The sequence below is a fragment of the Pinus tabuliformis genome, chromosome 9 (assembly GCF_031772625.1).
Source record: "Pinus tabuliformis cultivar Carrire ecotype Pingquan chromosome 9, CPIR1, whole genome shotgun sequence".
Taxonomy (NCBI): Eukaryota; Viridiplantae; Streptophyta; class Pinopsida; order Pinales; family Pinaceae; genus Pinus; species Pinus tabuliformis.
Genome location: NC_142307.1, coordinates 289,152,944 through 289,225,032, shown reverse-complemented (window position 1 = coordinate 289,225,032; position 72,089 = coordinate 289,152,944). Strand labels below are relative to the sequence as shown.

The 72,089-nt window shown below is 41.3% G+C and overlaps 1 pseudogene across 1 annotated transcript; it reads right to left on the bottom strand.

Moving 5' to 3' along the window:
* Positions 1-42,996: 42,996 nt before the first annotated feature.
* Positions 42,997-60,099, bottom strand: LOC149148312 (uncharacterized; annotated as a pseudogene). Its single transcript, XR_016263640.1, has 10 exons — positions 59,836-60,099; positions 59,403-59,607; positions 59,184-59,274; positions 58,577-58,722; positions 58,316-58,461; positions 47,946-48,042; positions 46,416-46,520; positions 46,076-46,258; positions 45,719-45,920; positions 42,997-43,760 (listed from the first exon to the last, which is right to left on the bottom strand). The product of XR_016263640.1 is annotated as an uncharacterized LOC149148312 (transcript).
* Positions 60,100-72,089: the final 11,990 nt, after the last annotated feature.

The window sequence follows — 72,089 nt, the reverse complement described above, 5'->3', positions numbered from 1 at the left end:
ATCCAGCCTATCAACGTACGTGCCCCAGGCGACGAAGATTACATAGAGGATTGGAATCCCATCTGGGAGCCCGATTATACCCCCCGTACCCCTCGTACCCCTCTCGGTATGTCGACTCCGATGTCTTCTTCCCACATGGAAGAAACAGCTTCCAGCACCGGTGAGACGCCCGTGGTTACAGACATCGAGACCCCGATCCCGACTTCCTCTCCCCTCCCTCCACGATATCAATCAGTGAGGGACAGGTATGCCGCTAGAACGACTTCTACAACTATATGGGATCCTAGTCTTGTTGCCTCCACTGGGCCTTTTGTTTCGCAACCCCTTAGTACACCCCTTACGACAGGGCTTAACACGCCCGTCACCTCAGTTCCCACTCAACCTACTGTTTGTGTAGCACATTCGACTCCGGTCGTCAGTGCTGCGCCGGTTTCCTCATCTGAAAACCCTCAAGCTAGTTCCTTTGTTGGTGGAATTCCAGGATCGCGACCGTATGATGCTTATGGGGAACCCATAACGGACCCGGATTACGAAGGTCCCTTCTTTTATTATGATGAAAACGGTGAGTTCCTTGAGAGCATCTCAGGTCTTCCTCATCGCCCTTTCGAAGAAAACGAGGAACCCTTGAATGTCACGTACGATCACGCTACTCATATGTTCAAAGGGAACCGGGATCCTCCCGGGCAGCCCTTAGGACCACCCAACCAAGGCCAGCCATTTTACGTGCAAACCCCCCAGGGGCAACCACTTTATGGCCCGCCTGACCCAGGACAATCTGGGGGCCCACAAGGTCAACCTTACCAGGAACAACCCATGGGCATTGGAGGTCCGCCATATCCATATCAAAACCAACCTACTGGACAACCAGAGCAACCTTCTTTCCAATAAGGCCAACTCAGTTTCCAGCAGGGGTACCCCTCTGGACAAACTGGCTCAGTTTACAATCCTCCAAATCAACCAATGGTCTAGCAAGGGTATCCTCTTGGGTAGGGTGGACAACCCTATGAACAACGGGGCCAACCTTCTGCCCAGTCTAGTCAATTCCCTGGGCCGGGTGGACAACCCTATGTTCAACAGGGCCAACCTACCCCTCAAATCACGAATCCCTCTGGGCAAGGGGGGCAACCTGCCATGCAGCAAGGTCAACCTTCTGCCCAGCCCATATACCAAGGAGGGCAGCCTGCTATACAGCAAGCCCAGCCCTCTTCTCAATCTATTCACGCTGGGGGACAAACGGGCCAACCGTCTATACAGCCAAATCAACCCGGTGTCCACCCTTATCGTCAACCTGGACAAGCTGGCCAACCTCGGCGTCAACCAGCTATCCAGCCAATTCGACCATCCGTTCCGCAAAGACGACCCTTGGTGGCACATGGACAACCTGGTGCCCAGCAAGGTTACCCTGCTGGCCAACCAGGTCCATCTCGAATCCGACCAAGTCAACCTTCCGGCCAAATCGCCTCAGCTCAACCGATTCAAGGACAATATGCTGGGCCCCAAACTCAAACGGGTTATCAAACGCAAGGCGGGCCTCAGCCCCAACCTTCCTACCCAGCGCAGCCTTCTTATCAGGCTCAGTATGGCGCCCAGCAGGCATATGGCTACCAGCAACCCCAGGGGCAAAATCAATTTTCCCCTTACCAAAATTATCAACAACCACAGGCCACCCCTTATCAAAATTATCAATACGGTGCGCCTGCAGGCCAAGTTGCTAATACATGGGGTGCTGGGGGGCAGTATCAGGGTCAATCGTCTGCATATGGACAAAATCCGTATGGACAGAACCCTTCTGGACAAGGTCCTTATGCACCCGGCCCTTTTGGGCCAGGTCCGTCAGGACAAAGTTCTTATGCTCCAGGCCCTTTTGGGCCAGGTCCATCGGGACAAGGTCCTTGGGGACAATCATCATCCGGTTGGAACCCTAATACTGCCTCGAACCCTCAGCCGCGGATGTCCTTTAACCCTCAGCTGCCGTTTTTAGCGACATTGGAACTTCCGGACGTGTCCAAGTTAACAAATGATCCTATTTTGCATAATTCGTATTGGCCGCCAGTTCCAACTAAAATACCTGGTGATTGTCCAAAGTTTGACGGCAAGGCAGGAGAAGATCCTCAAGCACATGTTATGACTTATCATCTTTGGTGTTCATCGAATTCATGGCTTGATGACTCTATCCGGCTTCGCCTCTTTCAGAGGACTCTCACCGGTGCAGCTGCCAAATGGTATATTGAGCTGAGTCGCGGCATGTTTCAAGACTTCAACTCGTTAGCTATGGCATTCTTAACCCATTTTCAGTTACCCATTCGGTACGAGACTGGGACTAACCTCCTCACGTCTCTAAAACAGGACACGGCTACTCACATCTCTGATCATATACATGAATGGAGAAGGCGTCGTCGGTTGATCAAATTCTGGATTCCTGATCAACTCCTGACCGACTGGTTTACAACCTCCTTTGTGCCCAAAATTGCGAAAGATATTGCCATGGGAGCTTGTGTAACTGAAGAGCAAGCGATCACGCGAGCTCAGTACCTAGACTTAGTCTATTCTCAGTCAGGTACTCTATATGAGTATTTGCCAGATGCTCCGAGGCCCGGGCAGACCAAGGCTCCACCGAAACCATCAGTAGATGGAGTCATTGGCTCTGTCAACTCGTCGTCGAAGAAATCTTCCGCAAACCCTGGAAAGCAAAAGCAAAATGCTGCCCATGAAAATGCTTCTCAGGGCCCAACAAATTCTGTTAGTACCTCAGAGGTTAACGTCGTTCAGTCCACCGCGGCGGATAAATCCTCGAAGGGGAAAGGGAAGGGAAAAGGAAAACCGAAAAATGGAAATAAACAACCCAAGCAGGAGTCCTCTAAGAATTCATCAGAAGATGGAGCCAAACGAAAACCTAAGTATCCGTGCCTCATCTGTGAGGAGGATCACTACACCAAAGACTGCCCTAGGCGGTCCGAGGTTAGTCGGTTATTGAAAGGTGCTCCTGGACCTCCTGCCGTGTTGAAAGAACCTTTTCCTTCCCAACAGACGCATCAGGTGGCCGACCCCTCTCAGTCCTCTTCCTCGTTCGGCTCTCAGGTGTTCATGGCTGGCACCATCCCCATCCATGTTTCGACTCGAGCAAAAGATTATCCTTCTTCAGCCGGGAAGGAGCCAGAGATCCCATCCAGCGCTCCTCCGTCCAGTTCTGGTCCCCTTCACATCGAACGGCCCAGCACTGAGACGATCCCCCGACCCCCTCCTAAAGGTGTACTCAGGAAGTCATCCTATAACCCCAATGCTCGTGCCGCCCAGCACTATAGCATTGTCGAGGACTTAGCTCAGGCTCCCTCTGCTATGTCTGCATTAGAAGTCCTCCAGAGCTGCCCTCACAAAGGAAGTCCCTGCTATCAGCCATTGGTGGCATCGACCCAGCAGATTCAGATTTAATTACTTTTGATCTCGAGGGTTTTTCCCAGAGACTGCCTCACCAAGTAGCATTCCTTATCCAGGTCATCATTAATAGCAAGACGATTCATCGTACTGTTATTGATGAAGGTGCCTCAACTTGTATCATGTCAGTTGCTTGCTGGAAGGCTATTGGGTCTCCTGCTCTGAGTCAGTCTCCTACGACCCTAGAAGCGTTCGACGGAAGAGAATCTCGCCCTTACGGTATTCTCCAACGTTTACCCATTTCCCTAGAAGGTAAGACAGTCGAAGTAGAGGTGGAGGTCGTTGACGCAAATCTCACATACAACCTCCTCCTCGGCCGCAGCTGGACATATGCCATGCAGGCCGTAGCGTCCTCTTTATTCCGTGTCATTCGTTTCCCTCACCAAGGAAAGATAGTCACGGTGGACCAACTCTCTTTCTTCGCCTCTTCCTCCGAAGGCAATGTGCCATTCGTGGAGCATACCTCCAAGTCCTTAGAAAGTATGGGAGCCGGACTTTTTAAAGATCCTGCTTTGATGGGAGTTTTTCCCCTCCCACCTCCCAATGTCGCCTCTGTTAATATGATTTCTGTACGGTCAGATCCATGGGTTCTTCCTCCCTCGAATCAGGAAGACTCTTGGGGCGATATGATGCCATTGAGTCCTGCCGAGCTCAATTACATCGAGATTGTCGCTGCATCGGCTCCACCCCCTGAACCTGCTCCGCCGAGTAGTGTTCCCGATTCATACGATCATTTCCCATGGTTAGGAGATGAGCCTACTTTGGATCCTTTGAAAGAAATTTTCCCGTCCGATGAGGCCATTATAGAGACTATGTCTCTAGAAGAGCTCCCTTGGTCAGATCACCACCATCGCTCTTCGTTCCTCCCTCCCCATCCGGAAATGGCCGCATGCCTCGAGCGGTTTGCTTCATGTGTCCCATCTCCGCCTCTCCAAACACCTATCCAGCTATATCAAGTGTCGTCCGAGGGCAATTTGGGAAATATTACGCAAACTCAACCAATCGACATCTCTGTCAAACCAGGGATTGTCGAGCATATTCATATTGGAGTCACTTGTACTCCAGAGGAAGTTCAACTTTATACTGCTTTATTTCGTGAATTCCGGGATGTGTTCGCATGGTCTTACGAAGAAATGCCCGGCATCGACCCTAGCATAGTGGTGCATGAGATACCCACGTATCCAGGAGCCAAGCCTGTTCGTCAGCGCTTACGTCCTGTGCACCCCCGAAAGGCAGCAGCCATCAAGGCCGAGGTTGAAAAGCTCCTTCGAGCTGGTTTCATCTATGCCATTCCTCTCACGGAATGGGTATCTAACATAGTCCCTGTGAATAAAAAACAGGGCACTATTCGGGTCTGTGTAGACTACCGCGACATAAATCGTGCCTGTCCAAAAGATAACTTTCCTACGCCTTTTATTGATCAGCTTATCGATGACTGCGCAGGAAGTGAGATTTACTCCTTCATGGACGGCTTCTCTGGTTATAACCAGATCAACATAGCCCCCGCAGACCAGCACAAGACAGCTTTCATTTGTCCTTGGGGTACCTTCGCTTATAAGAAGCTCCCTTTCGGTCTCAAAAATGTCGGTGCTACTTTCCAGTGTGCGATGTCATATGCTTTTCATGATATCCGACACATCGTGCAACCTTACCTGGATGACCTTCCAGCTCATTCAGCTAAGCGTCAAGACCATCCATCCCATTTACGCGAAATCTTCCTCCGCTGTCGACACTACCGCATCCGACTCAATCCTCACAAGTGTGTCTTCTGCGTGGAAGCTGGCCGACTACTCGGGTTCATCGTCTCCCGAGAAGGCATCCGTCTGGATCCCCTCAAAGTCGAGGCCATTTTGAACCTTCCTCCCCCTGCCTCTTTGCAGCAATTGCAGAGCTTGCAGGGGAAAGCCAATTTTCTCAGACGTTTTATCCCGAATTATGCCGAGGTGGCTAAAGGCTTCACGCGGTTATTAAAGCGAGACACACCCTTTCGTTGGGATGTCATCGCCCAGGAGTCTTTCGAGCGTCTTAAAGACCTTCTCGTCTCAGCCCCACTCTTAAGACCTCCGAACTACCACCGCGACTACATTCTTTATTTAGCTGCCGCCGACACCACCATCGGTATGGTTCTGGTGCAAGACGATGATGCAGGCACCGAGCATGTTGTTTATTATCTTAGCCGCAACCTTCTGGATACGGAATCTCGTTACGCTTATGTCGAGAAGTTGGCATTGGCAGCTGTATGTGCCGTCCAACGTTTCCGACATTATATCCTGTTGCGCACAACGACCGTGATCTCTGATTGCAACCCCATGACCTACATCTTGTCACGTCAGCTGCTGGGGGGAAAATACTCGAAGTGGATTGTAATCCTCCAAGAGTTCGACTTGGAATTCACTGCCGCCAAGTCTAAGAAATCTCTGGTCTTCGCTGAACTGCTCTGTTCCTTACCATCTCACTCTGCACCATCCCGCTCCGAGGAGCATATTCCAGATGAGACGTTGTTTCTCATCAGCACCCTCGACCCATGGTACGGGGACATTATCGTATACTTGCAAACGTCTTCGTTCCGTCCCAACGTATCGAAAGATGCTCGACGACGAATTCGTCACCAAGCTCAACCATATCGTATCTTGGGCGATACCCTGTACCGCCTCGGCATCGATTCAGTCCTTCGCCGATGCCTAACTCTCGAGGAAGCTGAGCGAGTCTTGAATGACTGCCACTCCGGCGCTTGTGGCGGCCATATGTCTGGATATGCTACCACCCAAAAGGTCCTCCGCACTGGCTATTTCTGGCCTTTTATCTTCAAGGATTGCATCCTTGCTGTGCGTGCATGTCACGAGTGCCAGGTCTACCACCGGAAGATGCGTGCACCTGTTGCACCACTGCACCCTATAGTAACCGTAGGACCATTTGCTAAATGGGCAATCGATTATACGTCCTGTAACCCTCGTTCGGCCGGGGGGCATGGGTACATTATCGTTGCTGTGGATTATTTCACCAAGTGGGCCGAAGCGATGCCTACATTAAACGAAGACGGTTACACTGCGGCGCAGTTTTTATTCAATCATGTTATCACTCGCTTCGGAGTCCCTCAGGCTATTGTTACAGATCACGGAAAGCATTTCCGAAATCATATGATGACGGAGCTAACGACCCAACTAGGCTTGCGCCAGGATAGTTCGACACCATACTATCCACAATCTAACGGTCAAGTCGAAGCCGTGAACAAAGTTTTGATCACCATGCTTCAACGCACCGTTAATACGCACAAGTCTAACTGGCACCTTATGCTTTTCCCGGCCTTGTGGGCCTACCGAACTTCGGTGAAGGATGCTACCGGTTTCACCCCGTTTCAGCTGGTTTATGGACTGGAGGCTACCCTTCCCGTCGAATGCGAGATTCCTTCATTAAAATTAGTTGTCGAGTTGCTTCCCAACACCACCCCGGTGGAGGAATGGCTTCTTTACTTAGAACGCTTAGACGAGACTCGTCGTTTGGCCTCTCTGGCTATCGAAGCACAGAAGAAGAGAGTCAAGGCTCACTTCGACCAGAATATTCATCCTCGTTCCTTTGTTGAGGGAGATTTAGTACTGCTCTACGATCAAGCCAAAGATAAGCTGGGGGCAGGGAAACTCGAATCTATGTGGCTAGGGCCCTACATTGTGAAAAGAGTTTTACAAAAGGGCGCATATGAGTTGATTGATTATGAAGGAAATCCTCTGAACAAGCCCCGCAACGGGCTGTATCTGAAGAAATATTATGCATAGCTTCGCACACTCACTTTGTATATACGTGTGTTTTGTGTGTTTGAGTATGATTTCGTTTTTGCTTTGGTGTGAAGGCGTGTTTGCCTCTTATTATGTTTTCTTTTTCCTGTGCAGATGTCTAGTACACCTTATGTTGGTTTCGCTGATGGTGCCTGCCGCAGCACTTGCAATTTGTCTTCTGCGGCGTGGGTGATCTACGATCCTCACGGAGAATTGTTAGACCTACAGGGTGTCTGCCTAGGTCGTACCACTAACAACGTTGCCGAGTACAGCGCTGTAATTGAATTACTTGCCGAAGCAGTCGACCTCGGCATCCGAGAACTAGTAGTGAACCTGGACTCCCAGCTGGTCGTCCATCAACTCAACGGGCGATATTCCGTCAGAGATCAGCGCATACTAAGGTTGTACCTGCGTGTAAAGTTGTTGGAACGGAATTTTGATTACATTACTTATCAACACATTCCAAGACGATTAAATACGTTAACTGATGCATTGGCAAATCATGTGTTAGATAGACATTTGCGTAACAGATAAATGTCATACAGGAAAACATAGATAGCATAATAAGACCATAGGCATATGTAAATAAACCATTTCAAGCATAGCTTGCATTAAAAAACATATAAAATATATGGGTCACGTGTCATGCAAATTCATACATAAGATCACAATTGTACTGAATAAATGCATAACATAACGAAACATCATCACATGTAACAATGATCCATCCAAAAACGATATGTATATATATATATGTCGTGTGGCGCACTAAGGCGCTCAAAAATATAAGTATATGTCCAAAAATCAGTACATCTGAGTCATGTGTCTAAACAACAGTGGAAATAAAAACCCTAGGTAAACTAAGGAGCCGGATGATGCTCTCTGTAGTACACAGCTGCTCGTGCTACCCGCCTCAGAAGGCGGTGCACCCTGGGTTGCACCCCCACTGTATGGATCTGATGCTCTATGGGCACCTCCTCGACCCCCTGGTAATCAGGCACTCCCTCCAGCAACCCCTCAAGGTTGCGAGCTACGGTCTCGGACGTGTCAACTCCTGGAGCAACCAAGGCAAGGATATCAGCTCCTTGCCCCTCCCTCCGTGCCTCTGGAGCCAAACCAATAGGCCTGGCAGGTCCCACATCTGCATACCATGACATTTATTAAGACATGTACGTAAAAAACTCAAAAAACATTGCAAAGTTTAAATGAGATCAAGTGTTATACCTGCATCGTCCCACTGTTCCCCTGGGGGCAGCACTAGATCTGGGTCGTGGCGGAAGTCTGTACCCGCGTATGGCCAGTCCTCCACGTAGATGATCTGCTGGTCCAGCCAGTCTCGGAAAAATGCTCCCCAGGCATGTGGCCGGCCACCACCCCCGCGTGGCATGATGCGGGCCCATCGTGTGGCCCTCGTCTCCCGAGGATCCCTGGGAGCATCCACGACCAATGACTGTAGCCGCATGGCTGGCACCCGCTCCAGAATAAGCGGAACCAGGATAGACCCATAACCAAACTGTTTCGTCTCCCCGCGACGACAGTTGCTCAGCTGCCTTTTCATGTTGTTGGTCACTGCTGTGGCCCAATCAAACACTCTAGGCTCAAGGCAGTCAAGAGCTAGCATAAGGTGAGTCTTCGAGGCCTCGTGGTTGGCCATGCTGCCTGCTGCCCGGGTCACCATAAACAGGATGGTGCGAAGGACTATGTTTCCCACCGTGGGAATGGACACTTTCCCACTCCGCGACTTCTCGGCCTCTGGACAGACTCGAGCCATGAGGTCGTCTAGGGTACCACCGCCAGGTCGCTGTCCCTCTATAATGGGCCTCTCACCTCGGCGTGACAACCCAGTCAGGAAAAATATGTCCATGGGGTCAAATGTGATATCTTGGCCTCGGATGGTGAATTTCCCATCCACCGGGTTCCATGCCCTGATCACAAGCTCGAGGAGATCATGCTGAGCCCTTAGCCACGGTGTGAGAAAGAATTTCATGAAACCGCAAGCCCGCATGGCATTACAGTAGTCCGCGTTTGCCCAAGCAACCACATCTTCAACATCGTGAGCTCTTTCTTGCCATTGGAAGGCCATGATGTCCTGCACAAGCCCATAGAAATCAATTAGAAGCGCTGGCACTGGAGAATTTACGTTCATTTTAAAACAAAATAATTTTTCCGCGCTGGCCATGGCAGCCCTTCGTTAATTTTCGAGGTCAGCGCGGAAGAACACGGCTTTTCCGCGCTGGCCCGAAGTTGGCCACGTTTTGTTCTAATTCGGTCAGCGTGGACCCACGTGGGATATCCACGCTGACCGAGGGCGCATCCATGCACCAAAAATTCACCCAATTGGGCAAATTTAACCGTTAAAATCCTACTAAAAACAACCAAAATGCAGGGCAAGGGAACGAGAACCTACCTGGAGGAAGCGGTTCGAGAAACGGTGTCCGTATGGGCTGGAAATCACTCCGTCAACTTTCTGGCTTCTTCACGTCCTTCACGTCCCAAAATGGTAAAATGGTAAAAATGACTTATTACTTCTTTCTATTTATAGTAAAAACTCATATATTGCCATATTTTTGGGTTTTTGCCATTTTTAACCATGACTTTAGCCCTGAATTTGTTAAATGCTTGTTTCAAATATGTTTTTTACACATATCGAATGGATTTATGCGGGTAGTGCTCTTGTGCAGGTTCAGATAAAGCGACTTGGTCATGATGGTCCTCCGTTCATATGATCCCCAAATATGTCGTCTCTAAGCTCTTTTCCGACATTAAACAAGAGAAGATGGCCGAGCTTCCTTTCAGCTCGTTAAAAGGAATGAAAGGCGGTCATTTTAAGCTCTTTTTCGACCGTTGATCTAAAAAGATTGCCGGGCGTTTGTCGTTTCGCGCTCGATATCGGCTCTAAAACGACGTGTTTTCGACCGCTTTTTTACTTTTTCGGGTTGAAGGCACTATCCACGAAAAGTACTCCTCGGTCGTAATGATCGGGCGGTTCTTTCGAGCATGGTTTTATACTTTTTCGGGCTCGAGAGACACAACTGTACGAAAAAGGACCCCCCTGGAGCCTCCTTTTCCGCAATCTTTTCAGACTCTCTAAACAAGAAAAGATGCCGAGTTTTTCCTTTGTCAGGCTCGTTAAATACTTAATGACATCGGGCATTGTCGAAATGACGCTGTTCAAGCATATGCTATCCCCGTCAAGCTTGTCATCCAAAAATAATCGGGGTACCTGCCTGTAAAGGTGGGGAAAATGGAACTGTGATTACAGTCGTGTCGGCAGTATGTCGCTCTTGAACATGGCACTCCGCTGCTTCGTGTCTGGGTGGGGTCATCTCATCTTGTTTTCACTAGCCTCCATGGGTTTGGGTTATCCTATTTGGCCTCTCATTTGCTCATTGCCATCATCACCATACCCTCTGCTCATTTGATGTCAAATACTGCCAACCCCGCTACAGTGCCGCCGATATGTTCAAGAGAAGTTGGCCTCTGCAAGAATACAACCTCATCTGCTATCTCACACAAACTATTTTACCTCTGTCTCGTGGCGATGATGTGGGAAACATTATGGCCCACCTTCGATCAAGGTCCTTTCCCGTCGACTCCAACTCATTATCCGGGAAGGTGACTTAGAGACTCCCTTCAGGTGCCTTGGAGCCTGCATGCCTCAATGGCAGGTTCTTCGTGTTCGACGTGAGGTTTACATCATTGGCCTCCGATCGAATGATTCCGTGGGTGTTCGACACCAGCTCATTGATTCACACGCCACGGATTGTACCTATAGTACCTTGAGGGCCATTGTCATTATTGGTGGTACCTCTCGCGTCTGTTAACAGTTTTCATCATTGACTGGTAATCAGACGATGTTCACACATGTTCGACTTCAACTCATGTATTCACATGTCTGGACTTGTACTTTGTTCGGGTCGAGATGGAGCGCAAGACCCTGGATCCCTGTCTGTTATGGTCCAGGTTGCGATTTGTGGATGATCATTACATGACTCATTGATGGATGGCTGCGCCCATACCTGAGTCTTCATGGATGGCTGCGACCATACCTTGTCATTACTTTGGTCTCTTCAGCTGGGTGGCTGCGTCCATTCCACAGACCTTTTCGCATGTCTTTTGGATGGCTGCGCCCATGCCTAGACTGCATGTACTTGATTATCAGAGGTTGTTCGGTCCTTCCTAGTGGTGTTCCAGTTCGGCGAGTGTTGTAAAGCATTTCACCCCTCCCACTCTCTCGGTCTTCATGCTTTAGGGGGCATCTATTACACAGTAATTTGTCACTGCCTTCCTGTCAGTCACCCTGCTGTGCCCAGAGTTCACAATCACTAAGTTCATGCTTCTTGAATTGGCCCAAAAACCCATTTTTCTAAAGTTTTGTTCATCAGCGCGTCTATTCGTAAAATATCCGCGATGACTGGCGCCCTGTAGTGTATTCCGTGCGCTGCCAGCGCGGAAGGAAATCACTTTCCCGCGCTGGTAGACATCGTGTCTTTCCCGTGTGCTTCCGCGCTGACATGACTGTCCCAGTTATTGAGACGCGACGACAGCGCGACAGTTTCCTAATAATCCGCGCTGATCCAGTTTGGGCGAATTTGTTCAAACAGCCAGCCTTCCAGATGACTCCAGGCTTGGTTGTTAGTCTTGTGAATGTCGCCTCCCTTCTATGGCATGTCTGTTCGACCCTTTGCAACCACTCCCCTTGAAGATAAGCTCATCCTTCCACCTTTCTAGGAGACCCCTTCTCCTATATAAACTCCCACCATTACCATGAGCAGCTAGTTAGCAGTTGGAATAATTAGACATAGCTTGGATTGTACAGAGCTTGCTGCTGTAGGTTTGGTGTGCTAGGTGTGGAAGTGATTGATTGCTTAGGGAAGGTTGTTTTGTGACTTATGTGTGAGAGAGTTGCTTGGCTTGGGAGAATCATCCTCAAAGGTGAATGCTTGAGACATATGCTGACTGGCCCCTCCTGAGAAGGCTACCGACGTCAGAACATTTGGTTGTACTCTTCTCTATTCTGATTAATAATAGATGACTGCCATTATTGTTCCATTCTCGTTTGTCTATGTGATGGTTAAATGTGAATTACATCTTTTCTGACCGATGTATAGTTGCTTTTATTAGATTTCACGCTTGTGTTTGTTTCCCTCTCGTGTGTGCAGGTGTCTGTCCGCGGAGATTGCGAAGGATCGTGACCAGCTGAAGCGAGGGAGCGAAGACAGCATCTCTTCGTCAAACAATAGCGTGGGAATCCAAGTAGGTGCTCTTGACCTCTTGTTTAATTGTAATTAGGAACATGCACGGCAGCATTGATTGATTGTTGCTAGACCCCTGCTGGGCTAGTAGGGATCGCCTCTATCCGTAGAGGGGATTTACCTCTCCAACACTTGATCTATAAAGGCAAAGGAAAGTGATATTTAAGGGTTTCTTTATTCAATTCTCAGTAATCAATGCACACCCTCCATTTACCATTATTTTTAGGCACAATTACCAAATTAGAAACCCATTGGCTATCTAAAATTGGGTAATTAAAGTTTGCATTTAGTAATTTTTGGAGCTCTTCTTTTACAATCTCCCTAAGATTTGGATTCATCCTTCTCTGAGGTTCTCTAATCGGTCTATTATTTTCCTCAATATAGATATGATGGATACAAGTCTTAGGATCAATGCCTTTCATGTCGGTGTATTCCCATGCAAATGCAGCAAAATGTTTTTGTAATGTTTTGGTTAGCTCTTCTTTGTGTAGTTTCTCCAAATTTTTGTTTATGTTCAAATGTCTATCTGGAAATATTTCAATTGTAGAGCTACCAAACTCTTCCATAGAATAGAGAGACATTTGCCTAGATGACAAGTATTCAACATTAGGTTTTTATTGAAATTGTGCATGATCATCTTCTGAAGATGTTTCAAAATTTTCCAATGTATTCAAAATTTGACTATCTTCACTAATTTCTGACATAGTAAAGAGAGGATGAATATCATCCTCATCATCAATCCATTCCTTGTCATCTATTTCTGTGATTTCTTTTGCTGGAGGATACAGAGTAAATTTCATTGTTGAATTACCATTAGAAAATACATGTCACAAGATCTACAACTAATAAAAGCATCAGTTATGGCCAGCAAAGGTCTTCCTAATATGAGTGGGTGTCCTCCTAGATTATTCTTGAGAGTTAAGATCATGAAATCAATAGGATATTCCCAAGAATCTAAGGATACTAAAATATCTTCTAGCATGCCAACTGATTTGATTACTAATCTATCTGCAATTTGTAGTAAGGTAGGTGTGTAAAGAAGATTGGGAAGTTTAAGCTGCTCCATAGTTTGTCTACTCATGATGTTTATTGTTGCCCCTAAGTCAATCAATGTATTTGGAATTTTAATTCCATTTATATGTGTCTTGACAATTGGACTCCTTGGATCCACATATTTCTGTATGGAAACTTTTCCCATCATTATGTCTGTTATCTTTTCTACCATGTGAATTCTTTTTGTTTCTTTTGCTTTTCTTCCTGGTCTTTTGATGCTCAACTCCTTTATTGTCTTGGCTAGAATTGGAATTTCTCTAATGGCTTGTAACAATGGAATTTTGATACATACATTCTTCAATTCATCTAGAAAATCATAATTGGGCAATAAGATCTATTTTTCTACCCCTCTATCAATTTGTAGTCTCTCAAAAAAAGGAGGTGTAGAAGTAGACGTTGGTTGCTCAATGATAGGAGTTGCGTTCACTGGTTCTTTTTGTTTTTTCTCAATGTTTTGGTTTTGGAGAGATGTTTCCTCAAAACTTTTATTGACTTTTAGAGAATATTCCCCAAAAGTGTCTTGTTCTTGGATAACTACAAAAGGTCTTTCTTTCTCTAATATCCTACCAGATCTTAGTTGAACATCATTAAGATCTAGAGGAGTAATCATGTAAGTTGGAAATTGTTGTCCTTCTACCATGTAAGCATTCTGAGGGTTTTTATTGTTGGGGTTTGGTAATGTTTGGGCAAGTAGCTGATTTGGTTTCTGCTAAAATGGTAGCAAGAGTTGAGGATTTTGACTTTGTTGTGGGGGTTGTTGTGAAAATGGCAATGAAAGTTAAGGGTTTTGATTTTGAAGTTGTGGCTTCTGATTTTGTTGTTGATTACGTGGGGGAGGATAATTCTGATAGGATGGAGGATATTGATAATATTGAGAAAATCACCCATAAAGATTTTGTACCCCTTGTGCCCACAGTTGAGATTGATACTGAGATTGAGGTTGAGGTTGAGGCCAAGGTTACTGCCAAGAATTCTAGTTTGGTGGGGGTTGAAGATACATTTGATTGTTAAATCCCCGATTTTGTGGCCCCGGCCAAAGTATTCTTGTAACAAAACAAAGAGATTTTTCAAAATTTGGGATTGTTTCCTCTTGAAAGACAACCTTAGGACCTGGGATTGAAGGACAACCCTTGGTTTCATGGCTTTCCAAACTGATCATACAAGTTTCTACAATTTTTGCATCTAAAGGGCATTCCCTTAGAGCATGTTTCTTTCTGCATTTTTGACAAAATATAGCTAAAGCATCAGCCTCTATTTTCAGCTTGTTTTGAATTTTAAGGGTGTCTAGTTGCTCACTAAGGCTCCCTAGAATGTTAGTTTTAAACTCATCAAGCATATTGCCAATTTTTGCCCTGCTTACAAATCCAGTTGCATATTTTTTTGCTCTAAAAATAGAAGGATCTCTCGACCCTTTCCTTGTTTTAGATTTCCCTCTTGAGAGATGAATACACAGTTCTCCTATATCACTCAATGGAAGTTGAGAGATATCTCCCTTACCCATCATGTTAAGGATATCTATCCACTCATCCCTAATGGCCTTTAACAAAAGAGATTTCAAAGTTTCTTCATCTAAATTGTTCATCTTTTCTCTTTTCAAATTATAGTTGAATCTCTCAATCAAATCTTCTAAGTTTTCATCTTCTCTTTGCATCATTTTGACAACCTCATCTTTATGATTGGTAGGCATACAATAATCCAAGTATCTATCAAAAAATGTCCTTTTCATGCCATTCCATGTTATAATAGATTGATTGACCTTTCAATGTTGAAGGAAACAATTTAAGTTTTTTAGAGTCTTCTAGATAGTCATAAGTTCTGCACAAAACTTCAAACTCAAACTAAAATGTTTCAAGGTCCTCACTTCTCAACCCATAGAACTTTGGGAGGACAGATGGTAAAATATTTTTCATTGTGGCATGTGTTTCCTCATCCACTATAGAGAATCCAAAAGATTTATCTACTTCCCTATTTCCTCTACCTCCTCCATTATTACCTCTACCTCCTCCATTATTTCCTCTACCTCTCCCTCTAACCCCTCCTCCAAACAGTGAGAATTCTCCATCTTTTTCTTCCTCTGCCATTATAGTTTCTTCAGAGTTAGTATAGGGTTCAACCTGCAAGTTTATTCCCTCCTCCTCTGTTTCTTCTATTAATGGACTATGGGAGAGAGTTTCTACTTCTTCTTTCTCACCAGGTATTCCTAATTCTTCAGCTATAATAGGCTCTCCTGTATAGGTGAAAAAGGTTATCCCTGCTGTTGGAGATTTGAAATTTTTCTCTCCTAAGAATGTCTTGATAGATGAAGTAGGAGATTCTTCTGATTGTGTTTATGCCCCTTGAATTCTTGGAATCCTATGTCTGGGAGTATGAGTCTGGGATGGAGGTGTGCCTTTTCCTACTCTTGGTAGAGTAGGTGTTGTTGTAGGAATCAAACTTCTGCCCTTAGCTATAAATCTACCCCTAGAGTCTCTTTCTCTATGCATGTCATTTTTTTGTTTTGTTTTTTTTTAATGTAAGAGATAAGGCTACCTAGTTACACTTCCCCCGCAATGGCGCCAAAATGTTTGGTCAATTTAGTGTCCTAAATTTCTCTACATAAATTTTCAATCCAGGTATCGTAAACTGATGAAGTGTAGTGCACTGTTTGTGCTAGATGACCCTTCTTACTTCATTTTTTTTGTGTTTTATGTTGTTTTGGGGGTTTTTGGTCCTTTAATCCTCAATGATTTACAATATAACTAACAAAAATCTTAAATCTAACTCCTGTAAATACTACTAAGAACCTAAAGAAATAAGAATTAAAAGAACTTAAGTAAGATTTGGAAGAAAATTTTAATCAAGAAATGAAAATAGAGTTTCTATTTCTGTTCTTATTATTATTCCCAAATCATGAACTAAAAACTAAAAAGTAAAATTGCAACTACTGTCTAATCAATTACAAAAACAAAACTAAATGAAATACAAAAACTGAAAGTGAAACTGCAACCAATGTCTAACCTATTATGGAAACAAAATTAAATGCAATACTAAAACTGAAAGTGAAATTGCAACTAATGTCTAATGTATCATGGAAACAAAACTAAATGATGTGCTTTGTTACTCTGCCTCTCAATTTTGGGAGAAAAACCTCCTTGTGATGACATTTTGAGGAATTCTGCACTTCATTATTCTAAGAGAAAATAAATGCAAAAATGCAGAAAATACTCATTGCATGAATGAAGTATTCAACCACTTAGTTTAAAATGAGTTATCAACTAGAAGGGCTCTTCAGAAATATTCATTAACACCATGAGTCGACAAACTAGTAATAAAATGGCAAGAACAGTAATGGCACTAATTAGTCTAATTGAAAACTTAAAGACTAGTGAAATAGTAAATGTAACAAACCACTCTACACTACTGAATTCAACTTCTAACTACTGATGAAAACTAGAAAGACATTAAACAAAAAGAAGCTATTAAAGAGGTTATTCTGCATTAGTAAAGAAATGATAAAAGTCGCATTATAAACAAGGTTAGTACAAAAATTATTATGAACACTGTGAGAAGAAATGATGAGTTTATAGTTTAGCTATAAAAGACAAAACAAAACAAAATAAAACCTCAGACAGCGCAGGGGCCCTCTGCAACTGATCAGGTTATGCGTGCTTAATCAATCTCCAAGCAACTCTTTCACATATCCATAAAACTTGCAACCTTCATATTAAAAGCAGGAAATGAGTTTTTCAAAATTACTCAATACATGAGGAAATTCGAACTCCTTCTGAGTTCTTTACACAGGTATTTATAAGAAAATTATGCAATTGTTTGTGGAGAAAAATAAGTTATAGCCAAAAACACGTAGAAGACAGACACACGGAATTTTCTTACTCGGCTGCTGGAAACATAAATCCCAGATGATGGTTGTTGGATTCGATTGCACAGATGGTTGTTGGAGTCCATGAGTTCAGGAAGTTGTTTCGGATAACACTTCCCATCACTATGAAACATGTTGATTATCCACGAAACAGAGTCATGTTGCCTTCGGTCTCTAAGTTTGACTTCTCCATTGACCAGAGTCTTGTACCATCTTCCTTATCGATCTGGGATAGGTGAATAGGACACAGTCCATGTCATGATGATTTCCAAGCTACCCATGTAGTTAGTTTCTCCTTCTGACACCTGGAACCCATTAAAGCATGGAAGTAGCCGTGGAACAGCCGATTAGCTGCAAAATAGGCTGCATTCCATAGCTAAAAGACAAAAATTTATTCAAATAGCAAAACATAAAAGCATAACATGTAAATCACTAAATGTCCTCCTTAAGGCAATATATATTGGTCATTGATGATAAGAATGCATTTTATTCATTAAAAACAAAGAAAAAGGGATGAGAAGAGTTGCTAGGGAAAGAGCAATTTTGAGGCTCAACATATCCCCACTGCAAAACTATTGCATGTCCCCATGCAATCAAAATTGTGAACTTCCTCCTCCTATTGCATTTGTTTTGAAACTTCTGCCAACACATTGTAGAGCTTCTAACTTGCACCTAATCATCCATTATTACCTACAGTTTTCCCTCACTCATCTCTCTCTTTTGCCTTATTTTCCTTGTAAACCTACCCAGATCATTACATTTGATGTCTTTAAGCATGATTAAGTGAACTTTGCTAATGTGTGACTGTTTTGTTTAGATTTTGACATATTTACAGAGATTTCGCAGCTGTCTGGCAATTCCGCAGCCATCTGGTGATTCCGCAGCCTTTTTGTTAATCTCAAGGTTCCACGTGTCATTTTGCAAAACGAACCACATGGGCACGTGGGAATAAAGGTGCTCAAGGTTCCTGTGCTATTGGTTCGGTCAGCCACATCATCTACACCTCCGGTCAACGAGGGTCAAGCCACGGTCAACAAAGGCAGCTTAAACGGTGTTGCGTAAGCTGTTGGGTCACGTCAATGCAACTGGTGATTTGTCTGTGTTACGCAGGTTGTGGGAGACATAATCCAACCCTGGATTCAATTCCCATGACGACCAGAAAATCCAGCTCATCCACGAGGCTCATGACGTGTTGCTGAACCTTTATTACGCATGACAGATTAGTTAATTTTCAGTTTTAGCTTTATGCATTAGGCCATCGTTCAGATGCCTATAAAAACTAGCGTCTGCGTATGCTTAATGTTACTTTTTAGTTGCTGTGTTTTATGAACTTGTTATAATTTTAGTGCATTTCAAGACTCTGTTTAGATAGTGTTGTTCTAGCACTCTTGACTGTAATTTTCTGCATATGGAGTAATAGAAGACAGTGTTGTTCTGACATTTTCAAATCCTTGAGTCTTCTTTGGGTTTTATGGATGGAGGGCCCCCGTTCATGACAGCCCTTGTATAGTATTTTATGTTCATATTCTTGCTATTTCCTTATTTTCCATTCAACATTTCTTTTTCTTTGAAACATGTACAGCTTGATTTACTTCCATTGTCATTTCATTTGCAGCCTTTACTTTGACTGATCAGATTTGTTTTTCTGCAGGTTTTTAACCCGGGATTGTGTGTGTGTTTGTGTATTTGCTTTATATCTAGTGGTAGTTTCAGTTGTCATATTCATAGTGCTGCCTTTTACTCTGTTTTCTAGTTTAGCTTTTAGTTTAGTTTCTCAAGTTGTATGCTAACTGATTAATGGTCTCTTTATCATAAACTGTTTATCTTTAAGAGAGCATAATACTAATGAATTACAGCTTGTTTTGAAGTAGTCTTGGCTTATATCACTAACTCTTTTTCCACTTGTTACACATAACCATGTATGTTGGAAGCAGAATGATGGAGAAAGGCACAGTGGTGTTATAATTTGTCATTTAGAGCTTTATCATTTCTTAGACTTATCTTTAGCTACTTCCTAATCGTGTTTTACACAGTACTATGTGTTAGAAGTAGAGAGTTAGGAAGAGATAAACATTATCATTGGTCTTTGAAGTGATTTTCTTATCTTTTTATTTGCAGCAACATGAGTAGTGACTAATGCCATTAGAAAGTGGTTCTTTGCTTTCAGCTCATTTCAAGTTATTTATTTCTTTCAAGCTTTTCCTTTTTAGCAAGTAGTTAGAAACCACCAATCACACACCCTCACTCATCTACAATTCACCTTACACACACTATCACTCATCTGTTTATAAAATCATCACTCCATCTTAGGAAGATAAATTAACCACAAACAACACCCCAAATGACAAAAAGCTCTAAGAGGTTGCTTAAGTACATATAGTACACCTTCACTTCATCAGCTTACAAGCCCCGGGTTGACAATTAATGACATCAATTTAGGAACACTAAATTGACTAAACATTTTGGCGTCGTTGCCGGGGAAGTGAAATTAAGTAGCCATATTCTTAGAAAAAAAAAAACATAAAATTTCAAGGAAAGAAGTTGATAACCTATCAAAGTATGCTCTCCTCTTGCACTTCAAAGTGATCTGGAGGATTAGAAAAGAGAAAGTTATTGATTTAGTAGTTTCTTGAGTATGCTCTCTTCTTGCACCTAGAGTGACCTGGAAGATCAGAAAAAGAACTATTAACTTGACTTGAAGATAAAAAATAAAAAAATGACATGCATAGAGATAGAGATTCTAGGGGAAGGTTTTTAGCTAGAGCTCGAAGTTCAATCTTTACAAGTCCATCTGCTTCAAGGGATAGACAAGAGACACCTCCCTTATCTCCAACCGACACTCCTAGTCCTAGAATTCCTGGAATTCAAGAGCCAAGAATTGACTCTCCCACACCTTCTATTAAGTTTGAACCAGGAAGAGACTCTTCTCTTTCTCCTACAGAAAGACCAATTGTAATTAAGGAAGTAGAATCACCTGAAGAAGAAGGAGAAATCTCTTCTCATTCACCCTTTGTAGAGGAACCAGAAGATTTTGAAATCCCTAGGAGAACCATCATGGCAGAGGAAGAAGGAGGTGGTAGAGGTAGAGGTAGAGGAGGAGGAGGAAACAACAATAATAATGGAGGAGGTAGAGGTCCCCTTGGAGGGGGAAATAGAGATGGGGATAACTCATTTGGGTTTCCTATTGTTAATGAGGATTCCTGAGCTACTATGAAAAACATATCACCATCTGTCCTCCCAAACTTCCATGGGTTAAAAACTGAGGACCCTGAAACATTTTTGTTTGAATTTGAAGTTGTGTGTCGAACTTATGACTATCTGGATGATACTCAGAAACTCAAATTGTTCCCCTCAACATTAAAAGATCAAGCTTTGAAATGGTTCATGGGGTTACTCACTCAGTCCATTAGGTCTTGGGATGAAATGAAACAAACCTTTTTGGATAGGTATCAGGACTATTGTATGCCTACTAATCACAAAGATGAGGTATTTAAAATGATACAAAGAGAAGATGAAAGTTTGGAAGATTTACTTGAGAGATTTCAATATAACTTGAAAAGAGCAAAAATGAGTACCTTGGATGAAGAGACCTTAAAAGCCCTCTTATTAAAAGCCATTAGGGATGAATGGATAGATATCTTAAACATGATGGGGAAAGGGGATATTTCTCAACTTTCACTCAATGATATAGCAGAACTCTGTATCCATCTCTCAAGGGGAAAATCAAAAACTCAAAAAGGGCCTAGAGATCCCTCTCTCCTTAGAGCAAATAAATCTGCAACAGGATCAGTAAGTAGGGCTGAAATTGGCAATATGCTTGATGAATTCAAAACTGACATCTTAGGGAGTCTTAGTGAACAACTAGATACCCTTAAGATTCACAATAAACAAAAAGCAGAAGCTGAGGCTTTGGCTATCTTTTGCCCGAAATGTAGAAAGAAACATGCTTTAAGGGAATGTCCCTTAGATGCACACGTTGTAGAAACATGTGTAATTTGCTCAGAAACTCATGAGACCAAGGATTGTCCTTCAATTCTTGGCCTCAAAGCAGTCTTTCAAGAGGATCCAAACACACTTGAATCTCTCTGCTTTGTTGCAAGGAGACCTTGGCAAGGGCAGCAAAATCAGGGGTTTAACAACTCTATGAATTTTCAACCCCAACCAAATTGGAATCCTTGGCAACAATCTTGGCCTCAACCTCAAAATGCTTTTCAAGCATGGATACAAAGCATGCAAAATCCTTATGGGAGACTTGCTCAATTCTATCAATATCCTCCATCATTTCAGAATCAGCAAGCCCCACAACTTCCAAATCAAGGTCAACAATTATCATTGCCATACCCTCAACAACAACAACCTCCTCCACAAATCAAAATTCTCAACTCTCGCTTCAATCCCAGCAGAAGTCAAATCAACTTCCCTCTCAGCCATTACCAAATCCAAATAATAGGAACCCTCAAAATGCTTACATGATGGAAGGTCAACCATTCCCTACCTATATGGTTGTTCCTCTCAATGAAGTACAACTCAGATCAAGTAGAATCCTAGATCAACCTTCTACAAGTGTTCAACAACCAAGCATTTCTGAGGAAGAATCTCTCAAAGCCAATAAAGGTTCTGAGGTATCACTTCAAAACCAAAATATCCAAAAAGAAAAAGAAAAAGAATCAACCTCTACAACTCCCATAGTTGAGCAACCAACATCTTTAGCTACACCTCCTTTTCCTGAAAGATTACAAATTGACAAAGGAGTGGAAAAGCAAATTTGGTTGCCTGACTATAGTTTTCTAGATGAATTGAAGAATGTCTGTATCAAGATCCCCTTGTTACAAGCCATTAAAGAAATTCCTATTCTAGCAAAGACAATAAAGGAGTTGAGTTTGAAGAAAACAGTAAAAAGAACCAGGGATACCAAAAGGATACATCTAGTTGGAAAAATTGCAGACATTATGATGGGTAAAATTACCATGCAAAAGTATGTGGATCCCGGTAGTCCTATTGTCAAAACTCATATTAATGGGGTTGAAATCCCAAATACTTTGATTGACTTAGGAGCCGCTATCAACATCATGAGTAGACAGACCATGGATCAGTTAAAGCTTCCTAACCTTCTCTTTACACCTACTTTACTGCAACTTGCAGATAGATCAATCATTAAACCTGATGGTGTATTGGAAGATTTCCCAGTCTCTCTAGATTCTTGGGAATATCCAGTTGATTTTATGATTTTAACTCCCAAGAATAATCTAGGAGGACATCCTCTTATCTTAGGAAGACCTTGGCTAGCAACAGCTGATGCTTTCATCAGTTGTAGGTCTGGGGACATGTATATATCAGATGGTAATTCCACCAAGAAATTCAACTTGTATCCCCCAGCAAGAGCAATAACAGAAATAGGAGAAGATGAGTGGGTCGATGATGAAGATACTATACAACCTGTTCTAACCATCTCTGAGATTAGTGAAGACAGTCAAATTCTAAATACATTAGAAAATTTTGAAGTATCTTTAGAATATGACTCTACACATTTTCAGATAGATGCAGACATTGAATATCTCTCCTCTAGATAGATGTCTCTCTTCTCAATGGAAGAGTTTGGTAGTTCTACAGTTGAAATCCTTCCAGGAAAAACTTTGAACATTAACAAAAACTTGGAAAAATCTCAACAAGAAGAGCTAACCAAAGTCTTGCAAAGACATTCTACTGCTTTTGCATGGGAGTATACCGACATGAAAGGTATTGACCCTAAGACTTGTATTCATCACATCTATATTGAGGAAAACAGTAGACCAATCAGACAACCTCAAAGGAGGATGAATCCAAATCTTAGGGAAATTGTGAAAGAAGAGCTCCAGAAGTTACTCAATGTGAACTTCATCTACCCTATTTCAGATAGCCAATGGGTTTCTCCCTTGGTTATAGTACCCAAAAAGAATGGTAAATGGAGAGTTTGCATTGATTACAGAGAATTAAACAAAGCAACCTTAAAGGATCACTTTCCCTTGCTCTTTATTGATCAAGTATTAGATACTTTAGCAGGTAAAAAGTTCTTCTCATTTTTGGATGGTTTTAGTGGGTATAATCAAATTCAGGTAGCACCTGAAGATCAAGACAAAACCACATTTACTTGTCCTTGGGGAACTTTTGCCTACCGAGTACTCCCTTTTGGATTGTGCAATGCACCCGCTACATTTCAAAGGGCTGTACTAGGAATCTTTTCAGATCTAATTCATGATTGTGTAGAGGTCTACATGGACGATTTCACAGTTTATGGTAATACATTTGAAGAAGCTTTGGAAAATTTGGAAAATGTACTGGTAAGATGTAAGGAAACAAATCTTTCTTTAAGTCAAGAAAAGTGTTTTATGATGTTTACTGAAGGGATTGTTTTAGGACATCATATTTCAGGAGATGGAATTAAGGTTGATAGATCCAAAGTTGAAGTCATCTCTAAGTTACCTATTCCAAATTGCCAGAAGGATGTCAGAAGTTTTCTTGGGTTTATTGGGTATTACAGAAGATTTATTGAAAACTTCACTAAGATAGCATCCCCTCTTTTCAAATTGCTTACCAAGGACTATGAGTTCAAATGGGATCCCGAGTGTCAATCTGCTTTTGAAGCTTTAAAGACTAGAATATCTGAAGCACCCATCTTAAGGGGGCCAAATTGGAAACTCCCTTTCCATATTTCCACTGATGCTTCAGATACAGCTCTAGGAGCTGTTTTGGGACAAAAGGACTTGATCCCTTATGCCATTTATTACACCAGTAAAAATTTGACTCCCACTGAGTTAAATTATACTGTTACAGAAAAAGAGTTCTTAGCTATGGTACATGCGATTAATAAGTTTAGACACTACATAACCGGCTATGAAACCTTTGTCCATACTGATCACTCTGCCATAAGATACTTAATGAACAAACCTGTCACTAATGGTAGAGTTACAAGATGGCTTTTACTTTTACAAGAATTCAACATTACTGTGTTAGATAGACCTGGAAAACAAAACACAGTAGCTGATTTCTTGTCTAGAATCCAAAACACTAATGAAGATTCTCCAGTAGAAGATAAGTTTCCAGATGAATACTTGTTTGCAGTGACTACCAAGACTCCTTGGTATGCAGATATGGCTAACTATCTAGTTACAGGGAAGCTACCTCTACACTTATTTCCTAATGAGAAAAGGAAAATCATTCAGGAGAGTTCACATTTTTCTTGGATTTCTAATGAATTGTTCAAAACAGGGCCAGATTGTATAATCAGAAGGTGTGTTCGGGAAGATGAAATGCCTGACATCCTTAAGGCATGTCTTGATGAACCATGCAGCGGCACTTTGCTGACAAGAGGACAGCCTATAAAATCCTTTCTCTAGGATATTATTGGCCTTCTCTCTTTAAAGATGCAAAACAGTATGTTAGAAGGTGTGACAGCTGCCAAAGAGTTGGGAAACCAACTCCTTCAAATGAAATGCCTCTACAGCCTCAGGTATGCATCGAACCCTTTGAGAAATGGGCTCTAGATTTCGTTGGACCAATTAATCCTCCATCAAAGCAAAAGAAGTATATACTGGTTTGTACTGATTATGTTACGATCTGGGCAAATCAGAAACAGAAAGGAAGGATTTTTCTCATGCGTATGCTCTTTTCCCTGCACCTTAGTGTGATCTCGGAAAATCAGAAACATTGAGAAAAATATTTAGTTTTTCGGCTAAAGCTAACTTTGAGCCGCAAGGTTCAATTTTTGAAAATATTTAGTTTTTTGGGTAAAGCTAACTTCGAGCCATAAGGTTCGTTTTCTTTGCATGTCCGTGTTGGGTTTTGTGTTTTTTGTTTTGTAGGGAAAAAGAGTTTTCTCAAAGCAAGCACGCAACCCAAGGCCCCCCCCCCCCTCTCTCTCTCTCTCTCTCTCTCTCTCTCTCAAATTTTTTGTATAGATCAATTGGTTCAAAGCTATTTTAAGAGAGTAGAGGTCTTGGGTTCAAGTCTCCATTTTGTGGGGGTGGACTTTTTTCATTTCCGCACATTCCCGCACTTCATCGGCAACTTCAACAACTTTTTTTAAAAAGCCATAACTTCTTCATCCGGAAGCCTTTTTCAGAGCCGTTTTTTTTAAACCAGCCTAATTTTTTGAGATCTATCCATTGGAATACTTACTTTCAGCATCTTCAGCTTCAGTTTCTGTTGAAATGGAAAGTCAATACCAAGTTACCCTTGACAGCACCAACTACTTCCAATGGTTGTCCTACATGGAGGATTTACTTAGAAGTAATGGTCTCTACCGAATAGCCACAGGCCAAGAAAAGAAACCGAAAGATGAAGACAAGGCTGCTAAATGGGAAAATAGACAAGATCAAGCACGTGGTTTGATAGGGATGTCTATTTCTCCAGATCTTAGATTCCATATTGCAGAACTTGAAACTCCTCATGAAGCAATGGAACAAATCAATAAAGTTTTTGGGATTAAAAATGAAATTAGAGCCCATCAACTTGAAAATGAGTTTCTTACATTGGACCCTAATAATTTTTCTTGCATTGAAGATTTCTTGTCTAAGTTCAAGACCCTTAGATATCTTTTGGAAGGTGTTAAGGTTAAGAAAGAAGATAGTAACCTTATTTATTCCATCCTTACTAAGTTGGGACCAGCCTACTCTGTATTTGTTTCCACCTTCCATTCTATAAGGGAAGCCTTCATCTCTCAAGGAAAAGACTATAAGCCTCCTTCCTTTGACTCTTTTTGTGATTCTTTAATAAGAGAACAAGAAAAACTCTTACACCTTAGTCTTCTTAATCTTGGAAACTCTTCCAAGAAAGCGTTAGCCGACCAGCAGCAACCAAATTCAAAGAATCCTAAGAAGTCATATCCTAAAAAGAATGGTCCTAAACCAAACAAGGGTCCTAAGCAAACTCAGCCTCAAAATGAAAGATCATTTCAGCAAAATGATAAGACCAATAAAAACAAATGGAAGAAGACTGATAAGAAGCATCTGAGGATAAGATCGCCCGCGTTGTCAATCATTGGCTTGATCGCGCCATAGGAGGATTTGTAACTGAATTCGCAGTTGACACCTCAGTCAGCTACAACGAGGTAGAGTGATGCTTTTTCAAAGGACCACGAGGTAAGTACTTGAAATCTTTGAATACCTGGATTGAAATGTTATTGTGTGAAAAGTGGGTTATGCAACTACCTTGATGTTTGGAACTACACGAAGAGGAAAAACTTACAAGAATGAAGGAATAAAGGGTCTTGAATATAGTCCATTGATTTCACCTATGCGAGGTGACGAAGAGGGAATAATGTAGGCTTCCCGTGACTGCCACCTCCATCCACACCACCTCCAACTTCACCACCATCACATGTGACTTCACCCATACCACCTCCACCGTAGTTCAGTATGGAAAATTCATTGAAGCTACCTTTATTCAAAGGCTTGGGAAATGAGGACCCAGACCAGTTCTGGTTCGTCGTGAAAGCCGTATGGGAAGCTCAGGGTGTTACAAATGATCACATGAAGAAGGCAACACTGGTTAGTGCTCTGCAGGATCGCGCGGTAACCTGGTACATCAAGTACTCTAATGATAACCCGAATGCTGGAGTGGCAGACATCCAGACCGCACTGAATAAAGAATTTAGTAGGCCTAAATCTAAAGCACAGTCGCTTGTGGGGTTCAAAGAAATTGCAATGCAACCAGGCGAGACCCCTTGGGAACTCGATTAGAGGTTGGAGTGTAAAATCTGCGAAGCTAACATGAACTTAACAGACAGATAGCATCATGAGTGGTTTGTGGCTTCGCTCCTGCCACACCTAAGGGTTGTGCTGTCACAATAGAAGATAACGACTTAGGGAGAGGCCTTGGAGATTGCAATGAGACTGCATGAAACATTGATGCAAGATCCAAATTTGGGGGTTCAGCAGATCCATGCACAGTTGAAAAATCTTTTCCTCGAGATGCAAAGTTTGAAGTAGGAAAGAACAGTTCGACCAGAGGTGCGCAAAGAGGTATGCCTAAAATGCAAGGGTCAGGGGCATGACAAAGACCATTTCCCGGTGTTTGCGAATTATATTGTTGGAGGAGGATCGATGCCTTTGAGGCCGGAAGCTCAAGCAAGACCGAGCGCGGGGCCTGCATTGTGGTGCGCTATATGCCAAGTAGCAGGAAAGCATGCCACGGATAACTGTCATTTGCTACAAGTTTGTACAGACACCGCAACAACTATTTTGCAACTTCTGTAGGTCGATAGGACATGATGAGCGCAACTGCAGAAGCTATGAATTGATGATGGACAGAACACCCACCTATAGGGTTTAGGCAGAAACACGACCCCGTGACCAGAACGTGGGGATGGCGCAAATAGGCTTTCAGGGGTGCGAACAAGGCCGAGGCGGAGGAGGACCTGGAAGAGGTCGGGGACAACTCATCTGTTACAATTTCAGAGGACTAGGACACTATACCCACGATTGCACTAACCCAACACATCCTTCATGCTAATATTGCACTCTGTTTGATCATGAAACGGAAGACTGTCCTACGCTGATAGCAAGGATACATGACAAAGGGCGCTACCACCTCATCTGACTTAGAACCTACAGATGATGAGGTATGAGCCACGTGAAGAGGATCCAAACGTGAATATAGTGCTCCAAAGTGGAATCACAATTGGAGATGACAAGGGGAAATAGCCCGAAGATAGTACATGGGTTCGCAAAGCTCCGGTGAAAGAGGCTGAATTTGATTTGGAGCGCGCACGTGAGACATTCATGGAACCGAAGAAGAGCTTCGCTGAGGCCTCCACCTCAGGGAGAAAGGATAAGCTTGATCAGGAGATGGACCCTTCTATGCTTACAACCTTCCTAGAGACCTGCATGAAGTTACTGCGCGATAGCAAGGCTGTGAAGGGGTTACAGGAGCTTATAAACGGATGCGCCGGAAACGCTTCGGGTGATCCGCACTTGGTATGAAAGATTGGTAAGCATAAAACAAGGATAGGATGAGAGATGAGACTGACCGCGCAGATAGGAGAGTATGAAATGGATCAGGTTATTTTGGACCTGGGGTTAGATGTGAATGTCCTACCGAAGCAGACTTTGGAACGGATGGGGAGAACCGTGCTGCAGTGGTCTCCGATTCAGCTAAGGATGGCGAATCAACAGAAGATCATCCCCATGGGGCGGCTGCAAGTGGTGACTGTAGATATTGAAGGTGCGAGCGTGCTAGTTGACTTTGAAGTAATAGAAATTATGGATGATAGAAACCCATATCCTGTGGTCCTTGGAATTGATTGGGCTACTGATATGAACGGGGTAATCAACCTAAAGAAGTGAAAGATGATATTTAAGAAGAAATAGCCTTGCATAATAGTGCCCCTAGATCCTAGTGAAGGATCGCGCTATACTGAACCAATCCGCGATTATGAGAGCGATGACGATCTACACTGTATCTATAATATAACAGCATGAAACCAAGATTGGGTGAATCCAACAGTGGATGGATGAATTACATGGGATCGCGAGAGTTCCTGCACCTCGATCTCTGATGAAGAATTAGAGCGCTGGCAGAATCAGTTATATGAAGTAACTACACTGAGCTGTAACATGATGACCCGGTCGCTGCGTTGTGTGTCGTCAGAGGTAAGAAATATGCCCACTTATGATGGCCTAAATGATATAGATATCTTTTTGGATGAATTTGAGAGGGAGGTACCAAAAAAGAAGCGCTTCCAGGCATTGGACTAGGCACTGCGCACTACGCCCACAAGATGGTGGGATACACACAAGGGAATCTTTGATGATTGGCACGAATATAGGAGGATGATGAGAACATGCTTTGGGAAGCCAAAGGTACAAAATACAGACAAGTATGATGGGCAGGATGATCCACCTGCGCACCTGGCCAAATGGGCTCAGGCTTATGGAGAGAAGCCCCAACATAAATGGGTGCACTTGTTCTATCACACCGTGGACGTCGTCCTGATGAACTGGTACGTAGAAACAGAGCTTCGCCATGGTACAGGTGAATGGGATATTTTGCGCGAGGGATTCATAATGACATTTAGCTTTGAAGACAGGTTGACTGTATTAATTAGGCGCTACAAGAGGTGAAAGAAGCAATCTTTAGGATACCGCAAGATCCTTTGGACCTGATTCAGCCTGATTGGGCTACTCAATTGAGTCACGCGCTGGAATGCTATAATGTAACTGCTAAAGAAGAGGATGAGGATCGGTGAAAGATTAACATCCCTGAAACAGAAGGTCACCGCGAGGTTGAAGGACCGCAGATTGAGAATCCTTATATAACCGCGCTGCTGAAAACAAAATAGGAAACATTGGTATGGAGGCAGAGCCCAAATTCACGAAGATTGGAGATTACTGGGATGATGTGACAGTGGATAAGGTAGTTGAATTGCTCCGCGAATACCAGGATTTATTCCCTACCAAGTTTACGGATCTAAAAGGGATAATCAAGGACCTAGGTGTTATGAAGATTACGTTGAAGCCCGACGTGAAGCTAGTTAAGCAAAGACCTTACTGTCTCAATCTAAAGTATAAGGAGAAGGTCTGCTTAGAGCTAGACAAGATGCTCGCGGCAGGCATCATTGAGCCTGTGGAAGAATTTGACTTGGTAAGCCCAATGGTGGTACAAGAGAAGAAGCAGAAAGATGAAATAAGGATATGCGTGGATCTCAGAAAGTTGAATGACGCTTTCGTACATGATCCTTTCCCGACTCCATTCACAGATGAAGTGTTGGATAATGTAGGTGGCCAAGAAGCATATTCCTTCACTGATGGGTTCTCCAGGTACCATCAGATCAAAATCGTGCTGGAGGATAGGATCAAGACGACCTTCGCGACTAAGTGGGGGTGTTTTCAGTACACTGTAATGCCTTTTGGATTGAAGAAAGCACCTGTGATTTTCTCGCACGTAGTCATTGCTGCGTTCAAGGAATTTATTCATAAGTTCCTGGAAGTATACTTTGATGATTGGACTATGTTTGGCCTAGTGAAATGCCATGTTACCAGTTTACGCCTGATGCTAGATACTTGTCAAAGATACTAGATCGCGCTCAATCTGAAGAAGTGCATGTTTTGTGTTCCTTTTGGGACCCTGCTGGGTCATGTGGTTTGCAGACAGGGACTAATGGTAGATCCCTCAAAGATCACGGTGATACTGAACTTGGAAGTGCTGAGGAGTGTGAAACAGCTACGTGCTACCCTAGGACATACATGATATTACATAAAGTTTATCAAAGGCTATGCCCAGATCACCACGCCTATGGAAAAGTTGTTGAAGAAGGATGTCACGTTCTGCTGGAACGAGGACTATAAGAGAAGCTTGGATGTATTGAAAGAAAAGATGGTCACCGCGCCGATTTTAGTCTTCCCAGATTGGAAGAAGGAATTTCATGTACATGTAGACGCGTCATGTATAGCACTAGGAGCAGTACTGAAACAGGCTGGCAGAGGAGACTTGGACCATCCTATTGCATTTGCAAGCAGAAGGTTATCCATGGTGGAGAAGAACTATACCACCACCGAGCGCGAAGGGTTAGCTATGGTATACACACTCCAAAAGTTTAGACACTACTTGCTGGGAGGCCATTTTAAGATGTATACAGACCACTCCATGCTGAAGTACTTGGTCAATAAGATCGTGTTAGGGGGGAGAATCTGGAGGTGGTTTTTATTGTTCCAGGAAGATGATTTTGAAGTTATTGTGAAGCCTGGACGACTAAACGCAAGACCAGACCATCTATCACGCATCGAAACAAGGGCAGAGCCTACTAATTTGGAAGGATTGTCTGACGCACAACTATTTGCATTACGAGTCACGAATGGTCATTTTGAGGATATAATACACTTCCTGATGATAGAAACTGCCCCAGAGGGATACACCATCCAGCAGAAGGAGGAGTTAGTGGTGCGCCTGGCAGATTTTTTTGTCATTGCTGGGCATCTGTACAAAATGGGGTCTAATGAGATATTGCGATGATATGTATCGGAGTTTGAAAGGAGTAGCATCCTCGCGGATGCTCATGGGGGTGCTGCAGGAGGAAATTATGCAGGGAGAGCGATCGTGAGAAGATTCTATGTGCAGGGTTGTGGTAGCCAACCCTCCATCAGGATTCAAAAGCTTACTGCAAAGCGTGTGATGTGTGTCAAAGGACTAGCAGGCCATCGTGGAGGGATGAGGTGCCTCTGAATCCACAGATGACATTACAACCCTTTGAGAAATGGGCGACAGATTTTGTGGGACCCATCCAACCCCAAGGAAAGACGCGAGCGAGGTACATTATCATCGCAATGGAGTATTTGACTCGTTGGGTGGAGGCACAACCTGTGAAGGATTGCACAAGCACGATTGCTACAAAGTTCCTCTTTGAGTATGTACTGATGCGATTTGGTTGTCCAAATATTTCGATGAGTGATCGCGGTATGCACTTTCTGAATGAGATGATCAGCGCGCTGATAGAGGAATTTTAGGTATATCACCAAAAGAGAACGCCTAACTACCCGCAGGTTAACGGGACAGTGGAAGCATTCAATAAAGTGCTAAAGAATGCGATGTCCAAGGTTTGCAATGCTCAGCGAAGTGATTGGGGCCTATGCATACCCGCAGTAATATGAGACTATCAGACGATATGCAAGAAGTTGACTGGACAAATACCCTTTCGGCTTGTCTATGGTGTTGAAGCAGTAATGCCCATGGAATATATCGTGCCTAGTCTGTGCATAGCGGCACTCACGAGTATGACAGATTGCGGAGCCCTAGAAGAAAGGCTCGCATAGCTAGCTGAACTTGAGGAAGAGAGATGTCTAGCTCGATTTCACCAACAGGTCCAAAAGCAACGCGAAAAATCTTGGCATGATCGACACATTAAGTTGCGCACCTTTAAGGTAAATGACCTGGTTTTGTTATACAACAACAAGTTTGATAAATTTCCAGGGAAATTCAGAATGCACTGGTTAGGGCCCTATGTCATTAAGGAGATTACCGATGGAGGAGCGGTTCAGTTGGTCAAATTGAATGGAGAACCCTTCCTAGGAAAGGTGAATGGCAGTCGGTTGAAGCCATACACCGGTGGTCCAACCATGTGACTAGATGAAGGTAGCACAGTCTTAGTGCTCCAGGCAGCTGAAAGGAGGTGCGGGACTATAAACTACACTGCCCGGGTTGAGGAACTGCGTGATTGGTGGATTGTACGAAGCAAGGAAGAGTCACAGGGTCCATGGCAGCGCGAAGGGAGTTGCGCTACCCAGGGAAAAATCACACAGGTCGGTCGGAAAGTGACCATTAAAGTCACTGTTCATGATTTGACGGGAGAAATGCGGCCAAATGGAGTGGGCGGCTGACATTTAAGACGAAATTTATGGGTCAGATCCTTGAATATCTTCCGCCAATCCGGCATTAATCAATCAAATTTGGGGGGAATGGTCGTATTTGAATTCAAAATGCCCTATAAATTACAAGTGGTTTCCCAGTGAAAAACACTTAGCATTTTGAGAATTGAGTTGTTGAGCTCTCAGAGGCACATGAATCGCGAGCACTACAAACTTCTGATAGCCAATAAAGTATTTGAGACATTGTCGAAGGAGACACAAGAGTTCTTGCAGAACATTATGTCGACACCTGCCACAACTATAGATACCAAAGCAGAAGAGTCGGTGCCAGAAATGGAGATAGAGGCAGAAGTAGCTTCTCCAGAGGTTGCTGAGGTATTAGCCGAAGTCCCTAAATCGCCAAGAATTCTGAGACCAAAGCCCACCCCAACCAAGGAAACTGTGAAGGATAAAAAGGGCAAGCAACTTGCAATACCGGTGTGTGCATCGCCACAAAGAAACCCATCGAAGCCCACTGCATAGGAGAAGGGCAAAGCCATAAATTTGGAGCTGGAGGAAGAAATCGAAGACATCCCGATGGATGAGGAGGATGTGGGAGTTGAAGTGGAGGAGGATGAAGCCCAGCATGTTGACCCTATTACTTGGTTGCCTTAGTATGTCCCTCCGCGCAAGGGCAAGACCAAGGTGTCGAAAGACATCGATGAGAGCAAGACACCCCTACAAACCCCCTGTTGTCGGATGAGACTGTTTTCAAAGGACTGCACTTGGGGCGAGTTCCTCTCTTGAAACTTGAGGACTGGGATTTGGCTGATCACGAGAAGTTCCCACACGTGGCGACCGAGCAGATGGTCGAAGACGCACAGCATGTGGCAGCTCAGTGCACTGCCGAGGTTGCGGTCATATGGATCGAGCTAGAAGGTCTTCGCGCAAAGATCTTCGCGTCTGCCAAGTGACTCGAGGGCGAGTCACGATGTTTGTGTTGGGGGCCTGTTGGGAATGGGATCCCACAAGGACAGTTTTGGGGCTAAAAGCCCATGTTTTGGGTCGAATTTTGTAATAAACTTGTAAAGTCTCTGCATTTTGTGGTCGCCGAGCGCGAAGGTGTCATGAGTCCTAAAGGTTTGTCCACCCTTATTTTTGTAAAGTAAAGTCAGTTGTAAAAGATCTACCCATGGTCCTCATACCATGAGATTGTATAAAAAGAGCTAAGTAAGTAAGCTCTAAGTAGTTTTAGAGTCATGAGTTGGAATTAGATAGTCATAGCTCTGAAGTAAGAAGTCTAAGTTTCGAGTTGTAGCATAGGTAGAGGCTCTGCAGCTGAGTGCACAGAGGCCTAGGGTGGAAGTCTGCATCTGAGTACACGGACCCTTGCAGCTGTGTGCGCAGGGCGGATAGAGTCTGTAATCATCTAAAGGTATCAATAAAGAGAAGAGAAGCTTTCTACTAATTCTGTGTCTTTGTTCCTGTAATGCATCTTGACATGTTATGTATGAATTTCATTTATAATGCTTATATGATGCGTGAATGTATGTAATTACGTTTTTTAAGTGAATGCAAGTGAGAACATCTCTTTACGCAGTGCTAACTATGATTGTTTAATAAGATAAGTAAGATACTTAGACTAGTTTGGGAATCTGTACGGTACGCTGCCCTAGCAGTGCGAAAGTACCTAAGCCGCAGGTTAGGGATGCGAAAAGGTCAATTGTACCTTTTCACGGAGGTACTGAAGGATGGAATAAAGGACTAGTCTGAAAAGCCCTAGAACTAAGTGACCTGCGCGAAAGTAGGAATAGAAGGAATAAACCGACATCATGACCATCTCAGGCTGCGGAAACTTGGTTCCAGCATCCCCCCATACTGCTTCGGGTGAGACTTTGGTCCACGCTCCATGGGCTGATGCCGAAAGGGCCAGTAGTGTAGGGATTTGTTTGGCTAACTAACGTTGAACCTGGGTCAGGCCCCAACAAGCCAACACTAATTAATTTAATTAAAGTGTTTCACAAGTTTATCTCCTGAAACTTTTTCTGGGTTTTGGAGATCTCTTGTTCCTTAGCCTATTAGATACAAATCGATACTAGAAATCCTATCTGATGTTACAAAATCTATTAAAAACTAAAATTCACTTTTTCATGGAATCCAACACTTGATCCAAGGGTTTACTACGTTCTTGAATTTTACTCAATGTGGCCAAATATCTCTTTCGTATCACATAGCAACTTTTTTTCTTCCCGTACAAGCATACTCTCGTGCTCAATTCCATTTTATAATTGATATATCTTCTCATCAACTTTCTTTAACTTTTGTCTCTATTCAACATTATTCACAAGGTAGGAAACCGAGCTCTCCCTTGCTAAACAATTAACCATATTAATGAGACCTTCCCTGAGAGAAGGGTGGGGTTTCCATTTGATGGTAAGCCTCAGTGTATCCGATTCTAGCTTGGGTTGGCCTTTTAATCACTCTGACCTTCGTCACTCAAGAGAAATATTGCCTCTCCCAAGCCTTCAATCAAAGCTCTGCTCCTTATCCGCTAACACGTCACCCCCATCTTCGCCATCTTCATAACCACTTGAATAAATGGCACTAATTTTTATAATCTCATTCCACTGATTTTTTTTAGTAGTGATAAAATCAATATCATCCTATCTCAAGCCTTGTAAACCAAATATGCAAAGTTTGATTTGGAAATAAGAATGATCATCCACATGACCACCTAGGATTGAACCTATCAATATTCTACCTCGGGTCATCCATTGTCCTTTATCCATCATTATGGTTCCTGCCTCTAAGTTAGAATGTCTTTCTTTCACAATTCTAATAGTAGTGGCTTCTATTTGGGGCTCTCTCTTCACCTCAAACATATTGTATCTTTTCAAAAGAGTGTTTTTAGTCTTTATATCACAATGAATTGTAAGAATTTACAGGGTAAGTTCCTCAGATAGAACACCAAAGGACACCGCTCACAAACAGATCACAGATCAATACACCAGTATTTTGACGTGGTTAAAACCCTGAAAGAGGGAAACAGTCCACAGCCTGAGCCAACGCGGCCACTTCAGGAAATTTATTAATAAAAGAATGAAAATTTACATAAGCTTCTCTCATGGACGGTTACCCTACAAATGACCCTCCATGCTCTTTAAATAGAGATCATGGACCAATTGTGTGTTAAGCCACAGATCAAGTGTCGGTAATACCGAGGAGAGAATGAATCGTCGGATCACTACATATCATGACCGTCGGATTGTAAGTTACAAAATGTACATAGTAAAGAAACACACTTTACCTAACTCTATACTAGACCAAGTTATACTTAACTATTTTCTATGTGTTGGAATTTCCTATGTGTCAAATATGCAAAGTTTGATTTGGAAATAAGAATGATCATCCACATGACCACCTAGGATTGAACCTATCAATATTCTACCTCGGGTCATCCATTGTCCTTTATCCATCATTATGGTTCCTGCCTCTAAGTTAGAATGTCTTTCTTTCACAATTCTAATAGTAGTGGCTTCTATTTGGGGCTCTCTCTTCACCTCAAACATATTGTATCTTTTCAAAAGAGTGTTTTCAGTCTTTAGATCACAATGAATAAGACCAAGATTATGTAAGCACTACAATGCTTCCAAACACTAAACAACAATTGAATGTTACTATTCTTGGAATTGTAAAATAAACCTCCCTTCCAAACTCTCTATTGAACTTATTGGACTCATACAAGATTTCTTTCAAATGTTCACTAACAATAAACAAGTGTCCATGATAGTAGAAGTAGTTGCAGTACAAATGTAATATGCAGTACTTACTAAGCATGGTCATGCCTGTTTATGCATCTAAGAAGTTTTATTTCATCAAGACTTTGACAAAAAATCTCCTTAATATTTTGTATGATTTTCAAACAAGCATTCATGCTCATGTGTAAATTGTGATCTTATACAACATCACTAAAGGCCACAGAGCCTAGTTTCTCAATTACATGGTAGTGTTCTGCAATCATTCAGTTGAAAGGCTACATGATAGTTTTTATCTTCCTAAAACCCAATTTAGTTTCTTTTGTGCACAATCTGTAGATCAAATGTTCCAAAATTCATTTTCATGTGCTTTGATTTGTTGAACCTATTCCTACAAATTTGTGGCTTCTTCATCCTCTATCACTCCTACATCTCCATCATCAATATCATTGAAAATATCCCACTTATTTGTTATTCTCTGTGTGCTCTCTTGTGTGGATGTGGTCAAGTGTATAGTACGTGCCATGTTAAATAGGTCTCCATCTTTTTGGCTAGAAATGGGATCTGAACATCATGACCAATCATGGCATGTCGATAATCATTTGCACCCTCAAAAACTATTGAACTCGTGTTAGTTGACCAAGGGGATTTCTCGTGTTCTATCTTGAATTCCTCCACATCACTTTTCCCAAATTGGCACTGATAAACAGTCGTATGATCTATCAAAGAATCATAGTCATATCTAACCATTTTGTCATTTTTGGGCTCCTGCCTTTCCTAAACTTCTTTAGCTCTATCCAGACTGCTTTGAGAACTACTACTCTTGTCATATTTATCATGTTTAAATCTATGAATACCAACTTCACTACCCCACATAACAAAACTTCCCTTCAAATAAATACCCGCATCTTCTATATCACAGTTCTCAATATAGGTAGATCTCACAAATTATCCTTGGGTTGTTAATCATTTCTTGGGATTTCTTCATTGGACAACCTTTCGACTCCATTTCTCTGCAGAGAAAAACCTTGCCATTAATTACTTCTGGCATTAAGCTTTTTTCCTCATCCTCAATTGTCTGCCCATCATGATACAACTTTTGGCTCGATATCATTTGATTGCCCCCCTAGGAAGTACATGTTTTTAACAAAGGATTGGTCACCATGTTCATATCTCCTTTGAACATTATTGTTGAGATAATCTATCTCATGAGCCAAGGTACAAGCCTCATCTTCTACAGACTTCTGGATATAGCCAATATCATCCTCATTTTCATATTCATCAAAATCCCATTATTCTATAAGACAGTCAACAAGTCTCCTTAAACCACCAGCAAAAACAAGTGCTTAAGCATTACCATTAGTGGTCTGACTTGGAGATACTTGATGGCTTCCTATAGGAAGCTCCTTTTTTAGCCCCGGTTTCATCCTCCTCTGGCTCACCCTATGTTCTTGATTTTCCCTCATTATTTTCATTTCCAGATGAGTCATTGCCTCCACTTTTCTCAGATTAGCTATTGTTTTCGGCCCCTTTCTTCTCCTCTATTGAGATACCCTAAGATGCAAACTCATGGTTCTCATCAACTAAACACAAAAATGTAGCATTACTATTTGATAAGTATTTCTTAGACTTCTCATCATTCCCAAACGTAATTTGAGTCTCGTCGTTATTGTAAGGTGAAGATTTTGAGTTGCCCATACCACCAGATACAAGAGATTGATCTCTTTTTTTCTTTTTAGGAGGTACAACCATGACCAATCATTTGGGTGTGCCTTCATCCATGCTTCAATCCATTATCCCCTTTCTATATTATCCTTGACACAATCTTTGATTTTTTGCAGAAAAACGACATTCACCTTCCCCAAGGGGGGAATTAATGCTTGTTGCCACATTTTCTCATAACCCTCCAGGCTAGCAAGAGAGTTGGCTCTAATACCACTTTAAAATCCCTAGGGATTTTTTTCCCTTAGCGTTGTAAAATTTCAAAAGAGAAACACTAACAATTCTCATAGTATTCTTCAACTTATAGCAGAGATAACATAGGGTACACAATGTTGCAGATAAGAATAAATCTTTACAATATAACAATATATCAATCTGCCACTAGGGCTACTATACCAATGGTTTTGTTTGTCTAATAATGGTTGTCTATAAAATATAAATTATCCACAATAGTAATCAACAGTGATGATTTCACAACTACTAAGTTAACTTACAAACTAGTATGTTCTACTACTTAGCTTGATCTCAGTCTACAGAAGATCATGCTTCCTAATGATGCCTGAACTGAACTTTCATCTTCCTTTTAAGCTTGTTTAGGAAATTTCCATCCAAAAATATATGGGGTAGTGTGGATTGTAGCTTCCCCAGCCCCCTTCGCAATATGATCTGTCACAGGAATTGTTCCACACAAACTCATTATCACAAGGTAAACTTTGAATTGCCTTGTCACCCTTAAATAGTCACAAAAAAGGGCATTGATATGTCACAGCCTCAGAAGGGAAGGCCACATATAGTTGATGTCATAAGTGTCTCAGGATGGACCCTAAAACCTCCAACGATTCTCCTGTTCAGATGAGTAAGGCCTCGTTGTCGCTTGCTCAGCTCTAGTACCTCAAAGAGGATCCCTTGCAGCCTAGCTTGGATGCACTGTAGAGAAATCCTAGTGAAGAAGTTTCGTTGTCCTATAAAATGTATGCTGGCCAGGCCTGCCACAGAAGTACCTTCGCTGCTCTTGAACAAGACTTGATCGAACAAGTAATATCCATAGAAAATTGTTTTCTTGCTAGCCAGAACATAGGCAAGTTGCTCCATAAACCAACCTAGATCCATCTTAACTTTGGATCTATTAAGCACGGAGAGGGAATGAATCTCTCGTGGTGCAAACCATTTTTTTGAGTGCAAAACTCAAGGAAATGTTTGCACCTCGAGACATTTGATCCCTCTCAGTGCTTAATAGATTCAGAATTAAGATGGATCTAGGATGGTTTGATATATATATATATATATATCTCTATATATATATATATATATAAGCTCGATAGTTAAGACAATCTACTTGAAGCTCTATTGTTAGACTGTAAAACCTAATAAGCTCCTTTAATATACCATAAACATTAATAAGAATATATACCTTTGTCTTTGCAGGAGTCGAGACTATTAACTCTCCTTCATTTTATTTTATTTTTGATGCTATCATTCTATCTCCTAAATTAAACTCAATAACAATTGTATCCAAACTAAGTTGTTATGAATATCTGAGAACCATATTCCAGTGAATTTCCGTGGGAAGGTTAAAACTAATGGTTGACACAGTTTAAACTGAGCAACTCCAATAAATTTTAATGCAGACAAAAAAATATAAGCAAAATGTAGGACTGCATGTAGCATATTTTGTTTTTTTCGTGCTTGCTTTTCTCTTCACACTCAAGAGTAAAATTTCAAACATATAAAATAAAATGAATAACATGCAGAATAACCTCGAAAAATCTAATCTTTGAAGGCTATGTAACAAAGTGAAAAAGGTTGTTTTTTCCAAGTTTTACCTAGAAAACATGCATCCACAAAGCTATAAATTCTTCCTTTAGTGTGTCTTTATTAAGTCATTTTCTTTGTCAAATTGGATATGAAAATTACTCAGGGTTATGATATTTGTTGTGAAAATTAAAATTTATTTTGATCTAGCTAAAAGCTTTTATTGCAATGAATGTCTCACATTAACACCTTTAAATTGGCTACATTAGAGAAGAATGACATGAGAAAAACCATAGGTTGATAAAACCTAGAGCCCAAAAACCTCCATCCATAAATTTACTATTTTATCTGTAACCTTCATCCACAAATTTACTATTTTATATCAATTTTATTAAAATTATTAATTATTTATTTTATTTAAAAATATATTTTTTGTATTTTATTTATATTTTACTATAATTTTACCATTAGAGAAGAATACCATGGGTTGCAAAAACCTAAAGCCCAAAAACCTCTAGTGAATTTACTATTTTATCTCACTTTTATTTTCATATTAATTATTAATTTTATTTAAAAAATTATATGTAATTTGACAAAGTAAAAATGTTACATAACATAAATATAGTTATGAGCCCCCACATTTAAAAAATATTCACATATTTAACTCCTACACATTTCACAATTTTATCTCACTTTTATTTTCATATTAATTATTAATTTTATTTATTTATTTAAAAAATAAAATTATATGTAATTTGACGAAGTAAAAATGTTACATAACATAAATATACTTATGAGCCCCCACATTTAAAAAATATTCACATATTTAACTCCTAGACATTTCACATCTAACGTCTACACATCTAACATTTAACATCTAACGCCTATACATCTACCTCTCGACACAATTATGTTGTAACAGAATAAAGGAGACTAGCTAGGGTGGGATCACCTCCACCGAAACTAATCAAGAGAAAAAGGGGTCTTAAAACCCTCAAAGCTGCAGCTGAAAAGAAACAAAGATATTCTAATCCAAATCAATGATGAGAAAATGATTTCATGTCTCTTTTATTTCTAAATTCTTCATGGGGTTCTCTCTCCCTTAATCTAATGTGAGTTGCAAGTGTAGCCCCAATTTGGCCTTTTTGCCCCAACTAACCAAAATTTAGCCAATGTTACCTCAAAACATTAGATAATGGGTTTCCCCTTTATTAAAGACTATGGCCTACGGAGTTAGATAGACGATTTCATCTCCATCGAGGAAATTAATTAGAAAGAGATATCACTACCGTAATGGTTTGGTAAAAGTTCTAAAACTTATATGTTCAATTGAGTTGACATAAGTTAAGGTTGAAATTTTTTAGGGATTTAACATTTACATTGAAAATAAGACATATTTACTGCTATAAATATGGCTTCATTGCAATGATTTCAGACTCTGTTTGCACATGATAATATTGCCCTAAAGGACTGAATTTGTTGGCATATATTTAGCAAGTTCTCTCTTCGATTTCCTAGCGTATTGGAGTTGATGTGAAGTGTAGTGTCTATTATTTGCTGCCATAATTCCCAGGATTAGATTTGTGTTACCTCTAATAAGGCAAATATCTTGAATTTGCAAAAGAAACCTCAATTGATGAAATTTCTACATAAATGACTCTAACCTTAATAGTGCATTGGCAGGTGTATTGTACTTCGGAATATCTATCCCCTTGCTCAATTACATTGCGAGCAATTTATAATGTAAGTAGTGGCCTTAAAGCTTAGCATGGAAACATTTCAGTGTTCAACATAAACCCTAAAATCTCTCAACTGATTCTCTGTTCAAATGAAAGCAAAGATATCAGCCACTCCAATTTGGTCATTGGAGGACTACTGATAGCGAACTCAATGCAATATGCCATGTATAGTAGAACATGGATACCTCTGCATTGACAACAACACACCACGGAGTCTGTGACATGTTGGAGAATGTGGATCCTCCTGCATCAAATACCCCTCATCTCCCTAATCAAGTTATAGATTACGGCTACCATCCTCTGCAACAAAATACCCCTGATTTTCTTAATCAAGTTATAGTTAAGGCTGCCACCATTTGCAAGACAAAATTAAATCTCGACTACAAATAAAATTATGGATGTGGAAACACACTGAAAACATATAGAGATCAAAAACCAAGAAAGTAAAGTTGTTTTTGAGTATGCAAAATATCTTGGAACCAAAAAAGGCCATGCTTCATAGTTCCTCTTCCTCTTATTAATTGTATGCTTGCTAAAGTAGGGTTTAGGGATGCACTAATTTCTTGTTGCTCTTTGATAAATAAATTGTTCCTCAAGTTGCTTGCCCTTGTTCATTAATAGTTCCTCTTGCTCGTATGCTTGTTAGAATAAGGATCTTGGAAATATTTCAAATATTTTTCACATCTGCTTTATCAAATTCACGTATACTATCTACGAAAAAAAGCAATGAATTCAGGTCTATTCCTTCTTAAAGGTAAGTAGCTTGGCTGCTCAAGGAAAGGAATAATAATTTATCAAGGTTACGTTAATATTTTCTTTCGCCCCAAGTTGGTGAATGGATGAGTTGCTTTTTGTATTTGATTTTGACCATTGTTAACTTCAAATTAGTTTCAAATGAAAATTTTTGCTTTAAAATAAAATTGATTAAATATACCCTTAAGATATTTTTAGTTTTTAATAGGCAAAAATTAACAGTACCGTTATATCCTTAATGCCAACCCATGCTTTTAGGATCCAAGCTCTCCTCAATGTGGGAGGTGTTAATGGTAGGTATATGGTAAGGTTAATAGCAGGTATACAGTCGATGATGGCAAGTAGTGTAAAAGTTGATGGCAGGTATAGGGTTGAGGATGACAATTGGTGTACATACCACTGATCTAAAATAATCTAGAGCAACCCATACACTGTTATTCCACATGAAATCCTGACTTTTTTCCGAGTAATCCATCACGTGTGAGTTCTGTTATTATACTACATGGTGATCAGAGTGTAATGCCATCTCCTATCATCCATAGTACAGATGAGCTGCTAGTCTTTTCACATGTAAGACCAAGCTGACAACCTTGACATGATCTTTGTCCTCGACCTGTTTTTAGCAGGCCCTGCTCCTCTCCCTGACCCTGACAGTTTATGCAAAGGCCAGAAAAAAAGAAAATCTGTTGAGAAACAAAATTTTGCCAACCACTCTTAACAAAACTGAAACCAATAAGTCCATGACTCCATAATTCATCAGAATACAAAGAGCTGATGAATAATCAGCAGAGAGACACACCAGGATCCATTTACATTTACATTTGCAGCAGCCATGATTCTTTCATTCGTTTTTTTGCTAGTGATGATGATGATGGCCGCTCTGCAAATTCATGTTCATACCGAACCCAAAAGGAAACAATGGATCGTAATCCCTATCACCCACATTCATAGGCAGCTGATCCACGCGTTTAAACCACGTTCTGGGCAGTTGGCCTTGAAAATCATAATCTCCGAATATAACATCCGTAACGCCCTGCCCTTCACTTCCAGGCAACCACGCAGCTACGAGCGCGTCCATTCTGTTCAAGTAGGGTTCCACCACCAACGGCCTCCCCGATATCAAAATAACCAGGCACGGAAAACCGTCGTTACATACATTGTTTATCACGTCGATTCCCCCCAGAGGGATGGTCAGGTTGGTGTTATCTCCCCCTGTTTCCACATACGAAGGTTCCCCGATTGCTGCAATGGCGTAAGAGAATCCCTTCCCTTTAGTGAAATTTGCATCTGGGTTCTGCTCGTATACTATTTCGGTTGACGGACTGACGGCTTGTTTTATGGCATCCAGAATGGTGGTTCCTGTTGAGCGCAGAAGAAAACAATGGAGATTTCAGATTTCAAGCAATTAGGAATGCAGGTAACAAATTCTAGAGCAGATTACATAGAATTTGTGAATTCAAATTATCTTTTATTGAGAAAAAAATTAGAAAAAAAAATAGTTGCAGGGAGAGCAGAAGCAAGTTACATTCTACAATCAGGGGGCTCGGGTGCTCCGTGCACTCTAAGTGTAAATATATATGAAGTATAGACGATATATTGGGTGCATTGGATATTGATCTCATGTGACCCATGTAAGACCAGTGGGTAGGATGGGGTGATCCATGGACGGTCCTATCTAAATGATTTATTGGGTTCATTAAATATAGGTACAAGCGAAAACCCAGAAGTCCTTGCGAGCGTAGGTGTGATCCTTCAACATGTGATCCATTGTAAAGATATATTTTACCTAAATGATACATTGAGTGCGTTAGCTATTGATCTCATGCACAGATCCAGGTAATTCCAGTGGGTGGCTGTCATCCAGCAAACATATGTATCCGGAGAATATATTGGGTGCACAAACTCATCGAGCCCTAGTTGGGGTGGAGTTGATCCTTCGGCACATATATTTACATAACATATTGAACATAGATCTAACAGAAACCGATCTAGTTCAGTGTGTATATATATTGGCTGTAATGTATATCCAACAGAGACCCATTTAGTCCTGTTGTGTGGGATTGATCCTATTATAAACAATGTATTGGGTATATTGAATATGAAATTAGCAAAGAACTATCAAGTCTTTTGTGGTAACTAGGCCGAGCCAGGATTGTGCAAGGATGTAGATCCAACAGAGACCCATCTAGTCCTGTTGTGTGGGATTGATCCTATTATAAACAATGCATTGGGTATATTGAATATCAAATTAGCAAAGAGTTGTCAAGTCTTTTGTGGTAGCAATGCCGAGCCAGGATTGTGCAAGGCTCGGTCGAACCTAGACAACTATTGGGATAATTTAATTCCTCCAAAGATGGGTTCCATCCTCAGCCCCTCCCCATGAGGTTTGAACTTGAGACCTGGTGGGAACTAAACCCCGCACAAACCAACTGGTCTACAGCTCATGGGTATCCAACAACATTCATTAGAAGGAGAATATTTCTTATTAATGTAGAACAAAATTCCAACATAGGAGAGTATTTATTATTAATGTACAACAAAATGATAAATCCCAACATAAGCTATGCCACTGTGGTCAGATCATATTGGGTGCATTGAATATAAATCACAACACAAACCTTTTTACACACATTGGAAAGAGAAGCAACAGGAGACTATTAATGTGAAACAAAATTCCAGCATGGAGATATGCCACTGCAATAAGATAGTATCAGATACATTCAATCTAGATTACAACACAGATCTATTTATTCATTCCCTGTGAGAGTTGGTGTGACACATTGGATGTATTGACAGATCCTATCCCAATACATATCCCATCTGATGTGTACCTAAAGTTGTGAAGCTCCAGGGTACATATCCCAGGTTCCAAGTTCACGCAAATGGCTAGTTGAGGCCTGATAGGTCCAACATTGGTGCTCAAACCAACCTCGACATGGGATATACCACCGCAGTAAGTATTGGGTGCGTTGAATTTATAGATAACAGGACAGACACATCTATCTAGTCCCTATGGGGGTGGAGGCAATCTATCAACATATATATATCTGATCGACACATTAGGTGCATTGAGTATAAGTTCCATCCCAACACGGACCCGTCTAGATGGACATCTGATGTGCACCTGAAATTGTGAAGTTCCAGGATACATATCTCAACTTCACAATGTCACATGTTGGTGCAAAATTGCAAATAGCTAGCTAATAACCAAAACATTGGAGCTCACAAGAGATGCACACCATTCCTTGGTTTAGATAGGTTTGTGCGAGCAAATACCTATTAGTGAAAACTAGCCCTTTTAAATTTGTTGTGTTTACCTACAGTTGTTGCACCACTGTTGCCTCTCCGGCTTATAGTCCATCCTCCACACTGGTACCCCAGATTGTCCGCATGACTGCCTACTACAAGTATCTTCGGAGCATTCTTGTCAAGAGGCAATACTGGCTTTTCAGGCATTTTCCCATTCTTCAAGAGAACGAGAGACTTGCGTACAGCTTCTCTGGCTAGCTCTCTATGTGCCTGAATCGTAAAGAAGAACAATGGAATTCACGAATCGCGTGGATGATAAGAGAATCAAAACTTCTGAGACCTTTTACAGGAAGAAAGTGATGCGATTATAACGTTGGAGAGTGGAAGAATACAGAAGATGGAAGGGAGAAAAATGTTATGCTTACAAGATTGCCAACCATGCCCAATAAGGAGCGGTCTGTCATGGGCTGCTCAAACAAACCAGTGACAAATTTTACTCTTAGAATTCTCCTAACTGCATCGTCTATTCTGCTCATGGAGATCGCACTCGAGTTCACTAGAGCTGTGAGCTCATCAATGTATGTTTGGAAGTTGAAAGGGACCATCACCTGCAATGTTTAAAGCAATATATTTCATTAGCAATACTAAATAGGATAAACCAGCATAACCTAATGAGTTGAAACAAAATAAATTTGCCAAAACATAGTACAAAGGGGAAAAAATCAAGACCTATTAAAGAAGAGAATATAAAACAGAATTATGTACCATGTCAATGCCTGCATTGATTGAAGCAGAAATACTGTAGCTGTAGTTTGCCCCTGGTGGTGAGGTAATACTGTCTATTCCTTCCCAATCTGAAATGATGAATCCCTGTACGAAATAATCAAGAGAATGGTGAAATATGAGGAAGAATCCATCCAAATGGCATAAAAATACAATCTTGTATATGCCCAATTTAGGTATTTGTGTACCATCCTTACCAAGACCCCTCACTCTCACTCAAGTGACTTGTCAACACTAGAAGCATCCCATGGGCTGATGGCATTATAATATCTATGTATTACAATTATCCACATCCTCATCCCCCTAAAACTAGTGGATACAAAAAACCCTACGGTAGTGTGAGTACCACTTACTCTCATCCACCTTAATATCCATCTTTCCCTTCTCCCTAATTAGGCACTAGAATGTCCTATACCACACCCAGTGCACATCACCATGTGCAAGAACAATGCCAATAGATGCTCCACAGCTTGCTTAAGTGTAGCCTGACATGGCAGACTCAGAGTGATTGTCATGTCTTATTCAGAAATAATAAATTTCCACCTATAATTGAGGATCATGTTTGGCCTCAGTAGAGACAACAGGCAAAAGGCGAGGTCCTTTTGTTCACATTTGTGCAATCCCTTAATAATAGTCAGATACATGACTTAACTTAAGTTAATGTTGTAATAAAAATCTCTCTTTTTACCCACGAATCTGACAAGTGTTTTTATGCGTTTAATGACAATTGAACGTATTGGCTAGGGCCTAGGCTATAAAGATTGTCTAGCAATTTTGTACTGACATTACGCAATTTTCATTTCTGAGTCCTGATGCTTGCATTCTATTGGCTGTATTATTGGTTTGTTTTCCTTTATGAAATGCCCATATTATTTCATTTCACTTGCCTTTGCCGTTAGATTCACTTTGAGCCAGATTTTTTGAGAAACAGCATCTTCATAGTTTAGTTCTACATTTTGAAATTTGAATCATACTAATGTGGTCCATCTTCAAGAAACAAAACGTATCAACCTAAACTATGAGCATCCGGGTTATGCAGAAAATCTTGCTCAGAATGCCAACCTCGTCCCAACAAAAGAGAAAAAGTATTTGTTCCTAAAAAATATTTAGGAATACATCTGAAACCACAGTAAGAATTTCAAAGCAATAAAGTTCTGACAAACATTAAAACAAAAATTGTGGTCCAAAAAGCAATTGGGAAATATGTTAAAACGCATTTCAAGAACAAGGTTAATCACATTTTTATCGGAGAAACGTGATTTCCAACAAGGACCAAACAAAGCAAAACCTTACGAGAGTTTTTGAAGTGAAAATAGCACAGGAGTTTTCCAAGTGTTTATGTGGGTGACAATTGTCCAGAGCATGGAACAAAATCATCATGAGAGAAAACAGCCTTTACATGTAATTTCTTGCAACAACCAGCTGCAACCTGCAGTACTCTAAGCCTCACATAAAACAATCAGAAGCAGATAAAACGTAAAAATAGCATTTGCCATAAGTTTCTGCATTTACCTTGAATCCCATTGTGTTTTTCAAGATGTGAGTTAGAAGGTAATGGCATGCATGCATTTTCGCTCCGTTCCAGCTCGAGTAAGATGCCATGATAGTGTTGAAATCGTAATTTCAACGCAGACGCCAGAAACCGTCGAGCAAACCCGCCGGAGAGTTCTCGGGCCAGTTTCCGGGGAAGGGAATCTCCGTACTCTTCAACCCGAGAAAATTTGGAGCCGCCACGTGTTTCTGACCTGACGTAACGCAACGTCACGTTCTCGGGAGGTAAACTTCAGCAGTTGTATGGTTTCCGATATCAACCTCCGCCGTCCGATCTCCTTGCGTGTTGTCAGCCGTCGATCCTTGAAGGTGCACGGGCCTGCGTCAATTCAATGCATTGCGTGGTGTGTGAGTTTTGGTTGACCGCCGAGAATGGAGGAGTTAATGTTTTTAATGCTTTACGTAATTTTTTGGTGGCCCTCTTAAATGGTTATGGGCACATACGATATATTTTTTATATATGTTTTTTTATATATGCTATGTAAGAGAGTGTGAGGTAAGGAGTTTTTTTTTATGGTGTATTGTGGGTGTGGGAATATACAGCAATGTGCCTGCGTGCAAAGAAAAAAATGTGTGGTGTTTTTTTTGTTGAGGAGTAGTGTGAAAATATTTGCACAGCAGTGCTATCTGCAAATGAAAAGTGTGGAGCGCATATCTTCTTGAGTAATTTTTTTTATGCAGTTGAATATATTGTAAAATCCAAGCAGGAGGCAAAGCCAAGGAAATGCACAGCAGTGCATGAAGAAAAGAAATGGTGGGAGCACATCTGAAAATGTATTTTTTTTATTATTACCCGGAAGTGAAGAAAAGTAAAACACTGCAAGCAGGGGAGGCATATAATTTCCTTGGGTAAGCATGTGTAAATTTTGTTTTTACAGCAGCATGTAAAAGAAGGTTTCTACACCAGTAAATGTAAAAAGGGGTTTTACTGCAGTAAACCCAGCACAGTAATTTCTCAGGTGAAAACAGAGTTTTGATGGGTGAATGAAAGTTTTTGGAAAATCCCTCTCAGCAAAGAGGATGAATGTGTATCAGGCATGTATTTGTATCAGGCATGTATTTAAATCAATAGAAGTTTTTTTTGTGACTGTGTAATGGCCTGTTATGAGAATATTTGTTTTTAAAAGCTTCCCTGTGCATAAAGACCCTGGAACAGAGGAAACAGAGCATTACCTCTGTGGTGTTAATGTTTGTCTGGTTTTGGTATTTTCCCATTGAAAAATACCCAACAGTGGTATCGGAGCTAGTCCAGGCTCTTTGAAGACTCAAAGAAGCTGAAGGAATGAGTTGTTGCAGCTGTAAAGTTTCTCCAGCAGTGTGAAGCCACAGCCAAAAGGGTTAAGGTATTTCTCCAGCAGTGTGAAGTTTCAGCCAAAGGGATTCAGGTATTTCTCAAGTTTCTGAGTTATTATTAAAGACAGCCAGTTGTTTTAAAAAAAACACAGTCAAGTATTTGAAGCCTAGATAAGAATGGCAAGGTCAAAGAAGAAAGCCTCCAGGCCTGTTAAAAATGTGTCTCCCCCCTCTACTAAACTAGAAGGCAATCCATTAGAATACATTTTATTTGAAACCCCAAAGTTTGATGGAAACTTTGATGTATGGGAAATAATGATGAGGGCTTTCCTAATGTCTGAGGGGATTGAAGTCTGGGAGTCAGTGATTAATGACAGCAAGATGGATAAAGAATCCATGGAGTATGATGCACAAGCAGCAAAACTAATCTTTGATGGACTCCCTGATTCTGTGAAGAGGAATCTAGGAAAATATACATCAGCAAAGGATATATGGGACAGACTGCATGATCTTCATGCAAAGGGAGCACTGACCATGACAATGAGTCAAGAAGAACCCATCATAGAAGCTGAGAATGAAAAGCTTGACCTCATCAAGCTTCAAGTAAAAGAAAGAGATAAAGAGCTTGCTAAGCTTAAGAAGGAACTTGAAGAATGCAAGAGGAAACATCATGAAGAAGTCATATCCATGACAAATCAACTGAATGAAGCAAAGAAGCAGGCAGATGTCTTGACAAGTCAACTTGAACAAAGGCACATGAGAGTGAGTAAGCTTGTAGAAGAGATTGGACAGTACAAGGTAGAGGTCTCCTCCCTTAAGTCCGAACTACAAGAAGCCAGGAAGCAGGCACAAGGAGCTGAAAAGAAAATGAAGAGCAGTCAAGCAAAAGATGAAGAAATCTCCAAAATGAAGACAGATATTATCTCCTTCAAAGTAGTAGCAGCTGAAGCTACTCGTAGCAAAGAAGAAACTGAGGAACAGCTTGCAAAGAAGAACAATGTATGTGAAAAGTTGGAAGAAGAGATTGTCCTCCTCAGGAAGAAGGTTGAAGGGCTGAACAAAATAATGAAGAGCTCTCAAGCATTGGATGACATGCTTAGCTATCACAGATCCCCATTTGATAAATCAGGACTTGGGTATGTAGGTGAACCCTCAAACAAGAATGAGGATGCTTTAAGCAAAGGAGATGTGAAGAAGCCAGAAAGAAGGTATGATGCTCCTAGTTCCAGCAAAGGCAAGGAGAAAAATGAAGGCAACAATAGAAGAAATCCTACTCCAAGCAGAAAATCAGCTCCAAGAAGAAATGTAGCTGATGTCAAGAAGGCAAGAGGCAATGGTGATCATCAAAGGATCTCAAGGCAGCAAGGCTTCAGAAGTACATCAAGGAAACCTCCATCTCCCAAGTACCAAAGTTCATTTTATGGTTATTGTTATGCTTGCTCAAACTTTGGTCATATGGAAAGAGACTGTAGAGCATTTCATGGAGATAGATGTTGTGGTCTTCGACAACCTCCAAGAAACAATTTTAGAAGAAATCATGAAATGTTATTCATGAATAATGTTGAATGCTTCAAGTGCCATAACATTGGGCATATGGCACGAAATTGTAACTTAACATGGGATCTTACACAAGCTAGACCCATGCAAAAGAAGAAAGTTACACAAGTATGGAGAAGAAAAGAAATAAAGTGTGACAGCACCTTAAGCAACGCAGCTGATCTGAGTTTGTTTTGAGAAAACTTGCTAAAAGAAGACAAGCATACATTAAAGGGGAGCTTGTAATTTTTGTTTGTTGAACTGTATTAACAGTCATTTGTTGATGGAGGATGTATTGCAGCGCAGCAGTTGCAAATGAAATCTTTGTTAATCCCTCTGAAAGGTAATATGCAGCAGTGATGAAATCAGCAATGTTTTTGCTTTGTTTTTATGCAATATGCACAGAAATGCATAAAGAAGAAAAGATGGCAGCGCTGAAATGTAAAGAGCAGCAGCGAGATAAGAGAAAAATGCAAAGCATGGAAACCCTCACAGCAGTGGGAAGACAGAACATAAAACAGCAGTTTGGAAATTTTTTTGGAGCACATGGATTAGAATGAACAACAGTTTTAAATTTTTTTTGTGGTGCACATGCATTGAAATGCATAGCAATAGAATGTAGTTTTTCTTTTATGTAATGTGAGAGAATATACTCACAGCAGAATGAGTGTAATGCACAGCAGATGGAAATGTTTTGTATTGGGAATTAAAATGCAAAGCAATGAGAAGAAAATGAGAAGAAGCAAAACGCAGCAGAGCATAAATGCCCAGTGGCTGAGAATGCAATGAAATTTTTCACACAGCAGTGAAAAATGTAATATTTTTTTTATGCAATGCAGCATGCACAAAAATGGCTAAAGAAAAACAAGGACAGCTGATTTTTAATGCACACTGGATGTATAAGAATGTGTGTGGCAGCAGAAAGCCAAAGGAATTGCACAGTAGTGCATTGTGTAAAAAAATGAAGACTAAGATTGTGTGAAGCAAGGTTGCATGAAAAATGCAGCAGCAAGAAGTTATGGACAGCAGCATGATGGCAAGAAGGAGAAGCACACAGAAATGCGAATGTGAAAAATGCAGCAGCAAGAAGTTTCGAACAGCAGCACATGCAAAAGAAATTTTCCTTACAGCAGTAAAGGTAAATGTAATGAATTTGTTGTTCATTGAATTGAAATGCAATAGATGCAACAGCAGTGAGTGTAAGAAATGTTTACACACAGCAGTGTAAATTTGTAAATTGGGACAGTGTAATTGTTCCAGAAAAGACAGAGTATTTTGTCTTTGAAAAGTGCACAAGCAGTGCAAGTGTAGACACAGCAGTGTGGGGTAGACGCAGCAAAGAAGATGGCACAACAGTGCAGCAGAGAATATGCAGCAGCATAAAAGAACATTGTAATGAGTTTGCACACACAGCAGTGCAATGATTGTTTGTTTTTGAAACTGCATGTAAAGCAGTGTCATGGTGAATCCCTCAGTCAAGAGGAAGATGCTTTTCAGCATAGTGTGGTAAATCCCTCTATCAAGAGGATGATGCTTTTTCAGCATAGTCACAGGTGAATGCCTCTGTCAAGAGGAAGGTGCTCTTCAGCACATTGTTATGGTGAATCCCTCTGTCATGAGGAAGGTGCTCTTAAGCACAGTTTCAGGTTAATCCCTCTATTAAGAGGAAGACAACTTTGATTGTTTGTGGAACTGCATCAAAAGCAATTGGTGAATCCCTCCATGTGAGGAAGAGTCTGGGTATGACCGAATGCCCAGCTGTTGAAATTAAAGGGGAGTGTTGAAATCGTAATTTCAACGCAGACGCCAGAAACCGTCAAGCAAACCCGCCGGAGAGTTCTCGGGCCAGTTTCCGGCGAAGGGAATCTCCGTACTCTTCAACCCGAGAAAATTTGGAGCCGCCACGTGTTTCTGACCTGACGTAACGCAACGTCACGTTCTCGGGAGGTAAACTTCAGCAGTTGTATGGTTTCCGATATCAACCTCCGCCGTCCGATCTCCTTGCGTGTTGTCAGCCGTCGATCCTTGAAGGTGCACGGGCCTGCGTCAATTCAATGCATTGCGTGGCGTGTGAGTTTTGGTTGACCGCCGAGAATGGAGGAGTTAATGTTTTTAATGCTTTACGTAATTTTTTGGTGGCCCTCTTAAATGGTTATGGGCACATACGATATATTTTTTATATATGTTTTTTTATATATGCTATGTAAGAGAGTGTGAGGTAAGGAGTTTTTTTTTATGGTGTATTGTGGGTGTGGGAATATATAGTAATGTGCCTGCGTGCAAAAATGTGTGATGTTTTTTTTGTTGAGGTGTAGTGTGAAAATATTTGCACAGCAGTGCTATCCGCAAATGAAAAGTGTGGAGCGCATATCTTCTTGTGTAATTTTTTTTATGCAGTTGAATATATTGTAAAATCCAAGCAGGAGGCAAAGCCAAGGAAATGCACAGCAATGCATGAAGAAAAGAAATGGTGGGAGCACATCTGAAAATGTATTTTTTTTATTATTACCCGGAAGTGAAGAAAAGTAAAACACTGCAAGCAGGGGAGGCATATAATTTCCTTGGGTAAGCATGTGTAAATTTTGTTTTTACAGCAGCATGTAAAAGAAGGTTTCTACACCAGTAAATGTAAAAAGGGGTTTTACTGCAGTAAACCCAGCACAGTAATTTCTCAGGTGAAAACAGAGTTTTGATGGGTGAATGAAAGTTTTTGGAAAATCCCTCTCAGCAAAGAGGATGAATGTGTATCAGGCATGTATTTGTATCAGGCATGTATTTAAATCAATAGAAGTGTTTTTTTTGTGACTGTGTAATGGGCTGTTATGAGCATATTTGTTTTTAAAAGCTTCCCTGTGCATAAAGACCCTGAGGCAGAGAAACAGAGCATTACCTCTGTGGTGTTAATGTTTGTCTGGTTTTGGTATTTTCCCATTGAAAAATACCCAACAGTGGTATCGGAGCTAGTCCAGGCTCTTTGAAGACTCAAAGAAGCTGAAGGAATGAGTTGTTGCAGCTGTAAAGTTTCTCCAGCAGTGTGAAGCCACAGCCAAAAGGGTTAAGGTATTTCTCCAGCAGTGTGAAGTTTCAGCCAAAGGGATTCAGGTATTTCTCAAGTTTCTGAGTTATTATTAAAGACAGCCAGTTGTTTTAAAAAAAACACAGTCAAGTATTTGAAGCCTAGATAAGAATGGCAAGGTCAAAGAAGAAAGCCTCCAGGCCTGTTAAAAATGTGTCTCCCCCCTCTACTAAACTAGAAGGCAATCCATTAGAATACATTTTATTTGAAACCCCAAAGTTTGATGGAAACTTTGATGTATGGGAAATAATGATGAGGGCTTTCCTAATGTCTGAGGGGATTGAAGTCTGGGAGTCAGTGATTAATGACAGCAAGATGGATAAAGAATCCATGGAGTATGATGCACAAGCAGCAAAACTAATCTTTGATGGACTCCCTGATTCTGTGAAGAGGAATCTAGGAAAATATACATCAGCAAAGGATATATGGGACAGACTGCATGATCTTCATGCAAAGGGAGCACTGACCATGACAATGAGTCAAGAAGAACCCATCATAGAAGCTGAGAATGAAAAGCTTGACCTCATCAAGCTTCAAGTAAAAGAAAGAGATAAAGAGCTTGCTAAGCTTAAGAAGGAACTTGAAGAATGCAAGAGGAAACATCATGAAGAAGTCATATCCATGACAAATCAACTGAATGAAGCAAAGAAGCAGGCAGATGTCTTGACAAGTCAACTTGAACAAAGGCACATGAGAGTGAGTAAGCTTGTAGAAGAGATTGGACAGTACAAGGTAGAGGTCTCCTCCCTTAAGTCCGAACTACAAGAAGCCAGGAAGCAGGCACAAGGAGCTGAAAAGAAAATGAAGAGCAGTCAAGCAAAAGATGAAGAAATCTCCAAAATGAAGACAGATATTATCTCCTTCAAAGTAGTAGCAGCTGAAGCTACTCGTAGCAAAGAAGAAACTGAGGAACAGCTTGCAAAGAAGAACAATGTATGTGAAAAGTTGGAAGAAGAGATTGTCCTCCTCAGGAAGAAGGTTGAAGGGCTGAACAAAATAATGAAGAGCTCTCAAGCATTGGATGACATGCTTAGCTATCACAGATCCCCATTTGATAAATCAGGACTTGGGTATGTAGGTGAACCCTCAAACAAGAATGAGGATGCTTTAAGCAAAGGAGATGTGAAGAAGCCAGAAAGAAGGTATGATGCTCCTAGTTCCAGCAAAGGCAAGGAGAAAAATGAAGGCAACAATAGAAGAAATCCTACTCCAAGCAGAAAATCAGCTCCAAGAAGAAATGTAGCTGATGTCAAGAAGGCAAGAGGCAATGGTGATCATCAAAGGATCTCAAGGCAGCAAGGCTTCAGAAGTACATCAAGGAAACCTCCATCTCCCAAGTACCAAAGTTCATTTTATGGTTATTGTTATGCTTGCTCAAACTTTGGTCATATGGAAAGAGACTGTAGAGCATTTCATGGAGATAGATGTTGTGGTCTTCGACAACCTCCAAGAAACAATTTTAGAAGAAATCATGAAATGTTATTCATGAATAATGTTGAATGCTTCAAGTGCCATAACATTGGGCATATGGCACGAAATTGTAACTTAACATGGGATCTTACACAAGCTAGACCCATGCAAAAGAAGAAAGTTACACAAGTATGGAGAAGAAAAGAAATAAAGTGTGACAGCACCTTAAGCAACGCAGCTGATCTGAGTTTGTTTTGAGAAAACTTGCTAAAAGAAGACAAGCATACATTAAAGGGGAGCTTGTAATTTTTGTTTGTTGAACTGTATTAACAGTCATTTGTTGATGGAGGATGTATTGCAGCGCAGCAGTTGCAAATGAAATCTTTGTTAATCCCTCTGAAAGGTAATATGCAGCAGTGATGAAATCAGCAATGTTTTTGCTTTGTTTTTATGCAATATGCACAGAAATGCATAAAGAAGAAAAGATGGCAGCGCTGAAATGTAAAGAGCAGCAGCGAGATAAGAGAAAAATGCAAAGCATGGAAACCCTCACAGCAGTGGGAAGACAGAACATAAAACAGCAGTTTGGAAATTTTTTTGGAGCACATGGATTAGAATGAACAACAGTTTTAAATTTTTTTTGTGGTGCACATGCATTGAAATGCATAGCAATAGAATGTAGTTTTTCTTTTATGTAATGTGAGAGAATATACTCACAGCAGAATGAGTGTAATGCACAGCAGATGGAAATGTTTTGTATTGGGAATTAAAATGCAAAGCAATGAGAAGAAAATGAGAAGAAGCAAAACGCAGCAGAGCATAAATGCCCAGTGGCTGAGAATGCAATGAAATTTTTCACACAGCAGTGAAAAATGTAATATTTTTTTTATGCAATGCAGCATGCACAAAAATGGCTAAAGAAAAACAAGGACAGCTGATTTTTAATGCACACTGGATGTATAAGAATGTGTGTGGCAGCAGAAAGCCAAAGGAATTGCACAGTAGTGCATTGTGTAAAAAAATGAAGACTAAGATTGTGTGAAGCAAGGTTGCATGAAAAATGCAGCAGCAAGAAGTTATGGACAGCAGCATGATGGCAAGAAGGAGAAGCACACAGAAATGCAAATGTGAAAAATGCAGCAGCAAGAAGTTTTGAACAGCAGCACATGCAAAAGAAATTTTCCTTACAGCAGTAAAGGTAAATGTAATGAATTTGTTGTTCATTGAATTGAAATGCAATATATGCAACAGCAGTGAGTGTAAGAAATGTTTACACACAGCAGTGTAAATTTGTAAATTGGGACAGTGTAATTGTTCCAGAAAAGACAGAGTATTTTGTCTTTGAAAAGTGCACAAGCAGTGCAAGTGTAGACACAGCAGTGTGGGGTAGACGCAGCAAAGAAGATGGCACAACAGTGCAGCAGAGAATATGCAGCAGCATAAAAGAACATTGTAATGAGTTTGCACACACAGCAGTGCAATGATTGTTTGTTTTTGAAACTGCATGTAAAGCAGTGTCATGGTGAATCCCTCAGTCAAGAGGAAGATGCTTTTCAGCATAGTGTGGTAAATCCCTCTATCAAGAGGATGATGCTTTTTCAGCATAGTCACAGGTGAATCCCTCTGTCAAGAGGAAGGTGCTCTTCAGCACATTGTTATGGTGAATCCCTCTGTCATGAGGAAGGTGCTCTTAAGCACAGTTTCAGGTTAATCCCTCTATTAAGAGGAAGACAACTTTGATTGTTTGTGGAACTGCATCAAAAGCAATTGGTGAATCCCTCCATGTGAGGAAGAGTCTGGGTATGACCGAATGCCCAGCTGTTGAAATTAAAGGGGAGTGTTGAAATCGTAATTTCAACGCAGACGCCAGAAACCGTCAAGCAAACCCGCCGGAGAGTTCTCGGGCCAGTTTCCGGGGAAGGGAATCTCCGTACTCTTCAACCCGAGAAAATTTGGAGCCGCCACGTGTTTCTGACCTGACGTAACGCAACGTCACGTTCTCGGGAGGTAAACTTCAGCAGTTGTATGGTTTCCGATATCAACCTCCGCCGTCCGATCTCCTTGCGTGTTGTCAGCCGTTGATCCTTGAAGGTGCACGGGCCTGCGTCAATTCAATGCACTGCGTGGCGTGTGAGTTTTGGTTGACCGCCGAGAATGGAGGAGTTAATGTTTTTAATGCTTTACGTAATTGTTTGGTGGCCCTCTTAAATGGTTATGGGCACATACGATATATTTTTTATATATGTTTTTTTATATATGCTATGTAAGAGAGTGTGTGGTAAGGAGTTTTTTTTTATGGTGTATTGTGGGTGTGGGAATATACAGCAATGTGCCTGCGTGCAAAGAAAAAAATGTGTGATGTTTTTTTTGTTGAGGAGTAGTGTGAAAATATTTGCACAGCAGTGCTATCCGCAAATGAAAAGTGTGGAGCGCATATCTTCTTGTGTAATTTTTTTTATGCAGTTGAATATATTGTAAAATCCAAGCAGGAGGCAAAGCCAAGGAAATGCACAGCAATGCATGAAGAAAAGAAATGGTGGGAGCACATCTGAAAATGTAATTTTTTATTACCCGGAAGTGAAGAAAAGTAAAACACCGCAAGCAGGGGAGGCATATAATTTTCTTGGGTAAGCATGTGTAAATTTTGTTTTTACACAGCATGTAAAAGAAGGTTTCTACACCAGTAAATGTAAAAAGGGGTTTTACTGCAGTAAACCCAGCACAGTAATTTCTCAGGTGAAAACAGAGTTTTGATGGGTGAATGAAAGTTTTTGGAAAATCCCTCTCAGCAAAGAGGATGAATGTGTATCAGGCATGTATTTGTATCAGGCATGTATTTAAATCAATAGAAGTGTTTTTTTTGTGACTGTGTAATGGGCTGTTATGAGCATATTTGTTTTTAAAAGCTTCCCTGTGCATAAAGACCCTGAGGCAGAGAAACAGAGCATTACCTCTGTGGTGTTAATGTTTGTCTGGTTTTGGTATTTTCCCATTGAAAAATACCCAACAGATAGTCGATACTCCCTTTGCCAAGGCATCCACATATGGCGCATGTGAACATGATAGAGTTCGCTGTAGCTTGCAACTGTATTGTCCTCGTTGATCCCTCTGATGGTTCCACCATCTCCAACAAAATGCTTTGCACAGGCCACAACAGTCGTTCTGCAATCAAAATATAAATTAAGAACACATTCAAAAGGGCAGTTTAAAGGTCTAAGCATTGAATACTATGAAAAAGACATGACAAATCACAGGATAAAGATACTGCCTCACACACCCTCCAGCAACATATGGATACCCATTAGGATGTCCCTCAGGAGGAGAGCCCTGCAGACCCAAGATAATACCTGTCATCCTTAGGACCACTTCTGTGTCTTCACTGTAACTCTCATAGCACCTTCCCCATCTTGGGTCACGGCATACCTGAAAATTTAGAATATTTAAATTTACTTTTTGGGGAGATCCTTAACCGCCATTTCTCACTGTGCTATTTCTACCTGCTTTATGTAATACTCTCTAGTTTAAATAGTGGTGTTTTAAAGTTCTAAAACATTCTTAACATTACAACGTATAGTATCATAGAATCATGAATTATAGCAAGCAACAAGGACATCTACGAAACCTAAATAGATTAGGTAAAGGAAAATATTGAAAATTTTCAATCTAGCATATTGAACATTTGTACAAATATCCTCAGGTATCTCTGATAATGGAATGAGTCCTAAAACAACCAAAAACAAATACATGTATCAAGGTCCTCAGGCCTAATAAGCAGCCTTAAATGACACGTCGCTTACAATTTATACAAAAAACCAATGCCCACACCAGCTATTTGGCATTATTCAGACCAAGTGGAACATTCAAGTTCCAGATGGAGTGCTTACTACTAAACAAGGAGAAAACGCATATGGTATATCAGTAGCCCTGACCTCAAGAGCAGTCGCAGCTCCTATTCTCTTAACCAAATCAGGATCTCTGCATATAGAAATCAAGAAAAAGTCTGTGAATTAGTCTACAAAGATCATGATATTTATTCTGTATTAAAGCATAAAATGCCTGCAGACACTACAACCTGTGTAACCACTGAGACCTATAATACTTGCCTGGTTGCCCCAAGGCCTATATTGTGCGGGAAAATCGTTGCACCGTAAACATTGTTGTGACCGTGAACAGCATCTGTTCCAAAAATCATAGGAATGCTGAGGCGAGTGCTCATAGCTGCATCCTGGAAGCTATCAACCATATCAGCCCACACACTAGCAGATGCCTGTGGTGCAGGTGCACTCCCTCCACCATTCAAAATGCTTCCTGCATTAATTAGCGAATAAACTCAAACCCCACAGAATTAAATCCCCCGACCAATGTATAAATATTAATCCCATATGAAAATCTACTGTCTCCTATCTTTGTCTACAGTTTCTATACAGCCCATTGAACATTAGCAATACTTCCATGAAAGCCAACCTGAAAGAAGTGGCTCATAGATTCCTGCAAAATGTAAAGCACATTCAAACAAATAGGGATCCATGGCTGTACCTATTCCAAACTTCTCAATTACTTCAGGGCTGGCCACAGCACGCTCAATCTGAGTCATCTGCCCAATTTTCTCAGCCACAGTCATCCGAGAAAGCAAATCCTCAACTCTCGCTTCAACGGGTTGGCCAGGATCCTTGTAAATAATTTTAGAATTCCTTTCCTCGTCGTCATCTCTTTTGCAGGATTTTGCCTGTGCACGGATTGCAGCCATGAGCACCAACAAAGCAAAGCAATGAGAAGCCGAATACATCCATGCTTATCCATACCCACTTGGAAGCCAAAAAGTGCTTTAACTGTAGATCCCTTTGCTTCCAAAAAGCTTACATTCAACGCTTGGAATCAAATAATAAATCATTTAAAGTCTGGTATTAAAATGGAGAAAAAATCATGTCAGGATAATACTCCTGAATATATTTATAGTTAGTGGGTCTTCTTGGATTTTCAAATGGTCAAATTCCTTTCAAACAGATTTTTGAAATGTAAGCTTGAAGTTGATATCACTTTGAGCAGGCTAGATTAGGTAGCTTAATATTATATTTGTGTGGGGTGTACCAGGATGAACCTTCACCCAGGCTAGATTAGGTAGCTTAATATTATATTTGTGTGGGGTGTACCAGGATGAACCTTCACCCCTTTAGAGCGTAGGTGATGGGAAAACGAGAATGAGAATGTTTAATATATGACTTTGTTTTCAACAAGGATAAGTATTTATATTCAAAAATATTGAATTAAGAGCAGAGAATGAAAGAAAGAACGAACAGCAAGAACAGAAACAGAGAGAAGACCAAGAAAGATAAACTGAAATGTATATCTGTTTTATTCGATGATCAATATCCTCTACATGACATTTGATATATTCATGTATTTACCGTTACATAACTAAAACCTATTCGTTACAAAGAAAACTGTACATAACTAAAAAACTAAACTACGTTTGAAGTTCGTTGTCAAACTAACAAACTCCACCTTGACAACAACTTTCCCATTCATCATCTTTCCTGCAAGCCAAGAGAAGCTAAACACCACCGCAACTTCTCTACTGTAACTGGCTTTGTGAATATGTCTGCACAATTTTCTCGTGTGTGTACCTTTTTAAGAGCTACTTTTCCACCATCGATCACATGTCTCAGAAAATGATATCTCACATCAATGTGCTTGGTTCTACTGTGATAGGCAGGGTTTGTGGCAAAGTGAATAGCACTTTGACTGTCACAAAACACACTCACTTTCTCCCGCGTCCTTCCGATTTCATCGAGCAAACCCTTTAACCAGATTGCTTCTTTACTTGCATCTGAAGCAGCTATATATTCAACTTCGGTAGTGGACAATGCAACCGTGTCTTGAAGCTTTGACATCCAACTAATTGCTCCACCTGCAAGAGTAAAGACGTAACCTGTAGTAGATCTTCTTTTGCCCAAATCACCTGCATAGTCAGCATCTACATATCCGCAGACTGATCCTTCACTACCACTAAAGACGATGCAATGATCTCTTATGCCTCTTAGATATCGAAGCACCCATTTCACTGCTTGCCAATGTTCTTTACCTGGATTTGCCATGAACCTGCTGACAACTCCAACTGCATGTGAAATGTCAGGCCTTGTAGATACCATCGCATACATTAAGTTGCCTACTGCATTTGCATATGGTACATGAGACATATATTGCTTTTCTTCATCAACTCTAGGACTCAAAACCGAAGAAAGATTAAAATGGGAAGCTAGGGGAACATTAACAGGTTTCACATTATTCATAGAGAACTTCTCAAGTACCTTCTTCACATACTTCTGCTGTGATAACCAAAGCTTACCATTTTTCCTGTCTCTGTGTATCTCCATGCCCAAGATATGTTTTGCTGCTCCAAGATTCTTCATATCAAACGCCCTAGAGAGTTGAGCCTTTAACCTGTTGATCTCTTCCATGATTTTGCTTGCAATAATCATATCGTCAACATACAAAGCTAAGATAATGAATATGCCATTGAAACTTTTGAAGTACACACAATGATCATACTCACTTCTTATAAAGTTCTGGCTCACCATGAAGGAATCAAACTTCTTGTACCATTGTCTGGGAGACTGCCTCAGACCATACAATGATTTCCTGAGCTTGCAAACTAATCTTCTGCTGCGACCTCGTACAAAACCTTCTGGTTGTTCCATATATATCTCTTCGTTCAAATCACCATGTAGAAAAGCTGTTTTAACATCTAACTGTTCTAACTCAAGATTAAGCAACGCAGTTAGTGCCAACACAGTACGTATAGAAACAAGTTTTACAACTGGAGAAAAAATCTCATGAAAGTCTATACCTTCGACCTGAGAATACCCTTTTGCTACCAGTCTCGCCTTATATCTTTCGATACTACCATCAACTTTCCGTTTCAGCTTGAAGACCCATTTACACCCAACAACACTTCTCCCTTCAGGAAGCTCTACAAGATCCCAGGTATTGTTCTTGGCTAAGGAGTCCATTTCTTCTTCCATAGCCTTTTTCCATTTCTCGCTATCTGTATCATCTATCGCTTCCTGATAACAAGACGGCTCCCCATCTTCAGTAACCAAAGCAAAAGATGAAGCAGCAGAATCTTCATACCTTTTGGGAGTTTTCCTTTCCCTTGTAGACCTTCTCAGAGCGACTGGTTGCTGAACTGGTTCAGAAACTTGCTCTGGTTCAGAAGCTTCAACGGCTTCCTTTGTGTCTTCAACACCTTTGTCTCCAGAAGTCTCTCCTTCCTTTCGACTGCCACCGAAAGATCTGGCCTCCAACTGAACTCGTTGACTCAGCGATACCTGTTCCTGTTCAATTCTTTCAACATTTGATTTTAACAAAGATGATTCATCAAATGTTACATCTCTACTAATAACTATCTTCCGCAATGTAGGATCCCACAACCTATATCCTTTCACTGCATAGTCATACCCAACAAAGACATAACATTTCGACTTTGGATCTAACTTTGAACGCTGATTTTTCGGAATCAGAGAATAAGCATCACAGCCAAATATCCTCAAATGAGAATAGTCACAAGACTGACCTGTCCAGACTTCTTCAGGAATTTTACAATCAATTGCTACTGAGGGTGATCTGTTAACTAAATAGCAAGCAGTAGATACTGCTTCCGCCCACAACTCCTTTTGCAAGTTAGCATTGCTGATCATGCTTCTGGCTCTTTCCATAAGAGTCCGATTCATACGCTCAGCAACACCATTTTGCTGAGGAGTATAAACAGCAGTTTTGTGTCTAACAATGCCCTCATCCTTACAGTATTGTTCAAATTCAACAGAAGTGAACTCACCACCATTGTCAGTTCTTAGACATTTAATAGATTTGCCTGTTCTTTTCTCTACCATTACTTTAAATTGTTTAAACACATTGAATACATCAGCTTTCCTTTTTAGCAGATAGACCCAAACTTTACGAGAATAATCATCAATGAACGTTAAAAAATACAATGCACCTCCATATGACATAACAGGGGAAGGCCCCCACAGATCAGAATGAATGTAGTCTAAAACATCTTTACTATTATGATTGCCAACTTTACATCTCTGTTTACACTGTTTCCCATACACACAATGTTTACAGTAAATTCAAGGATTTCAGACCGGGAAGAGATTTACGTTTCATCAGTATGTGAAGACCTTTCTCGCTCATATGACCCAAACGCTGATGCCACAGACGAGTACCTGCTTCTTCCTTTTCTGACGCAACCGCTGCTTCACCGACCTGAGTACTTCCTTTTAACCTGTAAAGATTCCCAACCTTCTCTGCCTTCATAACCACAAGGGCACCTTTGAAGACTTTCAAAACGCCATCCTGACCTGTAAACTTATAACCATCTGAATCCAACACTCCCAAAGAGATTAAATTTTTCTTCAAATCAGGCACATGTCTAGCACTAGCTAATGTCCTAACTGTGTTATCATACATCTTAATCCTGATATCTCCCATCCCAACAGTCTGACATGACATATTGTTACCCATAAACACAAAACTACCGTTTACACTTTCATACGAAGTAAACCAGTTTCTATGTGGGCACATATGATGCAAAGCACCAGAGTCTAACAGCCAGCTATCAAAACTATGAGAGACATTACATTCAGGTGAAGTTTCATCTATCATACACAAATCTTCAGCAGATAAAACTTCGTCTACAATACCTGAATCAGCCTGATTCGCTTCGTTCTTCAGGTTTTCGGATTCCTTCCGTTTCCAACAGTCCTTCCTCAAGTGTCCAACTTTACCACAGCTCCAACATTTTGCCTTACACTTTTTGCCCTTCGATTTCGACCTGGAAGTCCCCCTTGGTTTGTCTCCTCTTTCCTTTGAGCGTCCTCTAGCGACCATGGCTTCTGATGCACTTGTATCAGTGCTGGATTTCCTTCGTACCTCTTCAGACAGAAGAGCTCCCACGACTAATTCAAACTTCAAAGAATCAGCAAAGCTGAAGCTGATCGAGGTTACAAAGTGATCCCATGATTCAGGCAAAGAACACAGCAAGGTTATGGCTTTATCTTCTTCCTGTATTTTTACTTCCATATCTGTTAATTGACAAATTAGTGTATTAAAAACATTCAAATGTTCTGCAACGCTTGAACCTTCTTTCATTCGAAGACTGTATAATTGTCGTTTCAGATAAATTCTGTTGGTTAACGATTTTGTCATATAAAGGTTTTCAAGTTTTTCCCACAAACCTGACGCCGTAGTTTCTTCAACGATGTTGAAGAGAACTTCATCCGCTTGACATAGGCTCTTAATTGAAGTTCTCTTCAACATCGTTGAAGAAACTACGGCGTCAGGTTTGTGGGAAAAACTTGAAAACCTTTATATGACAAAATCGTTAACCAACAGAATTTATCTGAAACGACAATTATACAGTCTTCGAATGAAAGAAGGTTCAAGCGTTGCAGAACATTTGAATGTTTTTAATACACTAATTTGTCAATTAACAGATATGGAAGTAAAAATACAGGAAGAAGATAAAGCCATAACCTTGCTGTGTTATCTGCCTGAATCATGGGATCACTTTGTAACCTCGATCAGCTTCAGCTCTGCTGATTCTTTGAAGTTTGAATCAGTCGTGGGAGCTCTTCTGTCTGAAGAGGTACGAAGGAAATCCAGCACTGATACAAGTGCATCAGAAGCCATGGTCGCTAGAGGACGCTCAAAGGAAAGAGGAGACAAACTGTCAAGTTTTGTAGATGTTCTATGCTAAGAGCAATTTCACTTTTCTCACAGCAATCATACAAGTAGATAAGCAAAATGAAGATAGAACATATAAGCAGATCTTACAGAAGACAAATCAGAAACAAGAAAAATGTATGTGTTCGTTTCGGCGGTCAACAGGATGCTTCAACCAGCAAAGTCTCCTTTGGTCAGCCAGCCCAGCATGTGTCACAACAACCCTCCAACCAGTAGATGAGTCAACCCAAGTCAGTTCTACAAAAGTCAACGCTGTCCTGAAAAGTCAACGCAGGGGCAACAAGCTAAAAGTCAACGCAGCAGCAAAACGGTCAACCCTTTGACCTCGATTTTTGTGCCAGGTAGTACGGCCTTCAAAAATCGAACCTCCCACAAGTTTTCAGCTTGTTTGGACCAAGCGTTGACCAAAGTCAACGCTGGTCAAACTTCTGCGAAACCCTAGCAGCAGAAAAATCCTCTTCGTCCTTCCCACATGTGGCTGAAATTCGTCCTCCAGGTATCTCGTACTTTTTAGGATGAGAGAGGAAGATGTGAGTTGAGTTGTGATCAAATTCCCTCCAACTTTTCCTGTATATATATCCATCAATGAGAGTGTGTGACACATCTGTTGGGCATGTGAGCCTACATTACAAAACTGGCTGACCTTGCACATATAATTTATTAAGAATAATAAATTCAAAATATAAGTTCTGCTCATCGGATTAAGACTATTTTTATATGGATTTTACACCTCTCAGAAAGAGGAATCCAACAAAAATATTAGCCTCTTAATCTGAGCATTAGAACATGGAGTTTGGACCTAGTTGTCCAAATTTAACACTCCCTCTCAACTAGGGAGAACTCCATCTATTAGTGCAATTAACATCGTGAGTCATCCCGCCGAAACTTGCTTTGCTGGCTTCTTTATTTCAGAACAGAAGTGGGTCAGTCACAAAGACATCATTCCCCGACTGACATAATCAGTCCAGAGGTCCCAGACCTCACAAATCTTGATCCCAGATCAAGTGGTTGGACCATGCCATCCTAGATAGAGAGTACGACAATCTCTGATGCGTCCATCAGTCTTTGCTAATAGTCTCTAGCTTTTCCACACCTCATTGGCCAAATGAGAGGTACTTCCCATGAGCCCTGAACTCAATGGGTAGGATGCATACGGGGCACAGATTAAATGAGTGGCGAACCAGCTCAATAATCACAAGGGTGGGGCAGAAGCATTATGAGTGCTTATAGCTCCGAGAAGCTATCCCCAAAGCCCCCCCAGAGCTCCCAGAGCTCATCGTCCAACAGGACCCACATCATAGGGTCTTTCCACGACACCAAGACTCTCACGGAAGGTTAGGAACTTGACCTTCCCCAGGGGCTTAGTGAGAATATCCACGACCTGCTCATCAGTTCCTATATGATTGAGCCTTACGGCGCCTCGTTGTACCATATCCCGGATAAAGTGGTACCTGATATCAATATGCTTGGATCGGTCGTGGAACACAGGATTCTCAGTCATACGAATCCCACTCTGAGTATCACAGAGTATTACAGTGGTATCTAGCACATGTTGGAACAGCTCACTAAAGAGTTTCCTCAACCAAACTGCTTCACAACAGGCCATACTAGCAGCAATGTATTCGGCCTCTGCGGTGCTCAAAGCCACCGACTTCTGCTTCCTACTCATCCATGAGATCGAAGCAGAACCAAGATTGAAACAGCATCCAGATGTGCTCTTACGATCCACCACACTGCCAGCCCAATCAGCATCAGTATATTCCCGGAGTATCACACTCCCGGCAGTGTATCTCAGCCCATGGTTTATCGTGCCCCGAAGATATCTCAAAAGATTCTTGGCACCAACCCAGTGAAAAAGATGAGGCTCAACCATCTGTTGACTCAAAGTATTCACTGCAAAACATATGTCCGGACGGGTGTTCACTAAGAACATCAAAGCTCCTATGAGTTGACGATACTCAGTAGGATTGGCCAAGATAGGCCCTGCAACGCTGCCACTCAACTTCTTAAAGTTGAGTTCCATTGGTGTTGACACGGACTTACAGTACACCATCCCAAATCTTTCCAGAAGCTTCACAATATACTTTCCTTGAGAAAGGAAAATCTCTCCAGGTCTCTGCCAGACCTCCAGGCCTAGGAAATAGTGCATCAGTCCTAGGTCTTTCATCTCGAACTCAGCAGCAAGCTCCCTCTTACATTGATGAATGAGAGGGTCATCACCTGTCAGGAAGAGGTCGTCCACATACAGCACTAGAATGAGAGGCTTTCCTTCCACAACCTTAAAGTAAAGGTTTGGATCAGCATTGCTTCGAGTGAAGCCCATCTTCATCAAGTAACTATCCATCCTCTCATACCAAGCTCTGGGTGCTTGCTTTAACCCATAGAGGGATTTCTTCAACATGCAGACATAAGTGTCTCGATCTTGAACTTCAAATCCCAGAGGTTGTTCTACATACACCTCTTCCTTTATTGCACCATGCAGAAAAGCGGTCTTGACATCCATCTGATGAAGACTCCATCCTTGCGTAGCAGTAAGGGCTATGATGGATCGGATGGTGGTATATCGAGCCACAGGTGCAAATATATCGTCATAGTCAATTCCTTCCTTTTGAGAGAAGCCACGGGCAACAAATCTTGCCTTAAACTTTTCAGCACTCCCATCAGATCCATGTTTAATCTTGTAGAGCCATTTAGCGGTGACAACAGATTTGTCCTTCGGTCTCGGGACCACATCCCAGACATCATTCTTCATAATAGCCTCATATTCTTCATGCATAGCATCCTTCCAGACTTGATGCTTGATGGCTTCCTCAAAAGATCCAGGTTCAGATTGTATAATAGTACTCATGGCAGCTAGATACCCTTGGTATCTACACGGCTTCTTGCTTTCTCGGAATGTTCCCCTTGGGGCAGCATGACCCTCAGCATCTTCGAGGGTGTCCCTGAGCCATGATGGCCTCTTTCCTAGAGAAGGGGAAGGATCAATAGGGTCCATTGGCCCTTCAACATCAGGCATAGTCTCATCCTGGGGTTCTTCCAGATTTCCACGTCTTTCTTCATGGTTTTCTTCAGATCTAGGAAGATCTACTACTTTCAACATATGTAAACATAATCCTTCACAATCGATTATAATAACCATACCATGTTATTCATAATCCAACATATAAATAAACTGCATCAATAAAAATAACACATGAAGTTCACGGGAGGGGCAACTCCCCAAGAGTTCGCCCAACCTTTTATTTATGAACTGCTTCAATTTTTACAAACAGTGCGCCGGGCTGAACCACGGCCGCACATCAATTATCAGAATTTACAACATATAATCGAAGTACACTGCCAGACAAATCCGCAGTCAACTTCAGTTCCTGATCTGGAACCAGACAACCTGCTACACATACAAACTCCGCACCCTGCTCGCTTGTATGTTTTACTGCTGCCCGAATCCGTCAACAGAAATCTGACACGTCTTCCACTTCCGGGTCACTGTCTAAGTGCCCAACACTTGCTTGTTCAGGTACACCTCTGTTCACGCGTTGTCTCAGTAGACCCGCGCAACGCACCAGCGTATATACACATAAACCTGCGGGTATATATAACTGCCCACGCATCAGACCATCAACAACCTGTGCAATAGATCTCTGACCACGTGTCACTACCAAAACCCGACTGCTCACTGCGTATGTAAACTTCAGCGCTGTTCTGTAGTTTTCTGTCCACGTGACAGTCCGTCTGATAACTCTGCGTTGTATTGCAGACCTCCGTCCACGTGACAGTCCTTCAATAATCTGCTATATAATCTTCGCGCCGTTTATTCAAGCGTTCCACGCTTTCATAAACTTGCGCAATGGCACATCGACCGCTGTCCTGTATTCCAGCTGCCACGTAACAGTCTGGAAAACCCTCAGCCGGTTATGTATTATAACTCCTGCGCTACTCTGTAGACTTCTGTTCACGTGACAGTCCTCCTGCGTTCCGCTACAGATCTCTGTCCACGTGACAGACCGCCAACAACTCCACATAACCCAGAAACCGGCAATCTACTGTTGTCCACGTATCAGCCTTTCGACACCCTTGCGCAGTCCAGCCACTCTGACAGGTCCACGCACTGAGGTTATCGAACTACTGTCCCGATTCTGAGCTTATCCACCGAGACCTGCATCCCACAACCCGTGAGATGTTTTACCGACTGTGCATGCTCCCCGCTTCAGATATGAACAGCCGTATAATCTACATTCATATACAGCCTCCTTCGACCGGGACAACTTGCCAAATACATATAGATCTCTGCGCTATTACCTGAGCACCCAAACACTCATAAACCTGCGCAATAATATATTCGGGTTGTTAACCGACCTCTCAATCTCAACCAGCACAACCCCGTGCTTCTTTGAGCGTGTGAGAGATGAGTGTTTCCCCGAATCTCTGCAACCAATCGTTCCTCTCACCGTTAATCCAACTGTGAACCAGGAATTAACATTTGCGCCCTTTCTTCGTATGCGCACAAGCCAGACGTAATAGAACTGCGCAGCTAACCGAGAGACTCCGTTGATTGATTGATTGCTATAGATAGAGTTTGTCTTCACCTCAGCTCCGATACCATGTCAAGTTTTGTAGATGTTCTATGCTAAGAGCAATTTCACTTTTCTCACAGCAATCATACAAGTAGATAAGCAAAATGCAGATAGAACATATAAGCAGATCTTACAGAAGACAAATCAGAAACAAGAAAAATGTATGTGTTCGTTTCGGCGGTCAACAGGATGCTTCAACCAGCAAAGTCTCCTTTGGTCAGCCAGCCCAGCATGTGTCACAACAACCCTCCAACCAGTAGATGAGTCAACCCAAGTCAGTTCTACAAAAGTCAACGCTGTCCTGAAAAGTCAACGCAGGGGCAGCAAGCTAAAAGTCAACGCAGCAGCAAAACGGTCAACCCTTTGACCTCGATTTTTGTGCCAGGTAGTACGGCCTTCAAAAATCGAACCTCCCACAAGTTTTCAGCTTGTTTGGACCAAGCGTTGACCAAAGTCAACGCTAGTCAAACTTCTGCGAAACCCTAGCAGCAGAAAAATCCTCTTCGTCCTTCCCACGTGTGGCTGAAATTCGTCCTCCAGGTAGCTCGTAATTTTAGGATGAGAGAGGAAGATGTGAGTTGAGTTGTGATCAAATTACCTCAAACTTTTCCTGTATATATATCCATCAATGAGGGTGTGTGACACATCTGTTGGGCATGTGAGCCTACATTACAAAACTAGCTGACCTTGCACATATAATTTATTAAGAATAATAAATTCAAAATATAAGTTCTGCTCATCGGATTAAGACTATTTTTATATGGATTTTACACCTCTCAGAAAGAGGAATCCAACAAAAATATTAGCCTCTTAATCTGAGCATCAGAACATGGTGTTTGGACCTAGTTGTCCAAATTTAACACAAACCAAGGGGGACTTCCAGGTCGAAATCGAAGGGCAAAAAGTGTAAGGCAAAATGTTGGAGCTGCGGTAAAGTTGGACACTTGAGGAAGGACTGTTGGAAACGAAAGGAATCCGAAAACCTGAAGAACGAAGCGAATCAGGCTGATTCAGGTATTGTAGACGAAGTTTTATCTGCTGAAGGTTTGTGTATGATAGATGAAACTTCACCTGAATGTAATGTCTCTCATAGTTTTGATAGCTAGCTATTAGACTCTGGTGCTTCGCATCATATGTGCCCACATAGAAACTGGTTTACTTCGTATGAAAGTGTAAACGGTAGTTCTGTGTTTATGGGTAACAATATGTCATGTCAAACTGTTGGGATGGGAGATATCAGGATTAAGATGTATGATAACACAGTTAGGACATTAACTAGTGTTAGACATGTGCCTGATTTGAAGAAAAATTTAATCTCTTTGGGAGTGTTGGATTCAGATGGTTATAAGTTTACAGGTCAGGATGGTGTTTTGAAAGTCTTCAAAGGTGCCCTTGTGGTTATGAAGGCAGAGAAGGTTGGGAATCTTTACCGGTTAAAAGGAAGTACTCAGGTCGGTGAAGCAGCGGTTGCGTCAGAAAAGGAAGAAGCAGGTACTCGTCTGTGGCATCAGCGTTTGGGTCATATGAGCGAGAAAGGTCTTCACATACTGATGAAACGTAAATCTCTTCCCGGTCTGAAATCCTTGAATTTAGATTTCTGTAAACATTGTGTGTATGGGAAACAGTGTAAACAGAGATTTAAAGTTGGCAATCATAATAGTAAAGATGTTTTATACTACATTCATTCTGATCTGTGGGGGCCTTCCCCTGTTATGTCATATGGAGGTGCATTGTATTTTTTAACGTTCATTGATGATTATTCTCGTAAAGTTTGGGTCTATCTGCTAAAAAGGAAAGCTGATGTATTCAATGTGTTTAAACAATTTAAAGTAATGGTAGAGAAAAGAACAGGCAAATCTATTAAATGTCTAAGAACTGACAATGGTGGTGAGTTCACTTCTGTTGAATTTGAACAATATTGTAAGGATGAGGGCATTGTTAGACACAAAACTGTTGTTTATACTCCTCAGCAAAATGGTGTTGCTGAGCATATGAATCGGACTCTTATGGAAAGATCCAGAAGCATGATCAGCAATGCTAACTTGCAAAAGGAGTTGTGGGCGGAAGTAGTATCTACTGCTTGTTATTTAGTTAACAGATCACCCTCAGTAGCAATTGATTGTAAAATTCCTGAAGAAGTCTGGACAGGTCAGTCTTGTGACTATTCTCATTTGAGGATATTTGGCTGTGATGCTTATTCTCTGATTCCGAAAAATCAGCGTTCAAAGTTAGATCCAAAGTCGAAATGTTATGTCTTTGTTGGGTATGACTATGCAGTGAAAGGATATAGGTTGTGGGATCCTACATTGCGGAAGATAGTTATTAGTAGAGATGTAACATTTGATGAATCATCTTTGTTAAAATCAAATGTTGAAAGAATTGAACAGGAACAGGTATCGCCGAGTCAACGAGTTCAGTTGGAGGCCAGATCTTTCGGTGGCAGTCAAAAGGAAGGAGAGACTTCTGGAGACA